General features: G+C 41.0%; 2 protein-coding genes across 2 annotated transcripts; one reads left to right on the forward strand and one right to left on the reverse strand.

Moving 5' to 3' along the window:
- Positions 1-1,660: 1,660 nt before the first annotated feature.
- On the forward strand, positions 1,661-15,735 carry wasf3a (WASP family member 3a). Its single transcript, XM_059549728.1, has 9 exons — positions 1,661-1,739; positions 5,112-5,282; positions 5,939-6,073; positions 9,264-9,417; positions 9,554-9,671; positions 10,589-10,770; positions 11,792-12,100; positions 12,934-13,217; positions 13,859-15,735. Exons 2-9 carry the CDS (start codon positions 5,150-5,152, stop codon positions 14,014-14,016), a joined length of 1,473 nt encoding a protein of 490 aa, XP_059405711.1. The 5' UTR covers positions 1,661-1,739; positions 5,112-5,149; the 3' UTR covers positions 14,017-15,735.
- A 52,056-nt stretch (positions 15,736-67,791) lies between these two features.
- On the reverse strand, positions 67,792-70,348 carry mtif3 (mitochondrial translational initiation factor 3). Its single transcript, XM_059549729.1, has 4 exons — positions 70,160-70,348; positions 69,131-69,579; positions 68,696-68,844; positions 67,792-68,064 (listed from the first exon to the last, which is right to left on the reverse strand). The coding sequence occupies exons 2-4, from the start codon at positions 69,576-69,578 to the stop codon at positions 67,843-67,845; spliced, it is 819 nt and encodes a 272-aa protein (XP_059405712.1). The 5' UTR covers position 69,579; positions 70,160-70,348; the 3' UTR covers positions 67,792-67,842.
- Between the last annotated feature and the right edge of the window lie 1,741 nt (positions 70,349-72,089).

A 72,089-nucleotide genomic window follows, 5' to 3' on the forward strand; every position in this document is an offset into this window, starting at 1 on the left:
CTATCTAATATATATTAGATATTTATATAATATAATACTATATAAAAGTATTAAATAACTGTAATTATTCACAAATTTGTATGGTTTGTGTTGTTAAAAAAAAAAGAATGAAAAAAAAGGTTTACACAATTGTAAATAAACTAATAATTAATAAATACACAACATAGAAAGGTCTCTACATGTCAGTATGGCCTCTTCTGTGTTTTTAACTGTCAATATTTTTATACATGTTTTTTTTCTTCCTGAAGCCAAGCCAGCTTGTTGCTTGTCCTTCTCCAGCTATCACTGCTTTCCCATATTGAGCCTTTTATAAAGCTTAAATGAAAGAGCTTTATTTAATTTTTTCTGCATTCTGCAGTGACTTATAATCAGCTAATCCTCTGCTTTTAGATGAACTCAAGAAGTCGTGCAGTTGTCCTTGAAATACCACAGGTGTAGTTCATTACATTGTTTTTTTTTGTTTTGTTTTTTTTTCACAAAATGTAGGAACCAAAAAGTGTTTCAATGTTTTACTGTTTTATATAATTTGCATTTTGCTTTAAAAAAAGGTGTCCTGCTAAAATAAATGTATCTGATGCCAGTGCCACCTATAGATGAAGGCTCCATGTGTTAAGTATATCCCTACATTTTTCACTGTATCAGCTGCCGAAATTAATTTGTCCACATTAGAGAAAATCATTAAAAGTAAAGATCACACATTTTATAAACATGAATACACTGCTGGTTGGTCATAAATATTGAATTGCATGGCACCATATGATCCTGAGACCCTTAGAAGTAGTCCGGTAAGTCTGAAGATGCTGGAAAGAAATTTAAAATCCACAATTTCTCCAAGAACCGTTCTCATTAGGCGATGGCACCACACAGTGCCATCAAAGGATCTACAGGCAGCTCTGAAAGAAACTGCACAAATGTGATCATGAGAGTTCAAGGACAAAGTGTTCGCTCTCTGAAATAAAGGGTTTTGGAATGGCCAAGTCCAGTATTCGTTTGTCAAATCTCACCGCTGTAGGGGAGACTTGAAGTGAATCATACAAGAAACCAATGGATAATTCCCTCACCTTTATAATATTCCCTGTTTTATAACTATGCAAGTGAAAATCTTTTTATAGGAGTATTTACATATTTATGAAAGGTTGTTTATGGCAACGAGCTGTGGTTGTTAACATGTTAACATTTATTTCTGCCCTACATTTGAATGACATTGAAGTATTGATCCTGACTTCTGTGTGATTATGAAGAAGAGGAGTCCGAGATCCAGTGTGTGCAAACATCACAGCTATTACTGCAGGGCAAAATAAAAATAAAATATAAATCAACAGTGAGTGAATTAAGGACACACTAAGAATTTTTATAACTACAATAATCATGGTAACGTTTATAACAAAGCAGGTTAAGATATTTAAAGAAAACATTTTAGAGTGCGTTGGTAGATACTTTGTAACGAAAGAATATGTATATTGGACCTTCGACTGGTTATATCCCACCTGAAACTGTCCCGTTACAATCCGTTACTGCTCCTTATCCACCCACCTTGTCTTCTTGCTAGATTGCAATTATGGACAAATCTTATTGGCTCTCACTGTTTTAATCCCAAAAGAACTTCCAGATACTGAAATGGGATTGGTGCACAGAACTGCCCATCAAGATAATAATCCCGCCCTATTACTGTGCTCTGATGTCAGCAAAACAGACGGACCGTTTCATCTATCATTATATCTGCATTCAAGCCACGTTTGGTAAGCGAAATTGTTTTAAAATACATGCTAAAAATTATGTAAAATGCTTCATTAGTATAATATATTTTATCTTACGTTTGTTTACGTTTGTCTATATATTTTATTTAGAGCGTAGGCTGGTAGATTAACAGTCCCCCAGAATAAACTCAAGTGCAGTCTAGTGTCAGTTACTCCTCTTTATTCAGTGTAGCATCGCGTCATTAATGGTAGACTTTATATTAATTACCGCACATTCACAGTTAAAAAACTCAACTTTGTTATTAATCAGCGTTTCTTTCAACTCCAATTCCCCAAAAATATTGTGGTGGTATTATGGTAGGCTACCTTGATGGTGATGTTTTGATAATGATATAAACTATGTACTTAATTGTTTTCATATGTTTGATGTTGATGTAGGCATGGTATACTCCAATTACTTATATAAAAAAAACCCTGCTATTACCATGGCCCTTAAAAAAAAAGAAAGAAATGTATGTCAAATATAGTATGGTCTTCAATAATTTAGACCTTAGAAATATTATTTTCTCATTTGTTTAGTCATTAACAGATAATTAGTGTCATGTAGTGCAATGTGATAATGTTCTGTGCTTTTACTAGCGAAATGGAGCACTGTTGAGTAGTGAGCCATTGATTTCCATTTGAGTTAATGGACATTTCCACAACCCTGTCTGCCTGATTGGTAGCTGACAGAGAGATGCTGACCAATTATGTTTGCTCTTAGCTTCTCCTGAAACCCGAAACCTAAATTTAGCTATAGTGAGATAGAATGTGATTTCAAACCTGCATTATATATAAAACATATCCAATAATGGAAACCTTGAACCATGATTGAAATAAACATGCCTCAGTACAGTTATGTTCTACAGGATGGTGACCCTTGGCTACAAGAGATGTGGTGGATTTAATAGTTTTTAACTGAAAATTATTTCTACACACATTCTTGGTTCCATGCATTAAAGAATAACTTACGAATGCTCTTAAATGTGTCCTGGAAGTTAATGTGAGTGAAAGCGATGTAATCCAGAGAGCAGTGTGTGTGTGTGTGTTTGTGTCTAATAACTTAATCCTGAGAGGCTGGGAACACCAACCTCCCCCTGTATAATCTTCTGGTGACATACAGTTACCTTACTCACTTCTGGATTGTAGGCCACAGAATGAAACGAACGTGGAATGTTTGAAGTTACGCTATTATGTTCAAAGGTGTTTATAGAATATATATATATTAACAGGATAGGGGATCCTTTGTGAAAAAGAAGTGCACTTAATTGTACTCAACATGCACTTATAGTGTGCTTCAAACCCTTTTTTGTACTGGCAAATAATTTAATATTAATTAAATAAAATAACAAGTGGAATAAAAAACCATTAAAGGGACAATTCACTCAAATATGTCATAATTTACTCACTCTCAACGGGGTTAGTTGGTTGAACTGTCCATTTCAAGTGCACAAATAACTGTTCATAACTTTTTAAACACACATAAGTAGACTTTTAAAGTGCACTTCGTAATAATGTCAAATTAAAAGTTTACCTTAAAGTACATTTTAAATCATTCTTCCCAATCTTTTGTTGTGTTTTAAAGAAGTACACTTATTTTGATGCGTTGATTAACAAGAATACTTTTGTAGCTGTAGTGAGCTTTACATTTAAAATGAATATATTTGACCATTTCAGATGTCTACTTACTAATATATTTAAACACATGACAGAAGTAATATAAATTACATTAAAGCATTTTTTAATTTAGGCTTCAGCCCTGTGATCCTCCATCTTGCACTTCACTTCAACTTCACTTCAAATTCCTCCTTAATAGGGTCAAAAAAGATTTAATCAGACTAACTAAATTGCATATAATATAAATCTATCATGCTAATTTACAAATGAATACATTTAATTGCAATTAGCATAAAAGTAATTGTCCAAAAAATTGCATTTCAGTAAATTTTATGTGTATTTTAAAGTATATAATTTCTGAAATAAATAAGGGGTAACAGGTTATGTAAATAAATAAATAAATAAATGTTGATATCAATATATACCATTGACCATTTAGCCATTTAAATTGATAACATTATCAAGTTAGATACTAGTTAATTAAAATAAACTAAACACAAATGTTATTCATCATGACCACATATAAACCTAGCAAACGAGTATTTTGATAATAAAACTACATAAAATGACCACCAAAATATTGGATACTTCAGTATCCACCATTTGCCTCACACAGTGCAACACATCTTCTTCGCATAGAGTTGATCAGGTTGTTGATTGTGGCCTGTGAAATGTCGGTCCACTCCTCTTCAATGGCTGTGCGAAGTTGCTGGATATTGGCAGGAACTGGACCACGCTGTTGTATACACGATCCAGAGCATCACAAACATGCTCAATGGGTGACATGTCCGGTGAGTTGCTGGCCATGCAAGAACTGGGATGTTTTCAGCTCCCAGGAATTGTGTACAGATCCTTGAAAAATGGGGCCGTGCATTTTCATGCTGCAACATGAGGTGATTGTCATGGATGAATGGCACAACAATGGGCCTCAGGATCTTGTCGTGAAGATGATGGATGCGGAGGTCCTGGGCTTGAGTGGTTACACGTGGTCTACGATTGTGATGCCGGTTGGATGTACTGCCAAATTCTCTGAAACGCCTTTGGAGACGGCTTATAGTAGAGAAATAAACATTCAATTCATGGTCAACAGCTCTGGTTGACGTTCAAGCAGTCAGCATGCCAATTGCACGCTCCCTCAAAACTTGCGACATCAGTGGCACTGTGTTGCTTGATAAAACTGCACATTTTAGAGTGGCCTTTTAATTGTGGCCAGCCTAAGGCACACCTGTGCAATAATCATGTTGTCTAATCAGCATCTTGATATGCCACACCTGTGAGGTGGATGGATTATCTCGGCTAAGGAGAAGTGCTCACTAACATAGATTTAGACAGATTTGTGAACAATATTTGAGAGAAATAGGCCTTTTGTGTACATAGAAAAAGTCTTAGATCTTTGAGTTCAGCTCATGAAAAATGGGGGCAAAAACAAAAGTTTTGGGTTTATAATTTTGTTCAGTGTAGATGTCATTCTATTATTATACGTTTTTCCTCTTCTTCTTCATTGGCCTACTTCGTAGTCCTCATGGTTGTCTACTTATCAGCTGAACCCATGCTTTTATATAATGACCATTGGCTTATATTAATAGTTTCTTAATATAAGACAAGTTAATATAATTTAAATAATAGATTTTTAATAGGACTTCCAATTTGTAGTGTACATATTTAGTCTTTTAGTCTAATGTGACATGGAGAAAGATGAGCAATGGATGGTGTCAGTACATTTGGTTTAATTGTCATCCTGTTTGTGTGTCCTAACAGTTGCTGGTTTGTTTGTATACATGTGTTGAGGTGAAGTCATGCCACTGGTGAAGAGAAACATCGAGCCCAGGCACCTGTGTAGAGGAGCTTTACCTGAGACCATCAGCAATGAGCTGGAGTGTGTCACCAACAACACTCTCTCTGCCATCATACGCCAACTTAGCAGCCTCAGTAAGACCTACTTTATTATATTTGTATTAGTATGAATATATGTATATATACATATACATTTTTTATAATAATAATTTAAATAATAAAAAAAGAAGAACAGTGTAACAATTCAGTTTAGTTCATCATTTATTTGAACCTATTTGCATGCACTTCTGTTTTACACAAATACACTATAAATCAATTAAATAAATGAGATGGGATAACAATGCTTTTTTTTTGTTCACTGACTTGTTCATCCAAGCAAACACTCTAAGCTTAATCCCATGAAGCACAGAGCAATCAACAGATGTGGATAAGGAGTATATGTATGTTCTGCAGGGTTCTATGGGTCAAAGATGCTGTGTTTATGTGAATGTATGGAATAAGATTTGCATTTATTGATTTGCGGTTTATAGCACCCATGTGTGTATGTGTGTTTTGCTGTTCTCCAGTAGATTAGAGCATGCAAATGAATTAACTGTTTGTAAACATAACAGTTAAAGATTGTAAATAAAAGCTGAGAAATAACCAATATTGTACCCTTCAGTGCAGAGCAGTTTGCTTTGATAGGAATTTCATAATGAGTGTGCTGTAAGATGTTTTGGATAAAGCATCCAGTAAATTACTGTATAAAAGGTCAGTTCTGACCGTCAGTCTTTCTTTCTCATCTTCTACAGGTAAACATGCAGAGGATGTGTTTGGTGAGCTCTTTAATGAAGCCAATACATTCTACCTGCGTGCCAATTCTCTACAGGACCGTATAGATCGTCTTGCAGTCAAGGTCACTCAGTTGGACTCTAGTGTGGAGGAAGGTAAGTCAAAGTTCAAAAGTCAAATATCACATGCACTTTACCAGATATGGGAGGCATATTTAATAGGATATTCCAGGCTAAACCTAACATGCCATAGGAATGTGGGTCAAAATGACCCATGCATGCCCTTTCTTAGGTATATATATTTTTTTTCATGATGAGGTCTTTTCATCTGACATTCCCAGAATTCCTAAAATAAGCTGTCTTTGATCATATGAACGTTTTTTCCATGTATGTTATTTCTTTAAGTTTTAATGAGATTTGTACGATTACCCTTGGACTCCGCATATAAATCATTGATGTTTAAAAATTGTGTGGTAAGCAACAACATGCCTCATTCAGTACGTTGTTAGAGTTCAGATGCAAGAGCCTCTAGATGCCTCTGAACTGTTCTTCTAAAATTAGTATTGTTCTCAAGCTCCAATGTTTGTGTTCAGTTATTTCACTTAAATGGCAGTTAAAAGGAAATTACTAAAGGTAAATTACTAAACCTACACACAGGAGTATGGAATTACATTTGGTTCAATAATAATGAACAAAACTTTATAAAACTGAACGTAACTTTTTCAGAAACTATCAAAAATATGCCATTACAAAAGAAGAAAAACTCAATGAAAATGAAAAAAATGAACTCAATCGCAGAAATATAACAGGCTCTTCAAATATGCTTCATACTTTGTTAGTGTTTTTCAACGATTCGTTTTCGCTAATCGTGGATTCTGAATTCATTGCCACAGATTTTGCTTACGCTTCGCAGTTTTTCTTTTGGTGTTTTGACACAAACCTCTTGTGGGTGCGGGCTTAACAGTGATCTACTCTGATTGGATAGTGAGCTTTTGATGGACAGGTGCTCTCTGACCGGGAAGTGCAGACGTCACTCAGTGGCGCGCATATTTGAAAGCTTGTTGATTAAATCTGGTCTATACCACAAAAATTGTTTTTCAAAGACAAAGTGAAAGACATTTATTTTAAGCTCATACACAGGTTCTACCCTGTAAAGAATTTTATGCAAAGATTTAAATATGACATTGATCTTACACGCTCTTTTTGTTTGAGTTCTGAAGAAACTGTACACTTATTTTGGTCATGTTACTACTCAGGAACTTTGGGATGATATTGGTGTGTTTGTCAAGTGTAAGATTTTGCCAGGCTTCTCAGTACATATGAAAAACATTATATTTGGGTATTATTACTCTGACCCCACAAACGAAAATAACAGTTTTGTTATTAATTAAACATTTTTCCCAAACAAATTTCACATTCACAAATGCAAATTCTCCAACTGTAAACTTGTCTTCTCTGTTTTCCTAAAAAAAATGGAAAACTATTTGAATGTAATTTCAGTATTTACTAATAAGAAAGCTATAAGGACTGTTAGAATTTGCTCTGCCTTTGATCTCCTTCTGTAATTGTGTTTAGATTTTGGCCCTTTTTTCTTTAGTTCTATTTTAATCTTTATTGTTTTTTTTGTTGTTGTTTTTTTGTGGTTGATATTATGTGATGTAAGGTCAAATATTATTTACAAATTTAGTAATACAAATCACCGCGTCCGCGAGAGCTTTCCAATATGCGCGCCACTGAGTGGCGTCTGTACTTCCCGGTCAGAGATCACCTGTTCATCAAAAGCTCACTATCCAATCAGAGTAGATCACTGTTAAGCCCGCCCCCATGAGAAGTTAGTTGTCAAAACACCAAACGAAAAACTGCGAGGCATAAGCAAAATCTGTGGCAATGAATTCAGAATCCAAGATTAGTGAAAATGAATCTTTGAAAAACATTAACAAAGAATGAAGCATATTTGAAGAGCCTGTTAAATTTGTGCGACTGAGTTCATTTTTTTATTCATTTTCATTGTGTTTTTCTTCTTTTGTAATGGCATATTTTTGATATTTTATGAAAAAGTTACGTTCAGTTTTATAAAGTTTTGTTCATTATTATTGAACCAAATGTAATTCCATACAGGAGCCTGATAAAAATATTCATTTTAGAAGAAACCTTCAAATGGCACTTAGAGACTTTTGCATTTGAACTCTTCATGTGTCACAATAACAGAAGATGGCAGAGGTCTTTATTAGCAGGAATGTCAGACATTCAAGAAATCCATGCAGGTGTGTAAATAAGTTCATAAAATGGCTTGAGGAACTTAGCTGGGTGAATAACAGTTATTTTTAAGTTATATTTATGGGTTTTTATTCCTTTATTACTCAGATAGGTCAGTTGAGAGATGACAGGAAAGTATTGGGTAGAAAGAGGGGAGCAGGATCGGCATCGGACTTCAAGATGGTTTCTTGGAGGATTCTTGGGTCATAGTGAGCACAGTTTGGCTGTATCACTGCAGTAACCATGAGGCTATCGACGCCGACAACAGTCCCTTTCAATGCAGGTGCTGGCTGGTAAAACTGAAGAGACAGAAGACAGGATGATGTCAGATAAGTATTACAAGGTGAGTAGACTTAGAATTATCTATTTTGGGAACAATGGAACCAGACCAAAGTGAAGTGGAGAATGAGAGAGACGGGCATCTAGAGTGCCGGCTGAATAAGGGGTGTTTGGATGGGGAGAAGGATGAACCACTTAGCCACAGTGCATAATCAATATAGCGCTCACGAAGGACGGATGGTAATTGGATGCCGGCATCTGTTTATAAAGATTATCATCTAATCCGCCCCAGAAGATTGTTTTCAAGGTTCACTCTTTCCATGGAAAAATCAAGAAATTCTTCAACGTAATCTCCAATTGGACAGCCATCTTGTGGAATGGAGAGAAGTAAATTAGCTGGGTCAAATGATATGATGTCTATGGTAGATCTGGTGTTCTGTCACAATAAGAGAAGTAGACAACATAGAGGTAATGTACAACCATGTATTTATTAGCAGGAATATCAGAAATTCAAGTGATTCAAGGTGAGTAAATATGATCATAGAATGATTTGAGAAACTTTGCAAGGTGAATAACAATCCCTTTCTTAGCAGGTGCTGACTGGTGTAACTAGTGGTGTGACATTCAAACTGAGGCATCAGTTTGTATTGAGGATAAATGGGTGTGCCTGATGAAGCCTCGATCCAAGGCTTGTGTTGTTAACGAGAAATCGTGTTGTTGGTTTCGGAATTTGGAAAAAAAAATCTGTGGAGTGTGGAGAGATAGTTGTTGTCCTCTTTGTAATAATGTCTCTGTTTTATTTTTGTCACAGTTTCACTCCAGGATATTAATATGCGTAAAGCCTTTAAAAGCTCTACTGTTCAAGACCAGCAGGTGGTGACAAAGAGCAGCATTCCTTACCCGATCACAGAGATGTACAACACCAGCGACAAACCACCACCTCTGAACATACTCTCTGCTTACAGGTGTGTGTTTGTGTGTATGTGTATGATTTCTTCTTCTTCTTCTTCTTCTTCTTCTTCTTCTTCTTCTTCTTCTTCTTCTTCTTCTTCTTCTCCAATATGCATTATAGGTTTATAAATATGTTTTTGATTTATCTAGGGATGACCATATTGATGGAATTAAGTTCTACACAGACCCCTCATATTTCTTTGATTTGTGGAAGGAAAAAATGCTTCAAGACACAGAGGACAAGAGAAAAGAGAAGAGAAAACATAGGGTAAAATAATTACTCTTTTAAATGTTTTTCATCTATAAATCTGGTAAAATTCTTGCTAAAGTCTTACATTAGTCTTACCTTAAAGGACTTAAAGGAATAGTTCATCTGAAAATGAAAATGTACTCCTCCCCAAGCCATCCAATATATAGATGAGATTGTTTCTTCATCAGAACAGATTTGGGGGAAAAAATGGCATTACATCACTTGCTCACCAGTGGATCCTCTGCAGTGAATGGGTGCCGACAAAATGAGACTCCAAACAGCTGATAAAAACATCACTATAATCCTCAAGTAATCCACACAACTCTACTCCATCAGTTAGCTTCTTGTGAAGTTAAAAGCTGTGTGTTTGTAAGAGACAAATCCATCAAGGCATTTTAAATTTAAACCATCACTTCTTAAACCATCAATACAAGTATATAATCCATAATAACACTTCCTCCAGTGAAGTTTATTCCTTGTTGCCCTCTCATATCAAAATCAACAAACATGTTTGTTTATAACTGTCTTGGACTGATTCCTCTTGGAAACAGTGCTCGATCAGTAGATATCATGATTTACATTACACACATTTTTCTCTAGAGAAAGCAATCTTACGTAATATGACTGATATTTTAGCCAGATTCAGTGATCTTAATGGTGGATTTGTTTCTTACAAACATGCAGTTTTTATTTTTCTCCAAATCTGTTCCGATAAACTCTATCTTTCATCTTGGATGACCTGAGAATTTTTATCTTTGGGTAAACTATTGCTTTATTAACTTTTGCCTGTTCACAGTTTCTTTTCGGCCAGATGAAAAATGTATTGCTCAGAAGTAACTTACAGAGAGATTTTTATTTATTTATTTTTTCAAGCTAACATACAAATCACTTAGATCATCTTCAGTATGTCCTCATTTTCTCTCCTTTTCACACAGGAGCAGAAGCAGTGTGCTGATGGTACATTGCCCCGTGAGGTGAAAAAGGTTCGTAAGGCTCATAACCGCAGACAAGAATGGAACATGATGGCTTTTGATAAGGAGCTGCGACCGGACCATCGTCATTATCATTCACTTCACAGAGGTGTATCGTCTGAGGGCTCTCTGTCTCCAGACGGCAGGTTTGTCGCCTCTCAAATCAACTCATCAGTCAGGGTTTGTAAAAATAATAATGGCTACAGTAATGCACAAAATGAAAGTGAAAGGGCTTATGCAATGCAAATATAACATGCACTGGCATACAATGCAAAATCTAAAATTGGCATGACATACACAAGGACACAAGGCAAGTTGTCGATAACGCTTTCTATGAAGCCCATATTTATAATACATTATAATGGTATTCTTAAGGCATTATAATGAATGCATAATGCATTATAAAAACCTTATGATATGATATCTTATGAATATTCATAAAATATTGGTAAAATATTGGTGGTTATAGCTTTTAAGAGATTTATAGCACACAGTGACCACGTTGCATAGTTGTTTAAAGTTGCAATGAAATAAAAATTGACAATTCTTATTTTTATGGAATATTGCATTGTCTATTAAAATGATTTATTAACCTCCAGTAACCCGTCACTTACATCCTACAATGAATGAAAAATCTATTTCCGCCCTAAAGTTTTTCTCATTCCAAAAGCTGTTTGGCTTCAAAAAGATGATTGCAGTTTCCGATTCATGCCAACTGTGCTGAAATAAAATAAAACAAAGAGCACAAGTGCATGATTGATTGATTTACCTCATCAAGCAGAACAAGTAGAAATTTTCTAAAGCAAGAGTCACAAATTCTGTTTATAGAGTCTACCTTTTATATATTTAACTGTGTAGTAGATATTTGCTTTCACAGGATTCCTCAAAATAATGGTTAAAAATTATATATATATATATATATATATATATATATATATATATATATATATATATAATTACAATATTGTTAAAATAAATGTAGCCATCATGAGCAAAAATAAATAATAACATAGTTTTCATAGTTATTCCAAACTTTTGATCAGTAGTGCATATTTGTATTGAGTTTTTTATAATTATTTTAAATAAATGAAAAATCATGGTTCAGTTTGTTGAAAATCATTATTTCAGTGTTTGCATTATCACAATGTATTGAATTTATCTTTTCAGATCACATGCAAACAACTACCCATTCCAAGCATGTCACACTCAAGCACGGGCCAGCCACGCTCATGCACAGCCGCATCCCTTCATGACTGTGGAGACAGCATCATCTAGTGCAAATGGAGGGGTAGAGCATGAGTATCACAGCATCGGAGGGCCTGTGGGTGTGCACAGCATCGGAGGGCCTGTGGGTGTGGGTGCTGATGTAGGTTACAGAGTGGGTGTACTCGCTCGAACACATCCAACTCCTCCACAGTACCCACCCCCTGACACTGGAGTCAATGGAGCCATCACGCTTCCTCCAGCAGACTATGGGTAATATTGCTCAACATTTAATCATAACATGTTTAATCACACACACACACACAAACACACACACACACGCACACACACACACACACACACACACACACACACACACACACACACACATATGTGTGTGTGTGTGTGTGATTAAACATTGATTAAATGTTGACATACACTACAGTACATTTACTTTATAATCAAAGCACATTAAACTAATTAAATTGTTTTAATTAGTTTAATTTAATAAGTTTACTAAATTGCAGTAATTAATTGCATTTAAATAAGTAATAAGAAATAAAGTTTCAATAGAGATGTAAAGTATAGTTTAGCATAAATGATAATCAATACATTAGACAGTATACTTTAACCATATAACAGATGTACTTAAGTGGCTCAAAATAGCACTCCATAGTTCAGCAATCTGCATTTAATATAAATTTCATTAAATTGCAATTAACATATGCTTTTGTATATCTGAAAATAAGTATATTCTTCTTTTAAAGTATATTTTTCTCCCTAATAAGTACCCCTTGTACCCCTAACCTGTTATCATGGGGATAGAAAAAAGATACACTTCTTGCGTGTCTAATGTTTTATATTTCTGCAAATTGTCTTGGTTAATACTGGTTTATAAACGACTTCAGGGTGACCCACCCCTTAATTAGGCAGTTCTTGGCCAGAAAAGGCTACAAAGTGGACGAGACTTCATGCCAATAGTAAAAAGCCTTTATCCAAAACAAAATATACAGTATGTTGGTGACTATCTATGCTGGTCCAGGTAAAGGTTACTTGGAGAGGTTTCAAAAAGTAGGTTTTTCAAGCTCTCGCTTTCTCTCTTATAGTATGATGGAGTATTATGCCACCTCAGGCCCGCCGCCCCCTCCAGTGGGTCCCATCATTTCATCTGCACAGATGGCATTTGCCTCACCTCCAGCTACTCCTCATCCTGGACCGATCACGTCAGCCTTACAGTATCCTCTTCCACCTGTGCCACCTCTTGAAGGTCCACCTCCTCCTCCAGCACCTCCTGTACCTCCTCATCCTGTAGCACTTATAGAGGGACAGAGACTAACTCTGCAGCCTGTCACAGACGCTCGCAGTGACCTGCTCTCAGCAATACGCATGGGTAAGTGGAGTATGTTTGTGCTTATTTTGTATACATCAACTGGAGAGTTTTGTCTATGGTGGCATACTTTATCATGACCACAGTACAGTGCACTCTTGTAAAAAAACACTTCAGTAGTTATTATGGAAATAATGTATTTTAAAAGAATATACTTAAGTGGGTTTGATTTGAGTTTGATTGACTTTACAAAGTGCATTTTTACACGTATACGTATGCGTTTTAACAAACAGTCATGAAAATGGACTTAATTTAGGTAGATTTAAGTTGACATTTAATTCAAGCACATATTTTTTAAAAATATACTTTTAATATTTGAAGTAGACTACAAGCTCACATTCAATACAATTAAGCAAACTTATTTTTCACATATGATACTGTACATAATTTGAATTGGATTATTTCAATTAATATTTTCATATTTATATAGCTTACATGTAAATGTACAGTAGGTGTCTATGTTGATACTCATATAATTGATATATAGTCATATAATTAATTCAAATAATTGTAACATTTTTGTGGTCAAGTCAAAACTCAACAGCTGCTATATATGTTAAGACTGTAAAGTGTCAAAACAACTGCTCAAAAAATGCATTTAGTGTTATTTGTGCTCCCGTGTGTGTTTTTGTGTATGTGTTCAGGTATTCAACTAAAGAAAGTACAGGAGCAACAAGAGCAGCAGGCTAAAAGAGAGCCGGTGGGGAACGATGTGGCTACTATACTCTCTCGCCGCATTGCAGTGGAGTATAGCGACTCGGAAGATGACTCAGAACTCGATGAGAATGAATGGTCTGACTGATTATAGTTAACCACTCACACAAGAGTAGAAAGAGACCTTCCTCTTTAGTATGAAAGTACATTCATCTTCAGATACCTACATATAGTTGATCATTGAGAATGATGTCAATTTCTCAAAATATGTTTAGGTAATATAGATCTTAAGAAACTAAAGCAGTCTCTTATGCACTCAAACCAGACAAATGTTCAAGTTACAGTAAAGAGATTTTCAAATAAAATATAGATATTATATAAAATATTATATAAAAAAATATTTTACTGTCTATCTTTATAAGTGACACTGTAACAAACATTTGTGTATGATTCTCAGATTCATTAGCTGCTGTGGTTAAATAACTGTAAGAGTAAGAAAGTTCAGTCATTTGAACAAATACCAGTTGGCAACATAACATTTTTGTAAAGCCAGAACAACTAGAAGCTGTTGAAATTAGAAGCCTCGCACTTTCAAGTTAAAAATGCATACACTAATACCACATACTTTAAGACTGTATATAATCTAACATACTAATATGCACTTTTTAGAGATACATAAGGTACAGAGTTTCCCATTTTAGGGCACTACCCCAGTAATAAGCTGTTGTACCATTGACTAGACTATTGCGTTCAGCTGTTAATATGTTAACTTTGACAGCTCCAATTGTCTTTTAAATCTTGGTTTATTCATGTGAATTAAAGTCAAGTTCTTGAGTTATTCTTATGATTCTTAAGAGACTGATATGATTTTAGTTCTCTACATGAAATGGTATTGGACTCTAGGTAGAGCTTAGTATATCTTTAAAATAATAATAATAAATAAATAATATAAATATTTTTTGAAGAGGCAGTTTTTCAATAAATTGTTCTCGGAGTCATCTCTTCAAAATGTAGACTGGCTTCATTTTTAACTATGCCTCAGTTCACTTCATTTAGTTAAGGAGTGAATGTATGGTTGTTAAAATGACACAAGAAGAGGTCAGGAAATGCATTCTGGATATTGCCTATTGAAGATCTTGCTGATTTAAGACCTAAAAACGTAGCGTTGTCTGAACACAATGGTGGAGGATTACAACCTTTTAATGATTCAAACCCACTGTCGGGTGCATTGTAGGGCTCATGAATGGGACAAGTTAACAGACCACAATAGTGGCACTTTTACACAATTCTAGACATGTGACATACTTCAAATATTTTTGGTGTTGTACATCTAGTTATGATGGAAGCTTTATTCAATTTTATGCATGTATTTGAAAGTAGTCTCACATCTTGCAAGCATAGTTTTTATGTCGGTTGTGTTCAATTTAGATTTTTTACATGTATTTTTTAATGGTCCTTCCTCACATTAACAAAAGAAGAAAATAATTTGTTCATTAAATGTCTTAAAAGAATGTCTGTTAATCCTTGAGAGGAGAATTAAATTATACAGACTAAAACAAGCAACTCTAAATCTAGCTGTTTAGGTTGAATGATGCGGTCATCTGCAGTATAATTGATTAAAAGCTGAGCATTATTGTGATTACATGGCTAAATTAAAAACAGTCTGGTGAGCGGATACATTCCTTTCTTACATTGTTTTGTTTACTGTCTGCATCACACACACACAGAGCACCTGGTGGTCTGTCTGTTTTTTTGTTTTGTTTAGTTTTTTCTTTCTGAGAACATTCTTTCTCACACTCTGACTCTGTTGTTTTCAAGTATTTGAAATTGTTTTTTTTTGTGGAATTAAAAACCCACAGCCTCAAAAGCCTTTGCCCCGTTTCCATATGGCTCAGAAATGTTCCCATAGCGATATCCCACTGGCCCTGCTTATTTGCGATACTTGTTGAAGTGCGGCATGCTGCCATGCAAAGTTCATTAAATCACTGTTTTACTACTCAGTTTAATCCCTATACCAATACAGCAGTACAATCCCGAAAGACAAGAGAAAGACAGACAGAAGAAGAGGGCTTAAAGACTTGACAGATCAGATCTGACATTTTGTTTTCCCACCGTTGCCAGGGAGTGCAAGGAATCTTTGCTTCTGAGCACTAGCGCTGCTCTTGAGGCAAAACACGTGGGGATGCGGGACATGTCCTCCCATCCACCCCATGAAATGCCTCCTCAGTCTAGGAGTGTACTTAATTGTGGCCATCTGCCAGTGGATTCAGCAGGGCATTGGTTTTATAGAGCGCATCCTATTGTCCTGTTCTTGTATCAAGTTTGCATTTAAGTTGAACTCGGGTGCAAGAACAATTTCGAGATAAAGCAAGTCTTATGTTTTTGGCAGTGCTGCCCCCTCCCTATCCTATCCACACACAGCAGCTCCTACTGCTTTACATTGACAATGTGTAATAGCTCTTTACGGTGGGGAGTTAGGGAGGGTGGGATGTTGGAAAATGGTGTTAAGAAAAAAAAAAAACAGTGGTACGTGCCAAGTGCCAATTGTCTCCTTGTAATAGGCATCAAAAGACCAACTTATGTGTGTTACCATACAGGTGAACTCACTCCTGGGAAAGTAGGATTTTTCTCAGCCTCCGCAGAGAGCCAGCGTCGCTCTTTTCTCTCCCAGCAGTAACGGGATTAGTCGTGCCATTGCTCTCCCGGCTTTCACGCCACTGTCTACTTCCCATCTTCCACTAATGTGATTATCCCAGCCCCTGTGGTCCAAGCAGAAGGAAGAGGGACTCCTCTTCAGTTGCACATTCACGGTGCCTCACAGAATCCCGTCTCCAGCAACACCACCCAAATTCTCTAGTACCTCTGTAAGACCTGCTGGGCACAATTCAGATGCCATCTTAGTCAAAACAAGACAAAAAATACACAAAAATTGCATCATGCCTCCATGCCTTAAGAATCACTGTGTCTCACCAGCTATTACTCCTACTGTACAGTCCCAAGTTAGTTCATTACCAATGACCCACTACCTATTATGTTATTTCACATCAGTGTAATTCATGTCAAATTAGATTAGATTCAACTTTTTATTTATTTATTTATTTATTTATTTTTTATCATTGTGCAGAGTATAAGTTGCGGCCCTAAGCCTACATACACCTTTCAGAATCTGCAAATGCTTAAAAAATTTAACAAATTAAATAAGGGACTATATATTCTTTCTTACTGGCTTAATAAGCTACTTCACATAACAGATGTTTACATAGAGTCCACAAAACAAAATAAAAACGGAATTTCAATTATGACAAGTTTTAGCATTTTAATAATCACTGATGACATATGGACAATTTTATCGATGTCCTTACTACATTTCTGTGCTTTGATCGTGGTAGAACCCTTGGCATCTATGGAGGATCAGAGAGCTCTCGTATTTCATAAAAAAAAATCATAAATTGTGTTCTGAAGATGAACAAATGTCTTACAGGTTTGGAATGACATGAAGATGAGTAATTACAGTAATTATACTATTTTCATTTTTGGGGGAACTATCCCTTTTAACTCTAGCTCAACCTGGTATTCTTCGCAAATGACAACATGTTGAATAAAGTTAAATTTTATCCACTGAACTGTGGATGTGCAGACTTACTAAAACAAATTATAAAAAATGACTTGGCCTTACAAAACTTAAAGGGATAGTTCACTTTCAAATTACATTTTGGTATGCTTTAGCTTACCTCAAGGACATCCAAGATGTAGGTTTCTTTGTTTCCGCAGTATTTCCCATTTTTATATTTTTAGGTCAAACCATTCTTGTCTGTGACTCATATAATGGAGGTCTATGGTCACCACATCAAAGAGCATGCACAGAGGAGTCCAAATTAAACAATTCCCCATCTTAAGTACACATTGATGACCTAAGACACGAAAAGAGCGGTTTTTGTAAGAAAACAAACAGTATTTATATCGTTTTTACCTCTTGTACACAACCACGTCCAACTTATCTGAGGGCGCGAGTGTTTCCTGATGTGACGTGCGCGCACGCTCTGGCTTAGTCTGCGCAAGAGCGGAAAGCGGCGGAAGTGATCTCTCGCGCATGAACGTCACTCATATACGATATATATAAACCAGCTGAAATGTTTTGAAATCCCTTGTACCCTACCTGTTCGAAAAAAATCCAGTTTCTGCCTGTGTCAGTATGAATCTTGGTAAAGTCTTAAGTCCCTGCCACCAAGATGCTCCTCTGTCGGTCACGGATTATGGAAAGTGAAACATATATCTATAGGGGTGGTTGGATTTATTCACGCACTTTAAAATATTAATTTGAAGCTTCTTTCTTTTCAGATTCTTACAGCTTTATCATAATAGGCTGTATATTAACTTATTGGGAGAAAACATACTCGGTTACTAACGTAACCTCGGTTCTCTCTAGAAGAGGGAACGAGTACTGCGTCTTAGCTAAGACGCTACGGGAAAAGTCTCTTTTCACGAAATACTGAAGCAAAATATTATCCTTAATTTTGAATTATTGTAAAGCGCATTTGCAGCAGCACACAGCCATAGGCGAGACAGCTCGCTCGCTTCGCGCCCTCCATGCCACTTCCCGCCGAAACAGGTGTGGCCCAGCCCTATAAAGGGAGCTCGAAAAGGCTGACTCACTTGATTTATTTCATCGCCGAAGCGAACCAGAGTGAATCGTACGCACGGCAGAGAACGCAGTACTCGTTCCCTCTTCTAGAGAGAACCGAGGTTACGTTAGTAACCGAGTACGTTCTCTTACGAGAGTTCTCTCGTACTGCGTCTTAGCTAAGACGCTACGGGAACCCCATGTAAAGCGCCGTGCGCGCAGGGATCACACACCAATAAGCCTGGAAGCGACGCCCAGGATTTACAGTGCACAGTCACCAGAGGGACTCACAGAGAGTCCAGAACAGGAGGGGGGGGGGACCCTCCATCCCATATCTAGCAGCGTCCGTAGATGCGGCAATATGACATCACATAGTCAAGGCAAGGCCTGACCAATGTGGTAATGCGGGTCTTACGCAATACTGCCCACATAACAGTCGGCAGCGCATAGCGCTTGCGATCTCAGAGTTCCAATCAGGACCCTGATTCAACTATACCGACAGCAGCTTTGCTTGCAGGGCGGGAACCTCCAGGTTATAGAACCTGATAAATGTAGACGGCGAGGCCCATCCTGCCACCATACATATATCCTGTAAGGAGATCCCACTAGACCACGCCCACGACGAGGCGACGCCTCTTTGTGGAGTGTGCTCTGACGCCCAGTGGGCACTGAAGGCCCCTGGAAGCGTAAGCTAACGCTATGGCGTCAACTATCCATCTGGATAGGCTCTGTCTCGAAACAGCCATTCCCATGGAACGTCCACTGAACGAGACAAACAGCTGCTCAGTCTGTCTAAAGACAGCGGAGTGAGACACATAAGCTCTTAAAGCCCTTAACGGAGCAAAGAAGACTCGAGTCTCCATCCTCTCCTGACACCGACAGGGCAGACAGGGAAATAACCTGAGCCCGAAACGGCGTGTTGAGGGATTTCGGCACATAACCGTGCCTAGGCTTGAGTCATTAGGCCCAAACTCCAAGCACGTCGGGCTCACCGAGAGCGCGTGCAGGTCACCCACACGCTTCACTGAAGCGAGAACCAACAAGAACACTGTCTTGAACGACAGATACTTGAGGCTAATCGTTCGGATAGGCTCGAAAGGGGAACCTTTCATGGCCTCCAAAACCGTCGAGAGGTCCCATACAGGGACTGACGGAGGTCTGGGAGGATTCAGCCTCCTAGCTCCTCTAAGGAAGCGGATGACCAAATTGTTCCTTCCTATTGACTGACCGAGCGTTGTCTCAGAAAACGCTGCGATAGCCGCCACGTAAACTTTGAGCTTGGAGGGGGCTCTGCCCTTATCCAACAGCTACTGTAGGAAGGAGAGAACCTCCGAGACGGGGGGAAAGCATAGAGCGGGCAGCACGGCCACCTCCGTGACAGCGCGCTTTCGTTCTTGGAAAAGAACGCAGGGCAGTGAGCGTTTTCATGGGACGCGAAGAGGTCCACTTCCGCCCTGTCAAATCTCTCCCACAACAGCTGGACTGTCTGCGGGTGTAGAGACCATTCGCCCGTGGGAATGTTGCTTCTGGACAGCCTGTCTGGACCCAGATTCTGTAGCCCAGGCACATGAACTGTTTTCAGCGAGCGCAAGTTGCGCTGAGCCCAAACCAGGAGGCGTTCTGCCAACCTGTACAGGTTTCGGGACCTGAGACCGCCCTGCCGATTTATGTAGGACACCACAGACATGTTGTCCGAACGGACTAAGACGTGGTGGCCTTTGATTCGGGGACAAAAGCGCGTCAGTGCGTTCTTCACTGCCAGCATTTCCAGACAGTTGATATGTTGGAGCTTTTCCCGCTCTGACCACAGGCCAAAGGACGGTCTGCCCTCGAGCAGCGCTCCCCATCCCGAAGTGGAGGCGTCTGTCGACACCATCTTCACTTTCGAGGAAGTCCCCAGGCTTACACCTGATTGGTACCAGTCGTTCGCTGTCCAGGGTTTCAGGGCTGTAACGCAGCTCTGATTGACCCTGAGACGCAGCCGACCGGATATCCACTCTCCGCGCGGTACTCGCGCTTTCAGCCAGAACTGCAGGGGGCGCATGCGGAGCAGGCCCAACTGAAGAACTGGAGATGCTGAGGCCATGAGACCTAGCATCTTCTGAAATTCTCTGAGCGAGAAGGTCGCGCCGCAGCGGAGAGAGCTCGCTGCGCGCTGAATGCCCAACGCGCGCTGTGGCGACAGCCGCGCCGTCATGGAGCGTGAGTCCAGAGCTATATCCAAAACCAGTATCGTCTGACTGGGGTTCAGCGAACCCTTCATCCAGTTGACACTGAGACCAAGTTTCTCGAAGTGATCGAGTAAAATGGCCCTGCGTTCCACGAGCTCTGATCGTGACTGAGCCAGAATCAGCCAGTCGTCCAAATAGTTCAGCACTCGCATGCCTCTGAGTCTGAGAGGAGGGAGCGCTGCGTCCATGCACTTCGTGACGTACGAGGAGCCAAGGACGAGCCGAACAGCAGGACTGTATACTGGTATGTCTGGCCCTCGAAGGCGAATCTCAAGTATCGCCTGTGACGTGACGCTATCTGTATTTGAAAATATGCGTCCTTCAGATCTATCGACATGAACCACGAATATGCGCGAGGAGTCTCCTGGTTGTAAGCATTTTGAAACTGCGTTTCGCCAATGCTTTGTTCAGCTGTCTTAGATCCAGTATGGGTCTGAGACCCCCGTCTTTCTTGGGCACTAGAAAGTATTTGCTGTACAGCCCCCCTTCGCTTTGAGCTTGAGATACAGGCTCCACAGCCCCTCTGCTCAACAGTTGATATTTCGGCTCGAAGTAGGTGTGCTACTTCTGTTTTGACCGTAGTTTCAACGCGCGCTAAAAAGCGTGGAGGGCGTCGAAAAAACTGTAGCGAGTAGCCTCCCTTTATAATGTCTAGCACCCAATCCGAAACCCCTGGAAGCGCTGACCATGCGTCTGCATGAATGGCTAGGGGTTGGATGCGAAGCGCGCTCTGTTGGCTGGGCAACGGCAGTGCTTCGATGTGCTCTAACATGGGCGTTAAGCCTGTGACATTTGAGGCGGGGAGCGCGCTGATCACAGCGGGCAGATCCCTCGTCCTCGACCCCTCCACGGTGCTTAACCGAGTGAGGGAGGGCTGAGCGGGTCCCGAGGGACTCGTGCTGTCTGTGAGTAATTGTGGGCTGTAAGCGTGCACATTTACTGCTTTAGACTCGCTGTCTGCCTGGGCAGAACGAACGTGCACGGTTTCGTTTTTACAGAAACCACATGACGTGTTTGACATAGTGTTTATGGGCACTGAGGAATGGGCACGTTTACTATGCAGTGCGCGCGATCGACTTGAGTCGCTTTTATGGGCGCGAGCCCTGTGTGAAGGGCTGTGCTTATATGTGGAGATGGGCACTGAGCAGTGGGCATCGTCACTACATTTATAGCACCATCGGCCGTGGCCGGGACACCAGAAATTACACCGTTTTCGGGAAATATCTGGGTAGCCGTGATAACGTTTTTTTGTGTGCAGGCAAGCAGGCAACCTTACAGGCTTGCGCATTGCAAAAGACGCTGAGACAGTCACAATCCCTGGAACTGAAACAGAGGCGCGCTTGGGTGAGAGTTCGGCCACGGCGACTCGTACACCGGCGCTTTCCTAGGAATGCTAGGATGGCTTCGGGGCTTCCGTCCTCACCGTAATCCTCTGCCGTGGTCCCCGCAGTGCGGGGCGACGGCCGGTAGAGCGAGAATGGGGTCTCGAGCTGCGTTGCTGATGCTGTTGTGATAACGGCTTTTGTGTGCAGGCAAGCGGGCAACTGTGCAGGCTTGCGCGGTGCAGAAAACGCTGAGACAGTCACAGTTCCTGGAACTGAAACAGCGGCGCGCTTGGGTGAGAGCTCGGCCACAGCGGAACTCGTACACCGGCGCTTCGATGAAGCAGCAGGAGGCGGGGGGTGAGGCTGAGAGCTTTGCGGGGCCGGTCTAGCACGACTCGCTGCAGAACCGGAGCGCTTGAGGTAGCGGAAGCCATAACTCGTCCCATGGCCTGTGCAGCGGATTTAGTAGCAAAGCACTCCTCAAATCCGCTAGACAGATAGCCTCAGGTCCCATCTCGTCCAGCTTACGGAGGAGATCACCCTGGAATATCTGCAGCCATCGTGTGTAGTGCAGACGCAGCCTGCCCAGCAGCAGAAAAGATTCGTGCGAGCAGAGATGACGTCATGCGGCAGGCTTTAGATGGCAACACCGCTTTTGTCCGCCATCCAGCAGAGGGCGAGAAAAGGTGCGTCGCTATCGCCTGTTCCACCGGCGGAAAGTGACTGGTAGTTCCTGTTTTTAGCATCATCCAGGGTGGAGAACGCTAGTGAGACAGACGAACGAGTTCGCGCTGAATATGGAGCGTTCCAAGCCTTTGCCACCTCTTCGTGAAGCTCAGGAAGAAATGAGGCGGGCTTTGAGTTCGGAGAAGTACGCTCATCCGAAAGGAAACTACCAGCTGGGAACGAGAGGGGGGGCGCTGGTGCAGACCACTCGAGGCCGAGGCTCGTCGCGGCCAGCGTGAGCACTCGCATCGGCTCCTTCTCGATGTCAGCTCGTTTGCTGGGCTTCTGAGCAGAAGGCGCGAGATGCCTGGAGCTCGCCCAGCCCTCACTGCCCGAAGCTAGAAGAGAGCATGTGTCCTCTTCCCCCGACGCGGCCCTGAGATCGACTTCCTCGGAAGACGTGACGGCAGACAGCGGGAGCTGCCCATCGGGAAGCGATGCAGGGGAGGCCGGTGAAGCAGGGCGAACCGGCGAGCTCGGTTGAGCTGAAGACGGTTCCGGAATCCGCTGGAAGCGGCGCTTTTTACGGCGCCTCAGCGCAGCGGAGAATGCAGGCTCAGAGAAAAAAGCCAAGCGAGTCCTCAGAGTCACCATTGGCAACAGCTCGCAGTGAGGGCATCTGCCGTCAGCGAGCGCGAGCGCTGCATGATCTTCACCCAGGCAGGAGACACAGATGACGTAACGGTCTCCCTCGCTGAGTGGGGCTCTGCACGAGCCGCAAGAAGGCATCTTAAAAAAGACGAAAGCTCTTTTACGAGTATGTGTCGCAGGGCGAACACACACACACGCATAAAGAACAGTTGGATATAATATAATTGAAAGGATATGGCCGCCGGAACTCGCAGTAGGAACGGCAGTGGAAGGTGGCGTTGGCCAGCGGCTTCAGGAATAGCTCGTCCCACTGAGATGCTATCTGACGGCGCTTGCTTCTTCTCGTGATCCAACGATGCGTGAGCTTCGCTGAAGAGATGAAAAATCAGGTGAGTCAGCCTTTTCGAGCTCCCTTTATAGGGCTGGGCCACACCCGTTTCGGCGGGAATTGGCATGGAGGGCGCGCGCCCTCATTGGTCTGATGTTGCATCAGCCTGCGCTCGATAGGCTTGTGCAGTTGCCGCAGAGCAGCCAATGAGCGAGCGAGCCGTCTCGCCTATGGCTGTGTGCTGCTGCAAATGTGCTTTACAATAATTCAAAATTAAGGATAATTTTTTGCTTCAGTATTTCGTGAAAAGAGACTTTTCCCGTAGCGTCTTAGCTAAGACGCAGTACGAGAGAACTCTCGTAAGACAACCAGTAGTTCTATGTGAAATCAGACATTTGAGCTCCCCCATATAGTCAAAATGGCATAATCAATAACAACCCGTGAATTTTCGACTGTTAGATTGGTAGTCGAATCAGGCTCCTCGAATCAAAGCATCGATTCGTCGACTATTCTGGGTCACCCCTAGTGAACACAAAGCCTCTTTTGCAATGACCTTTTGTTTCTTGCCCTGCTTGTGCAAGGTGTCAATGGTCGTCTTTTGGACCACAGAAAGTCAGCAGTCTTCCCCATGATTGTATAGCCTACGGAACTAGACTGAGAGACCATTTAAAGGCCTTTGCAGGTGTTTTGAGTTAAGTTTATTTTTATTTTTTTTGGATAGCGCTTTTTACAATACAAATTGTTACAAAGCAACTTTACAGAAAATTATGTTTCTACAATATTTAGTAGTAGCTTATAAGTGGTGACTGTCAATTTGTGCACGTATGACAGGATTTTTAGAAAAATTAATACAAGACGTAGTCAGCAAGACGATGAACATTATTAATATTATTAATAATTAATAATTATTATATGATGAAGTCACACTTGTAACGATATTTGTTAGTTCTGTTGTTGATTCAGAGTTAATTAGCTGATTAGAGTGTGGTACCAGGTGTCTTCAATATTGAATCTTTTCACAATATTATAATTTTTCCAGGATACTGAATTTGGGATTTTACTTAGTTGTCAGTTATAATCATCAAAATTAAAATAAATAAACATTTGAAATATATCAGTCTGTGTGTAATGAATTAATATAATATACAAGTTTCACTTTTTGAATGGAATTAGTGAAATAAGTCATCTTTTTGATATTCTAATTATATGACCAGCACCTGTATATGGCAATATAGAGTATGCACTGTACAGGAAAAACTATATATGACCTATTATATTTAGATTTTAATCAGATGTCATTGACAGATCTGGATTAAAATTTAGGTTTAGCTATGAATTAATAAGAGCGTATCTTCAATATAATTGAACCGACTCAGTGGGGAAGGTGACTAAGAAAGCAGTCAAAATTAATGAGTGTGTAGTAGTTCGTGGGAGGAAAGGAAGAGGACAAAGGGGTCGGCTGGACTGCTGACGTATTTATTAACTCAAAAAGTAGCTTAACTTTATAAACACCAAATTGTGACTTTTACTCTGACATCAACACAGACATGTTCGCACAACACTTCCGGTTTACTCGTTCCGGTTTCGGTTTCCAGTTCCCGTCAGCAGTCCGTCTCTCTCTCGACGGCTTCTGTCTCTCCTGGCGTTTTATACTCTCTCCGCACCAATTACTGAAACAGAATCTTACAGAATCTTATCCATGAGGCGCTGAAAGGTAGCTGGTGCCCCGAACAAGCCAAACGGAAGGGTAACAAACTGGAGTAATCCAAACGGCGTTGTGAAAGCCGTCTTTTCTCTGGATAATGGAGACAAGGGGATCTGCCAATAGCCCTTTGTTAAGTCCAATGTCGAATAAAAACGAGCCGTGCCTAGCCGATCAAGCAACTCGTCAACCCGCGGCATTGGATACGCGTCGAATTTCGACACAGCATTCACCTTGCGGTAATCCACACAGAACCGGACTGAGCCGTCCGTTTTCGGAACTAAAACTATCGGGCTCGCCCAGTAACTATTGGATTCTTCTATTACCCCCCATGTCAAGCATAGTGCCTAATTCAGCCTGAACTACCTTTTTCTTGTGCTCAGGTAAGCGATACGGCCGGCTGCGAACTACCACGCCTGGCTCGGTCTCGACATGGTGCCGAATGAGGTTAGTACGGCCCGGTAGGGGAGAGAAGACGTCGGCAAACTCTGCCTGTAATTTCGTTAAATCAGTGAGTTGGGACGGCGAGAGGTGATCTCCACCTGGAGCCAGGGCGAGGGATTGTGGTTTGATATTCGCCTCTGGTCCGAGATCATCCTCCCCTCCAATCACCGTTGCCAACATCACTGATTCCGCCTCATTCCATTTTTTTAGGAGGTTGAGGTGATAGATCTGACGGGACCCATTCCTATCGGATCGTATTACCTCATAATCGAGATCTCCGACTTGTCGTGCGACCTCAAACGGTCCCTGCCACTTAGCCATTAATTTAGAGCTCGACGTTGGGAGTAATACAAGTACTTTCTTTCCCGGTGCAAATTTGAGTAATCTAGTTCCCCTGTTATACAGCTGGCTCTGGCGGTCCTGGGCTTGTAACAAATTCTCCATTGATAGCCGCCCCAACGTGTGGAGTTTTGTTCTCAAGTCCAGCACATACTGAATTTCGTTTTTGCCCTGAGATGGTCCCTCATCCCAAGTTTCTCTCAGTACATCCAGCACCCCTCGGGGCTGGCGTCCATAGAGAAGCTCAAAGGGGGAAAACCCCGTGGAAGCTTGTGGGACCTCTCGGAAAGCGAATAACAAGGGCTCTAGCCACCTATCACAATTTTTGGCGTCTTCATGAACGAACTTACGGATCATGGATTTAAGAGTGTGATTAAATCGTTCGACTAGGCCGTCGGTTTGTGGGTGATAGACGCTAGTTCGAATCGATTTAATGCCCAACAATCCGTACAGTTCGCGTAGCGTACGTGACATAAACGCGTGCCCTGATCGGTGAGGATTTCTTTTGGAACCCCCACCCGGGAGATAAGACGAAACAGGGCATCCGCAACACTTTTAGCGGAAATGTTGCGGAGGGCCACTGCTTCAGGATATCGTGTTGCATAATCAACTTTGTCATGAATGTCCGGCCAAAAGAAACGGGTCATGAGGCGATTCAGTGTTGCTGCCTGCCCCAAATGGCCCGCCATAGGATTAGAATGAGCCGCATGGAAAAGCATTTCCCTGCGGCTCTTCGGAATTAACAATTGGGTTGTATTCACTTTTGTCTGAGCGTCTTGGGTCACTCGATACAACCGGTCTTTTAAAATGGCAAAATACGGATAGGTGAGCGGGAGGGCAGGTTGGAGAGGCTGGCCATCGATGGAGCGGACCTGTTGAAACGCATGTTTTAATGTCTCATCCTGAGACTGCTCCAGAGGAAAGTCATCACGCTCCAAGAGAATCAGTCTCCCGATTTCGTTCGGTTCCTCTGAAGCAGAACCCAGCGGTCCTGGCTCAGTTTCTCCCACCTGTACCCGCGCGGTCTCCTTCCGTGCCTTATTTCCCCAAGAGGCATCCGCACATAACGACCCCAATAAAACCGTAAACGCGGGGACTAACCGCCACCTCTAACACTATGCTTTTGTCCACGGAACTGAATAATAATTGGGACAACCGGATACTCCACCACATCCCCGTGTACGCACCGCACCTTAACCATGCAGCTTGTATCCAATGCCCCCGGTTGAATCAGGCTTTGATGGATTGAGGTTTGGTTACATCCTGAATCCACCAAGGCCGGATATGTACCCCCCTTGATACTCACAGGTATTTGGTACTCGCCAGCCTGACCGGGGGTGACCTGTGGGACGTCCGGGACCCGGATCATCGTCCCCACCTCCATCACTGGACACCTGTCCACGAAATGCTCCGGGTCCCCGCAACGCCAACAGGCCAGCCCAGACCTACCCGCCGCCCCAGTGGCAGGGAGTGGATTAGAGAATTGGCGCGGAGCGGAGAAACGGAAGCACTGTCCCCTCCGGCCCTTGGATTCACGAAGTGCCCTTGGTCAATCCCGCCCTGCCCCGGCGGGACACGAGGAGGGCCGGGTGGACGGGACCTAGGGAGAGGGACAGGGTGAGAGAGAGAAGGGGGAGAAAGAGAAGGAGAAAGAGAGTTAGAGGGCACCGGAAGCGCTGGCGATGTTGCTCGGGCGACCGGCCGACCCCCTGGATGATGGCCCTCTTCAGGTCGTCGAAGACCAGTCGGTCCTCAAGTCCAACAGGGCCTGGTGTTGTTCGCGGTGCAGGACCGCGAGGGAGGCGATGATGTCCGCAAGCGGCGTGGAGGACGGGCTTTGCATGGCGCATTTTATACTCTCTCCGCGCCAATTACTGAAACGAGAAACAGGTGCTGATAGTTTTTGCCCAAACCACTCACTTACCGCTCGTCTCCTGATTCTCTCTCCCACTGCAGACTTCGCTAAACCACGCCCCCAAAACATCACATGTACTTCTCCTGAGGATATGCAGAGCGACGAAGAGCAATGCTATGTGCAAAGAAAAAACATAGAATGATGAGATGTACCAGTAGCATGAATGAACCCAGCAAAAACCCAATGCATTGTCTAATCCTGATCAAGTAAAGGCATGAACAGTATATTTCCTGTGACAATCAAGACCTAAACATAACATCAAAGCATTGTTGGCTAAATGCCTGGGAGTATCCAATCCATGAATGAATTCCTTGGAGGGGTGCATCTGGATCAAGCAATTGACAATCCAATGATGGATGGGACCCCATTTGACAAACAGCAGGCTGAGATATGGCTTTCTTTGAGAACTGAAAACCCAATGCAGAATAACCCAATGTCACTAAAAGGAATACCAATACGTGATACAGAGAATCCTACAACCTACATCCAGAGACAACTGAGACTTTTTTTTTTTTTTTTACCTTTAACCAGGTTAATTGGTTGAGAACAAGTTCTCATTTGGAACCGCGACCTGTCCAAGTTAAGGGTACAAGGCGACATGAAGTTACACATGACATACCAACATTCAAATACACATTCATAAATATAGAAAGAAAAATTCAGATTCAATTAAAAAGTACTGGACATTGTATAAAAATAGTTAAAAATATAAAATGGCAGTGCAAGAGAAATGGCAGTAGGATAATAGTATAGTCCAACATGGGTAAATTGATAATGTGCAAATAAATGGAATGACAGCCATTCAGTTGAATATGTGCAAAAAATACATAAGCCTTTTTTCGCAGAGAGCATCAACATGTACAGTGTTCAGTCAGTAAATTAGAGTCACAACTTTAAAAGTAGTGATCGAAACAGGGGATTCTAATTTGAGAGACTTTTGTAAAGTGTTCCATTTGCAACAGAAAATTTAAAAGAAGAGCGGCCAAAAGAGGTGCGGGCTTTTGTAGGGTCTAGAGAGATATATTTACTCGAACGCAGATTGAATACAGCGAATAGCACTATGGTAAACAACATCCAGTTTTTTGAGTAAAGAATTAGAAGCAGTTCGGTAGACAACATCACTAAAGTCATGCATTGGGCTGATGGTCATTTTCACAAGGGCCTGTTTTGCAGGAAGAGCAAATGAAGCTTTATTTCGAAATAGAAACCCGATCCTGGACTTGATCTTTGACTGGAGATGGTTTATGTGGCTTTGAAAGGAAAGTGAGAGGTCTAGCCAGACACCAAGATATTTGTATTTCTCCACATATTCCAGCTTAGACCCGTTAATGGTGATGTTTATTGGGCAAGAAAATACACAATGTGTCCGATTTAAAATCATGCATTTTGTTTTACTAAAGTTGAATGACATTTGAAGATCACAGAATGCTAATTGAATTTCTTAAAAACTCTTTTGGAGTTCTTCTAACACGTTTTCCAGTGATGAGCCTGAAGTGTACAGAACGGTGTCATCTGCATAGAGATGAATAAGAGAATTGGCCGCAGCACGAGCGACATCATTAATATACACAGAGAATAACATCGGGTCAAGAATTGAGCCTTGGTGCACCATTGGAAACAAGAACTGGAAAGAGACCCAGAGGGAGATCCTGTGATGACAGCACTGTTTAGAACTACTAAAGTGGATGCTACACCAAGAGTAAAGGTCAAGCTGGAAGATGTGGTCGTCTGAACTCCAAGACATGCAAGGAATTCTGTGATCATGTGGCTTATGCTGTGAAACAATACAGGAAGAATAAACAGAAGCTGAAAAGCCAAGACAGAAAGCTATAACGAAAATGAACACAACTACAACTTGTACAAATAAACAAGCAACAAAAAGAAGATTCAAGTTGCAGTCAAATGCAAAGAGGAAGAACAATCAGCAGTGATGGCCCCTGTAAACATGCCTAACCCTGTTTCTCAAAGTACAGCAGCAGTGTTTGTCTCTGTCATCCAGAACATGCATGCGGAGTCAATTTTCCACGTTTTCCACATTACAAGCTTTGCTGTACCAATTAAATAATTTAATAAACTAATAATACACTTATAAACATAAACACTTTTCCTCTATCTACAGTACCACTTTGTATTAGAGTCCCCCAATAAAAACCTTATTGGAAAACTCCTCACCAAAACCCTGAAACCAAGCTTATAACATTGACTTATAAAAGGAAGTGAGATTATCCCGTCTCAGCCCATCAATTTCCAGTAAAAACAGGTGTTTATCTAGTCCAAAATTTTCAACCTTCTTCAGAAATGCACATGCCATCTGTATCCATGATAATTGTTTATCAATTTGCACTAGCTACCAATAGCTGCTCACATAAAATTCAAGGCATTGATGTTTGCCTACAAAACTACCACTGGCTCTGCACCCATTTACCTAAATTTATTACTTTAGAATTATGTGCCCTCTAGAAGCTTGCGTTTTGCAAGTGAACGTCGCTTGATTGTGCCATCCCAAAGAAGCACAAAGTCACTTTTATGGACTTTTAAATTAAATGTTCCGTCCTGGTGGAATGACCTCCGCAACTCAATCTGAGCAGCTGAGTCCTTAGCCATCTTCAAGAATCGGCTTAAACCCCATCCTTTCCATCTTTATTTGACCCTCTAACTTTAGCACTCACTATTCTAATTCTATTCTTAAAAAAATCTAACTAGCTTCTTTTTGTATTCTATTTTATTTTCATTTATTATACAATGGTGTGTGTGTGTGTGTGTGTGTGTGTGTGTGTGTGTGTGTGTGTGTGTGTGTATAGCTTCACTTACTCTGCACTTTTATGTATTTAAAACACTATATTCTTGCACTTCTGGTTAGATGCTAACTGCATTTCATTAGCTCTGTACTTGTACTCTGCATAATGACAATAAAGTTGAATCCAATCTAATATATATATAGTGTTTTAGTGTTTTAAATACATAAAAGTGCAGAGTAAGTGAAGCTATGATATACAGAATGAACAGTGGAGGTGCTATATACAGTATTGAGCAGAGTATATACAGAATACAAATAGGAATGCAAATGTAGGGATTGTATGTACATTATGAACAGAGCAATGTAGGATTATATACACATTATGAACAGCAGCAACGTGAGAACAGTGGTAATAAATACAGTTGGATGAGTGTGCAAAAGAATTGTTAAACAATGTATTATATGCAAAATAACACTAGTGCAATGATATTTTTATAGAAATAGTTTACTGTGCTTTGTACAGTAACATCTTTAGGCAGTTTATAGTAATAGCTAGAATAGTGTGCAGTCTGTGCAAAATATGAGTAGTGCATATACATGTATGTAAAGTACTGTAACCAGTGCAGTAAAAGAGCAGGTGCAGGTTAGATTGGTGGTGTGGCTTTCAGAAGTGTCACAGCCTCGGGGAAGAAGCTCATCCTGAGCCTACTAGTGCGAGAGCCTAGGCTCCTGTGTAGAGTCCGTGGTTAGGGTGAGAGGCATCCTTGATGATGTTTCTTGCCCTGCCCAGACAGCGCTTATGATAAATGTTCTCAATGGAAGTTAACTGGTTGCCGGTGATCCGTTGAGCAGTTTTCACCACCCGCTGGAGTGCTTAGCGTTCAGATGCGGAGCAATTGCTGTACCATACTGAGATGCAGTTCGTGAGTATGCTCTCAATGGTACAGTGGTAGAATTCCATAAGGATCCTGGGACTTTGATTGACTTCCCCCACCTAGCAGAACCAGACTGAAATTCCTAAGAGGGCCTTTTAACCTCTGGTCTCCACAGAAATCTTTCTGTCAGGGAATGGCACAGAAACTGTCTTTTCTACATATAGATGGACCAAAATGAACTCAAAATGACTTATAAATGAATATCAGTCCATCGCTTAACTCCATATTCATTTATATGTAACCCACACATTTGACTATATATATTCAACATTCAACATTGCTGTTTTTAAATCACTTATTTGCATGGTGGGGAATAAAACAGTCTCAAAACACAATTAAGCCTTTAGAAACTCTATTAAAAACAGAATTAGCTTGAGCTGTTACACATACAGTTTGGCCCATGCATGTATTGAACTTGAGTAGCAAAAATGAGCACAGAGATCTCACAAAAGCAAAAGAGAAGAAATATTGCATTACTTTGGAAAGGCTAAGGCTATATGATGATTTCCAAGACATTGAAAGTTCCTAGAGACACAGCTCTCAGCCTTATTCCTTAGCTTAAAGTGTGTTTTACCAGAAAATCTTTGAGGTTGTGGAAGAAAAAGCACAATATCATAAAATGTTTAATCATAGCAACTGAGAAAAAACCTGCAATGTACAGCCAAAGACTTGCAAGATGACCCGGTGAAAGGAGGAAAACCATTTCAATGCAGTGTGTAAGAAGAACACTAGACAAGTATGGCCTTCATGTTGAGACATCTTGATAAATACCACTCTTGATCAAGAAGAACAAAAAGCCAACTTGAACTTGATAAAATTCATTTGTGTGGACCTGTGGAGCTCTGGAGGAATGTTTTATGGAGTGATGTGACCAAACTGGAACTTTTTGGACCCATGGATCAGCAGTATGTCTGCTGCAAAAAAGGCAAAGCTCATAAGCAGAAGAACACCATCTCCATCCTCAAACTTGGAGGTGGATCAGTCCTGTTATGGGGTTTCTTTACTGTAGAAGGAAGTGGAAATCATGACTGTATGAAGGACATCATGGATTCTTTAAAGTGTCAGGCCATTTTGACAAGAATTGTGATTCCTTTGGTGCAAAAACTGAAGCTGATGATAAATGGACTTTCCTGCAGGCCAGTCATACCAAAGTACACATTCAAATCTACTACTGCTTGGTTTAGGGATTAGTCATAGAATGTACTTGAGTGACCTGTTCAGTCTCCAGGCTTAATTCTCATTTCAAATATCTGGTTGAATTTGAAGAAAGCAGTGGCAATGTGAAAACCAAAGATTATCAGTGATCTGGAAGCTTTTTCAGGTGTGGAATGTGCCAAAACTGTAGTAGAGAGGTGACAGAAGCTTCTAAACACTTACAGACAGCGTTTATTGGTGATTTTAAAGAATAAAAGATTCTGCACAAAGGGGATTGAATAATATTGAACATGAATGTTTAGAGCCAATTTTAATTTTATCATGATTTATCAATGTTCCATTCTCAGAATCACTCAAAAGTGTATTAACAAACTTTCTCTAATACTTTACTGATGCCTTTGTTAAATTGATTTCATAAAATGTTATCCTCCACAGCAAATTGTCTTGCAAGTCAAGGGGGTTGAATAATTTTGAACACAACTGTATGTCATGATAGACAGTGTCAAACACAGTACTGAGATCTAGCAATACCATTACTGATATTTTGCCAGAGTCAGAATTTAAGCGAATATCATTTATTATCTTAATGAATGCTGTCTCTGTGCTGTGATGCGGTCGTAAACCAGATTGGAAATTGTCCAGGTATCCATTTGAGTTTAAGTATTTGTTCAGCTGACTAAAAACTACATTCTCTATAATTTTGCCTATAAAAGGAAGATTAGATATTGGTCTATAATTGCTTAAAATGGTGTTATCAAGATTGCTCTTTTTCAAGGGGCTTAACAACTGCAGTTTTCAGGGAGTTTGGAAATGTCCCAGAAAGAAGTGAGGCGTTTACTATGTACTTGCTACATTATTAGAAGAATGAATGTTGTTCAGTTGCTTTGACGCAATGTATTTTGTTTAAAGCGCTATATAAATAAAGGTGACTTTGACTTTGACTTTTACCACTTCTAAGAGATATGCTTCTAAACTCTGAACTATGCATTGCTTGAGGATTTGCCAATCGCCTTCATGATATTGATGATCTTCTCAGAAAAGAAGGAAGCAAACTCATTGCATTTGCTGTCTGAGAGTATGTCAAGTCAAGTCAAGTCACCTTTATTTATATAGCGCTTTAAACAAAATACATTGTGTCAGAGCAACTGAACAACATTCATTAGGAAAACAGTGTGTCAATAATGCAAAATGATAGTTAAAGGCAGTTCATCATTGAATTCTGTGATGTCATCTCTGTTCAGTTAAATAGTGTCTGTGCATTTATTTGCAATCAAGTCAACGATATCGCTGTAGATGAAGTGACCCCAACTAAGCAAGCCAGAGGCGACAGCGGCAAGGAACCGAAACTCCATCGGTGAATGGAGAAAAAAACCTTGGGAGAAACCAGGCTCAGTTGGGGGGCCAGTTCTCCTCTGACCAGACGAAACCAGTAGTTCAATTCCAGGCTGCAGCAAAGTCAGATTGTGCAGAAGAATCATCTGTTTCCTGTGGTCTTGTCCTGGTGGTCCTCTGAGAAAAGGTCTTTACAGGGGATCTGTATCTTGGGCTCTAGTTGTCCTGGTCTCCGCTGTCTTTCAGGGATGTAGAGGTCCTTTCTAGGTGCTGATCCAGCATCTGGTCTGGATACGTACTGGATCCGGGTGACTGCAGTGACCCTCTGATCTGGACACAGACTGGATCTGGTGGCCACGGTGACCTCGGAACAAGAGAGAAACAGACAAATATTAGCGTAGATGCCATTCTTCTAATGATGTAGCAAGTACATAGGTTGTTATGGTAATTGTTTCCGGTTCCGGTTTACCTAATTAATGCAGCCTAAAAATCCTTTACCGGATTTGGATATTAAAAGCATATTAGTATGTTATGTGTAAGCCAGGTTAAAGAGATGGGTCTTTAAACTGCAAGAGTGTGTCTGCCTCCCGAACAATGTTAGGTAGGTTATTCCAGAGTTTAGGCGCCAAATAGGAAAAGGATCTGCCGCCTGCAGTTGATTTTGATATTCTAGGTATTATCAAATTGCCTGAGTTTTGAGAACGTAGCGGACGTAGAGGATTATAATGTAAAAGGAGCTCATTCAAATACTGAGGTGCTAAACCATTCAGGGCTTTATAAGTAATAAGCAATATTTTAAAATCTATACGATGTTTGATAGGGAGCCAGTGCAGTGTTGACAGGACCGGGCTAATATGGTCATACTTCCTGGTTCTAGTAAGAACTCTTGCTGCTGCATTTTGGACTAGCTGTAGTTTGTTTACTAAGCATGCAGAACAACCACCCAATAAAGCATTACAATAATCTAACCTTGAGGTCATAAATGCATGGATTAACATTTCTGCATTTGACATTGAGAGCATAGGCCGTAATTTAGATATATTTTTGAGATGGAAAAATGCAGTTTTACAAATGCTAGAAACGTGGCTTTCTAAAGAAAAGATTGTGATCAAATAGCACATCTAGGTTCCTAACTGATGACGAAGAATTGACAGAGCAACCATCAAGTCTTAGACAGTGTTCTAGATTATTACAAGCGGTTTTTAGGTCCTATTTTTCATTTAATTTCATTAATTAAGATCTCCATTAGCGCCTGAAATCTCAGTTGCTATTCTTCCTGGGGTCTCCTCTTCATTACATCACAATTTACATAATTCACCATTTTATACATTATTCACACACACACACACACACACACACACACACACACACACACACACACACACACACACACACACACACACACCCACTCACACCCACCCTCAAACTGGACATCATCTACAATAACCCAATGCAATTAAATAAATAAACAAACAATCAAAAAATGCTATACATTTGAACATATAATAAATAGCTCTCCAATACAAACTATAAAACATCTTTCCATATTACCATACTCTTCCAGCATCATGACTCTTGTGTGAACAGAAACAATTTTAATTTCTTTTGAAAACAATTTCTGTTATTTTCCAACAACAAAAATCCTGGTAATCCATTCCATGCAACCATGGCCCGATAAAAAACTGTTCTCTGAAACTGATTAGTTCTGACTTGAGGCAGAACATATCGCATTCCAGTGGTTTGTCTTGTGCAGTAATTATGTTGATCAACAAAAAATGTCAATTTTCTGTAAATTATTTCAGGAGTTTTTGTTTCAATGTTATTATGAATAAATGATAAAAGACAATATTTCAATCTATATTTTACAGTTAACCATGCCAAATTATTGTGCATTGTGATTATATTAGTTGTATATGGACAACCCAGAAGGATACGTGCCACTTTATTCTGTGCGACTTGCAATTTGTATAAATTATTTTCATTGGTATTTGACCAAACAACTGACGCGTAGTCTAAATGAGCTAATACTAAAGATTCAGCTAATCGTTTGCTCAGCCATTTGGGAATACATTTCTTACAGTATCTGATTATTCCCATACTACAACCCATTCTTTGCAATATTTTATTTATTTGGCTATTCCAAGACAATGAGCTATCCACAATTACACCCAATAGATGAATTTCTTCTACTTGCTGAATCACATTTCCTCCTATATCTAAGTGCAATGTTAATGATGGCTTAAGAAAATATTATGACCCCAGTATCATACATTTTGTTTTACCTGCATTAATCAGTAATTTATTGTCAGTGATCCATTGTATGACCAAGTCTAACTCCATATCTAACATAATATTCAGTTGATCTATATCTCTTGCTGATTGACACAATGTTGTGTCATCTGCATACATTGCCATGGTTGCATGTTTAATTACAAGTGGAAAATCATTTGTGAAAACGGAAAATAAAAGGGGTCCTAAACAACTGCACACCCCACAACTCATTTCTTCCACCTCAGAGTAGCTACCATTAAAGTAAACTGTGTACTCACGTTTTCTAAGATACCTTTCAATCCATCTAACAGCAGTTGGTTCAAATCCATAACAAACTAACTTTTTTAATAAAATATTATGGTCTAGAACATCAAAGGCTGCACTTAAATCTAAAAATACTGTGCCCACTAAATTCTTATTATCAATTTCCTGTAGCCAATAGTCAGTAAGTGCTGTTGTTGTGGAATGACCCATTTTATAAGCATGCTGATACCTTTTGTTTAACCCATTTACTTCCAAATACTCTTGTATTTGATCATACACAACTTTTTCCATCACTTTGCTTACTGCAGGTAATAAACTTATTGGTCTGCTATTCTGACCTGGAAACTGTTCTTTGTTATTCTTTATTAAAGGTAAAATGTTTGCTTTTTTCCATTGTGAGGGAAAAACACCTGCTGTTAAACTCAAATTAATTATATGAGAAATGGGCAAAGCAATGACATCTACCACCATCTTCAACAATTTAACATCTAAGTGATCTATTCCACAGGGTTTATCTTTACTTGCTTTTAATATTTTTTTCACATTGTCCTCTGTTACAGTGTTAAATTTAAATGTGCAATCTTTTGTTTTCATAATCCTATTTGATATTAGATCATATGAGATATTTTCATCTTGTCCCAAATCCATGGTTTGTCTATTTTTTTGTATTTTATGCTTAAAAAAATGGCTCAAATAATTAGCAATCTCTTTTGGTCTAGTAAGACAAATCCCATCAGCCTCTAATAATGTTGTATTACGTTTTGTTTTCCTTCCCAGTAATTCATTAAGTGTTTTCCATACTTTTGCACTGTCCCTTCCAGCATCTCTTAATTTATTTTGATAATATATTTGTTTTTTACGTTTGTTCATTTTAGTCACCTGATTTCTAAATTTACGATACTTATTCCACTGAACCACGTCATTCTGTTTAATAGCTTCTGCTTTAGCTTGATTCCTGTGCCTCATATATTCTTTGAGCTCTTGATCCAGCCATGGAGTTGAGACATTTCTTACAGTTTGTTTCCTTAAAAGGAGCATGTTTGTCTATTACTCTGGTTATCAAGTTATCAAAAATGGCCACAGCTCTAGCAGGATTCTGCTGCTGTGTAACCTCCAACCAATCTTTTTATATGTCCTTTTATGAATAAAATTTTGACCAGATTTAGATACTTTTGTAATTCTTTTCACAGCTATTAAATTATGGTCACTGCAACCGACTGGAATAGAGACTGCCTCCGAACATAAATCTTTTACATTTGTAAAAATTAAATCAATGAGAGTTGCTGAATATGTGCCATCAGCTTTCAAATGTACTCGTGTATAATCCTTAACTATTTGATACAGATTACAAGTATTAGCTAAAGAAAGTAATTTACCCTTTGATGTACAATTCGTAGACTTCCAATCTATATTAAAATCTCCTAAGAAGTAGATTTCATCTCCCATTTCACATGCTTTATCCAACAATTCACATATTTGATCCAAATACATTACAGTAGCATTTGGTGGTCTATAACAGCATCCAATAAGAACAGGCTTTCCATAAGGTAATTGTAACTGTACCCATATTACTTCAACTCCTGGTATATTAAGATCTCCTCTAACTTTGACTGGAATATTATTTTTCACATAACAAGCTACTCCTCCTCCATACAAATTTCTGTCCTGCCTATATAAATTATTGCCATCTATATTCAATACAGGACTATTAATAGTTGAATCTAAGTGTGTTTCTGAAAGGGCCAATATGTGGAAATTATAATTCTGTAATATTTCTGAGATATCATTTATTTTATTCCTTAAACTACAGATATTCAAATGAGCTATTTCAAACATCCTTTTTGTACCAAAAAATATTTTCAGCCATCTAACACAAGTTTGTCCATCAAAAAGCATACCAGTAATAATAATATCAGGCTTATCCAAAATTCATTTTCTATTTACCTTGCCCACATAATAATTTGCTTAACAGAAAAATCACTCTTAAATTCAGTGTTGTAACTTATAGTCCATTTTATCTGTTATCACCATAGGTTATCACATGACCATTGTTTATCCGATCTAATCCCTAACATTCAATCCAGTATCAATTATAGTCTTTACATACACTTCTGCTGCACTGCGTTCTGTGAACTTCTTAGTCTCTCCTTTAAATGTTATTATCAGCGTCGCTGGATGAATCATGCCATGTCTCACCCCTGCGTCCTTCAATTTACTCCTTATTTCATGAAATCCTGCACGTTTTTTTGCCATTTCTGTAGTGAGATCTGGAAAAATCCTTAACTTCATCCCTCGTACTTGTAGCACTCCCTCTTTCTTAGCGATTTTTATGAGCTCTTCTCTCGTTGGGAGTTTGTGAAGACGTACCATCATCACTCGAGCTGTACCTTTCCCAACCGGTCCCACCCTGCGGGCCATCTCCATCTGTGGCTCCCCCCGTAGTTTCTCTTGGAATAAATCCTCAAACAAAGCAGACATGTAGCTGGTCGGATTCCCTTTTTCGATGTCATTCGTCAGGCCAAATACACGCACGTTGTATTTGCAACTGTACATTTCAAGTTGCTCGGCTTTACTTTTCAACTCCTCGTTGGCCTTAAGTCCATCACACACAATCTCCTGCTTTGTCACACGTGAATCCAAGTTCGACATCGTCACATCAACTTCACCAAGCCGTTGTCTGCAGAAAGATATGTCTTTCGCGAGGTTATTTAGTTTATCCACCACCACGTTCAACTCCTCTCTCATTATATAACGTATGAGGGCTGGAAGCTCCAGCACGTAACACTCCTCACCAGCCATGTTACTTGCTCCCACTTGCAGAGACGCTTCTTCACCTTGTTTCGGCTGTCCTTTAGACTTCTTAGGAGGCATAACACCGCATAGAGTTTTTATTGGTGGCAAACTTATATTTTGGTCACTCTTGCCGTAAGTTAAGCACCACACTGCACAATATTTAGACTAATTGTCAGAGCTCAGCGTCCTCACCGTCTACTCAACTCCGCGCATGCTCCTATAATTAACACCTCTGTTTTTTCAGAATTTAGCAGTAAGAAATTACTCGTCATCCAGTTTTTTATATCGACAATGCATTCCATTAGTTTTTCAAATTGGTGTGTTTCACCGGGCCACGAAGAAATATAGAGCTGAGTATCATCAGCATAGCAGTGAAAGCTAACACCATGTTTCCTGATGATATCTCCCAAGGGTAACATATAAAGCATGAAGAGTAGCGGCCCTAGTACTGAGCCTTGAGGTACTCCATACTGCACTTGTGATCGATATGATACATCTTCATTCACTGCTACGAACTGATGGCGGTCATAAAAGTACGATTTAAACCATGCTAATGCACTTCCACTGATGCCAACAAAGTGTTCAAGTCTATGCAAAAGAATGTTGTGGTCAATTGTGTCAAACGCAGCACTAAGATCCAATAAAACTAATAGAGAGATACACCCACGATCAGATGATAAGAGCAGATCATTTGTAACTCTAAGGAGAGCAGTCTCAGTACTATGATCTAAATCCTGAATGGAAATCCTCACATATACCATTTTTCTCTAAGAAGGAATATAATTGTGAGGATACCACCTTTTCTAGTATCTTGGACAGAAAAGGGAGATTCGAGATTGGTCTATAATTAACTAGTTCTTTGGGGTCAAGTTGTGGTTTTTTGATGAGAGGCTTAATAACAGCCAGTTTGAAGGTTTTGGGGACATATCCTAATGACAATGAGGAATTAATAATAGTCAGAAGAGGATCTATGACTTCTGGAAGCACCTCTTTTAGGAGCTTAGATGGTATAGGGTCTAACATACATGTTGTTGGTTTAGATGATTTAACAAGTTTATACAATTCTTCCACTCCTATAGTAGAGAATGAGTGGAACTGTTCCTCAGGGGGTCTATATTGTACTGTCTGATGTGATACTGTAGCTGACGGCTGAATGGTTGCAATTTTATCTCTAATAGTATCAATTTTAGAAGTAAAGTAGTTCATAAAGTCATTACTGCTGTGGTGTTGGGAAAAGTCAACACTTGTTGAGGCTTTATTTTTCGTTAGTTTAGCCACTGTATTGAATAAATACCTGGGGTTATGTTTGTTTTCTTCTAAAAGAGAAGAAAAGTAATCGGATCTAGCAGTTTTTAATACTTTTCTGTAGGATAGGTTACTTTCCCACCAAGCAATACAAAATACCTCTAGTTTGGTTTTCCTCCAGCTGCGCTCCATTTTTTTGGCTGCTCTCTTTAGGGTGCGAGTATGCTCATTATACCATGGTGTCAAACTGTTTTCCTTAACCTTCCTTAAGCGTAAAGGAGCAACTTTATTTAAAGTGCTAAAAAAGAGAGAGTCCATAGTTTCTGCTATGAAACACACACGCTCTGCTCTCAGGTTGCAGTCAAGAAATAGTATCTAACGCTAGACACTTGGGACTCTATTCACCCTCCGTTAATTACATCACTTTTCTCTGTCAGTGTTTTTATGAATGTTTGTTTGTTTTCGTTAGTTTAGTTTACGTGTATTAGAGTAGTTTAGTAAAGCTTGTTTGATTTTACATACCAGTGTCTTGTGCTGTGTGCTTACAAGTTACTGCCTTAAACTGTAGATTCTGTTACCTTGCTCATAATCAGTTATCATAATTTCATGATATTATTACCGTAGGCCACCGGATAATATTTTGTCCAGAATTGATCAAATAGCCTAACCTCAACTTATCGGTGGACGAATAGTTGATAAAGTGTTAAATATTAATTCTGAATAATTTGCATAGTAATTTGGTTCTTATTCATTGTAATTCAATCCCCTTTGAGTTATATTGATCTTAATTCCCCTTATTAATCTTACATATAGCCTCCATAAATAGTACACTTGTGTTCTCCTTTATGCATCTCCTTCTGACAGATCTAGTTTCAGATTCAGTGGTAGCAGAGATCAATATATCAAAGAAAATACAGAAGTGATCAGATAGTGCTACATCCTTAATAACAATGGATGAAATGTTTAGACCCCTACTGATGATTAAATCTAGAGTGTGTCCACCTTTGTGTGTAGGTTGATACACATGCTGAATCAGGTCAAAAGTATTTAGAACCATTATCATTTCTTTCATAGTTTTTTTTCCAGCATTATCCATGTGAATATTAAAATCCCCTGCAATGGCAAAACAGTCAAAATCTGAGGCAATCATTGATAACATTTCTTTGACCTCTTAGGCAAAGGCTGGAGAGCATTTTGTAGGCCTTTAAATAATAATAAACAGAATGCGTGGAGCACCTTTCGGCACAATCCGTAGATATTCAAAAAGACAAGTACTGACCAAATGACACTTGCTTGCATTGATAGACATTTTTAAATAGAGCAGCTACACCTCCACCTCTCCTAACAGTCCTGCAGACACTCATGAAGTAAGGTTAGGAGGGGCTGCTTCATTGAGGATTGTTGCACTGCAGCTGTCTTTTAGCCATATTTCGCTTAGAAACATAAAATCCAGAATGTTTGTGGCTATAAAGTCATTGTTTAGAAATGATTTATTTTTTAGTGAGCGAATGTTTAAAAATGCTAACTTGATGGCAGTGCTTTGTGTCTTTACATCAATCTTAGTTTGATGCATAATAAGCCGCAGATTAGATGTGTTTGCCAGGGATGGAAATGCCAAATGTGGGTGATTTTGTGTTGTGGCGGGTAAACTCGTTTCACCTACCGGCCACCGTGGCGGGTAAATAAAAATAGCATACTGTTTCACCCGGCCGGTGGACAAAAAAGTTAATTTCCATCCCTGGTGTGTGTACAACATGCAATAAAGTGTTCCGGTATTATCATCCGAAGCAGCTCCGTGGAGAAAGGCGGTGTAAAGCGGGCTCGAAACGGCGGCGTTGTTTCCAGTACAGTGTTTGCAGCTGAAGTTAGTGCCGCTGGCGGAGTGATATATCTGTTGGTTATTTACAGTACGTTTTATAGTACGCGCTCATGATTTACAAGATCGCGTGAAGAGTTGAGTTTGTTATCGCGCACAAGTTTCTGCATACTGTCATGTCTTTGTCAAACCCCTGTAAGTTCATTTTCCTCCAACATTCTGCAACATTTTAGATTATATGGACAGTTTGTGTTTTTCTTATTGTTTTTAGCGGCATAATAAGCAAACTAAGAAAAAGTTTTGTCGGTCACGTGTCTAATAACTGCTGTCCGGGGGATGCATTTTATTTCCAGTCTTCAGGTACTTTTTCAGAAGTTAGCTCTATGGCTAGTAAGTCAATCCTCTACATTGCGAGTAAATCACTCGCATATGCGACTAAATCTTCTATTTGGCTACTAAATGATGTCTAATATTAGCCAATGGCTAATAAATTCTCCGATTTTACTCGCCAGTATGTTAGTTGGAGGCTAAGTTTAACACAGATATTTTAACTTGCAAACACTCTCTGACTCTCCGTCAGAAGATCTGTGCTTTTTTTTCCTCAATGGATCCGCAACGCACATGTATAATGTACTGTAAACTCTAGTGTTAAGGAGCACAAATTGTCATCACTTTCTCTCACACTCACATAGAGAAAGAGAGAGAGAGCGAGAGGGGATTGACGTGCTACATTTAAACAATATTATTTGTTGTATTTTCCTGTCAAAATAACGGAGTTCCTATGGAAGACTTCAGCTTTTAAAAGAATTAAGAACAGCTGAGTTTTCCGGTAGTGGGTGGAGTTAATGCGCGAACGGCAATCTCATTGGCTGGCGCTCACCTATTATCGTCCCTGTTTTGATTTCAGCAAATCAGTTCGAGTGAACACACAAAACCTGATTAATATTCATAAATCCAGCAGCTCATTAATGCTTAGTAATCCTTAGTGTGTTTTATAGTTTTTATTAGTAGGAATCGTATTATTATTATTATCTTATCAGTATTTTTGTCCGAGATTTCTTATAGTGATACAGTGTTGAACAGGGGACTTTTCCCCACGTGGTCCCTCAACCACAAAAAAAAAATACACCAAAGAAAATACACTTACACATACAAATACTGGTGAATCCTTTCCTTTGGAATTAAATACAACATTATTAATGCATACAAAACTGTTTATAATGTTGTAAAAATGTTTCTGTGCATTAAAAAAGTTCAGTGCAGTGGTTGGGGCTGAGAGAATGAGCTACTTCAGCAAGAGTCGGCTGTTTCAAAACCTATAAGCTGCCTAGATAGGCAACATTTTTGAGCATCACTGAAAGAGAAAATTTCACTGAGACTTGAAATTAAACTGCTTAAGTATTGTAGATCTTGTAGTATTAATTTTCACATGCAGTTACTGTACACATTGTCGGTTAAAAACAAGAAAGTGGCTGGTAAAAACATTGAGTGGCTGGTAGATTTTGAAATCCACCAGCCACAGTGGCCGGTGGACAAAAAAAATAATTTCCATCCCTGGTGTTTGCCCTTCGGCTTGAAAAGGCCTTAGACTTTCTATCACGTGATAAAACTGAAATAGAGAAAGCTACAGGCACACTGGGTTCCCGCTTGTTCTGTAAACATTTGTGAATGTTGCTGCTATTATAGCAGGGACCAGACACATATCACTGAGAGCTGCTATCAGTTGTTTTTGGTTCACCTTCAGCAGATAGAGGGTTTGGGCCCTGGCGTTGTGGCAGGGGTCGGAGAGCTCTCACAGGAGCAGGGCCCATGGGCTTTGGTGGATGGGGGCCACGCCGTTTTTTTGTTGATATCTGCGGGCTTGCAGCGAATGAGTGTGAGAGTTTAGTCCCAGCATACACCAATTCCTCTGCTGGAGAGAGGGATAATGTGTCCGGTAAGTGGGCCTGTGTCTCTGGTGTTTCCGGTGACTGTGATATGTTGTCCTGGCTTCCCTTGCTGTTTTCTAGAAAGTCGTCCTTGGGTGCTGAGTCTTGTAGCTGTTTTGATACATCACAGTCTGTCTGTGAGGAGCTCTGTGGGCAGGGCTCAGCCGGGATGGTGTCCATCAGCTTTGCTTGTTGTGGCTGCATGGTGTTATCAGAGTCCTTGTGGAATATGTCAACCACATGATGACTCGGACCTGGTGTGTGTGTGCTGAATGGATTGACACACTATGCTGAAAGATGTTGGAGGGAAAAGTTGATATTGTCCTTAAGCACTCTAGCACCAAACTTGTTTGGGTAGAGGCCATCCGGTTTAAACAGTTGTCTATGACCCCAGAAATGATTGAAGTTGTCGATGAAATTCACTCCTTTTATATTACAAGATCTTTGTAGCCATATGTTCAGCCCAAGCAACTGTGAAAACATATTTATTCCCCTTGCTGGGAGTGGTCCATTGATGAACGACTGAACTTTGAGTCTTCGAAGTGTTTCAAAGAGTTCACTGAAGTCCTTCTTAAGGAGCTCTGACTCCTCTTTCCGAATATCATTCTTCCCCACATGGATGATTATTTGATTTGCAGATTTGTGCTTCATCAGAATATTCTGAAGTTCCTTGTTCACATCAGAGACTGGCTGGGCTGCACTCTGAGCTGAATGCCGCTGTCTGCTCGACCTTGAGCGCCTGTTACTAGCGATGTTAACTGATCTGATCCATGTTTAATCACATTTGGGAATTCCTCACCCACATTCATTAATGCTTCAAATCTGTTCTCAAGATGTATAGGGGGTTGTAGAAAACGTCTAAGGTTACTTATGTAACCCTGGTTCCTCGAAGGAACGAGACGCTGCGTCGATGATGCTTTGGGGAACACCTCCAGCATGACGTCTCTGAATAATGTGTGTAATCAGTCAAATGGATGGGTGAGACGTCATAGGTGGTTGACGTAGACCAGGAAGCATAAAAGCACGAGCGCCGAAGCCGGCAGCCAGCCTCAAAGGATGAAGCATGCGCCAGCCAGAGATGCCGGAAGTGTGGCACTGCAACGCAGCGTCTTGTTCCATCGAGGAACAAGGGTTACATACTTAACCTTAGACGTTCCCCTTCAGGAACTCGAGCTGCATCAATGACGCTTTGGGGAATGAGAATACGCCAGACTTTCAAATCTCTGCCTAGTGTGGAAGAGCACAGCTAAAGCAAGAGAAGGAGACAGGAGCCTGACAGTAATCGGGGACAACCCGTCCAATGGCCAGCTTCAGAAGCAGTGAGTCTTGACCCCCAAGAGAGGGGAGATCAGAGGACTCTAGGATTAGGATACCATCCTGATCACCGCTTAGCAGAGATGTATAAAGTACTAGAGACCCAGACTTGAGTAAAAGTATAAGTGCTCTATCAAACAAATGACTTGAGTAGAAGTTGAAGTGCTCTTTAAGCACCACACTTAAGTAGAAGTACTAAAGTATTCAAAAAATTTTGTACTTAAGTATTGCAAGTAGTCTATTTGAAAATTTACTACTCAAGTACTGAAAGAAAAGGTACAAGTATTGTGTTATGTAGTTATTAAAGAAAGTATTCAAAAGTTTGAACATATTGTTTTTACTATTTCAAATGATTAACCTAAAGGACAAATCACAATTCCTTTGACTGTAACTTTTTGTAAACAAAAAACAGATTAAAGGGTTATTTCGACCAATCACCCTTTAATTACCCTTTTAATTACCCTCATGTTGTTTCAAACCCATAAGACCTCCGTTTATTTTTGGAACACAGTTTAAGATACTTTAGATTTAGTCCGAGAGCTCTCAGTCCCTCCATTGAAACTGTGTGTACGGTATACTGTCCATGTCCAGAAAGGTAAGAAAAACATTATCAAAGTAGTCCATGTGACATCAGAGGGTCAGTTAGAATTTTTTGAAGCATCGAAAATACATTTTGGTCCAAAAATAGGAAAAACTACGACTTTATTCAGCATTGTCTTCTCTTCCGTGTCTGTTGTAAGACAGTTCAAAACAAAGCAGTTTGTGATATCCGGTTCGCGAACGAATCATTCGATGTAACCGGATCTTTTTGAAACAGTTCACCAAATCGAACCGAATCGTTTTAAACGGTTCACGTCTCCAATACGCATTAATCCTCAAATGACTTAAGCTGTTAACTTGTTTAATGTGGCTGACACTCCCTCTGAGTTAAAACAAACCAATATCCCAGAGTAATTCATTTACTCAAACAGTACACTGACTGAACTGCTGTGAAGAGTTAAATGTTAAATGAGTTAAATGTTCCCTTCTGGTGGAATTGACTCCCCAACTCAATCCGAGCAGCTGAGTCCTTAGCCATCTTCAAGAATCGGCTTAAAACACATCTCTTCCATCTTTATTTGACCCTCTAACTTTAACACTCACTATTATAATTCTATTCTTAAAAAAATCTAACTACCTTTCTAATCTTTTTATATTCTATTTTCTTTTCATTCATTATGCAATTGTATATGTATGTGTGTGTGTGTATGTACAAATACCTCTAACTAGCTTCTTTTTCTATTCTATCTGTTTTCTTTTTGTTTATTATATTATTTAATATCCCATGCTACGTGTACTGTGTTAACCTAACTGAGACTTGTTATAGCACTTCTATATCATTGCTCTTTTTGTTGTTTTTGATTGCTTCCACTGTCTTCATCTGTAAGTCGCTTTGGATAAAAGCGTCTGCTAAATAAATAAATGTAAAAATGTAAATGTAAGAGAGAACTGAAGATGAACACCAAGCCGAGCCAGATAACGAACTACAGACTGACTCGTTCACGAGTCAAGAACACTGATCTATAAATATAACATATTATAGATCAGTAGTCAAGAACCGTTTCTGTCAGACGTGTCCGATTCGAGAACCGAGGAGCTGATGATACTGCGCATGTGTGATTCAGCGTGAAAGCAAACCGACACACAGAGCGTCTGAACCGAACTGATTATTTTGGTGATTGATTCTGAACTGATTCTGTGCTAATGTTATGAGCCCAGGTAAACCAAAGGCTTGCAGTCAACGCCAATAACGCCAATGACGCCATTACGTCGAGCGCAAAAGAACCGGTGAACTGTTTTCTTCAACTGGTTTATTGAATCGAACTGTCAGAAAGAAATACTGGTGATCCGAAAACCGATGCAACCGGTTCTTGACTCGTGAACGAGTCATTATCTGGCTCGGCTCGGTGTTCATCTCTCTCTTCACAGCAGTTCAGTCAGCACGCGCAGTCTTCTTAATCACTTGAATTGCTCAATGATGTGCCAGCTTCATCAAACCTGCCATCTACAGTTCTGTTTGTAATGGAATGATTCGTAACATTTTTATAATTGTAACGAGTAACGATGCAGCACTTAAAAAAAATATCAGAGTAAAAGTATTAAACTCATTGAAAATATGTACTGAAGTAAAAGTGGAAGTAGGAGAAAAAATTAATATTCTATTAAAGTACAGATACCGCCTTTTAGTACTTAAGTACAGTAGTGAAGTAGTTCTACTTCGTTACTATACATCTCTGCCGCTTAGCATACGCTTCTTCTGGCCGGAGGCCTCAGCCTCAGCGCACCATGGAGGAAACATTTAACCAGAGGGTTTTTGCCCACTGACTGGCCACCGAGAGGTGCATGGTAGGCCACCATGGCCGCCACGTAGACCTTAAGGGTGGAGTGGGTCAACCCTGCTGAGAGCCTGCAGGAACTCCAGCACTATACCAACCGGGCAGTTAACTGGGTCGAGCTGTGGTCTCCTCAATGAGAAGTGAAAATCTTCCACTTCAAGGCATAAAGTTTCCTCATTGAGGGAGCTCTGGATTGGGGAACGGTCTCAACAACCTCGGTTGAGAGAACGGAAGCTAAGAGTTGTGCCTCCTCAGAGACCACACCTGCAGCCTCTAAGCTCCATGCGGGGGCGCACCCTCTGCCAGCGAGAGGAGTTCTCTCCTGACGGGAACCTCCCATGGAGTGCCGTCAAATAGAGAAATCAGGCCCAGGAACCATACAGAGGAAGCCAGAAGGCACAGTGCAATGTCTCTCGAGTTGCAAACAGATCCACCCGAGTCTGGCCAACCTCTCCAACTTTCCTTCATCACCTCGGTGTGAAACCACCATTCCCAGGGCCTCGGCCCCTGCCTCAACAGGATGTATGCTCCCATATTAAGATGCCCAGGAATGTGGACTGTTCTCAGCGAGAGGAGTTCACACTTCGACCACACAAGGATCTGGTACGCTAGTTTGTATAAATGGCGTGAGCGCAGAACTTCTTGGTGGTTGACCTAAGAGACCACTGCTGTGTTGTCGGCAGTGTTGTGCAAGTTCATACTTAAAAAGAACTAGCTCAAAGTTCAGTTCACACAGATGATAATGAACTAGTTCATGTTCATAGTTAATTTTTTGCTTGTTTGGGATCTGACTGTCCAGCGTATTTGAAAAAGTTAAGCAAACTTTCCTGTCTTTTTGACATTTTTCCCCTGCATGAAACGATCGAGGCTAACAGCAATCTCAACTAGTACAACAAGCCACAAGTCATGTGTCACAAACATTGAACACTAAACAAACAGTAATTTTTTTTTTTCATTTAGGCAATTAATTTTAGTGACACAGGAGGTGCTGGATCCAATGTCGGAGGTGACGGAACATGTTCCGACTCAAATTAAGCCCTGGTAAAACCTGACTTTTCAAATGAGCGTGAACGTGAACTGCGCGTGCTGTTCATTCCTGCCAGAGTGAGCGCCGCTCTCGTTCACGTTCATTGTATGAAAAGTGATTCGTTCAGTTCAGCGTTCGTCGAAAATATGAACGCGTTCAGTGAACGTCGTTCATTGAACGCGTTCATGCACAACACTGGTTGTCGGTGTGCAGCAACACATGGTGACCTCTTATGTCTGGGAGAAAGTACAGTAGTGCTCAAAGCACGGCCAGCATCCTCAGGGCAGATGATATGCCATGTCGGATGGTGGCCACTCCACAGACCACAGGCGGGGTGGCCACTCATGACCGAACCCCAGCCGATGAGGGATGCGTCCGTCGCTAGCATTAAGCGGCGACAAGGAGATCCCAGCACCGGGCCCTGAGACAAAAACCAAGGTTTTCACCACATGTCTAAGGCACGTACGCATCGCCACGTTACCTTTAGCATGCGAAGTAAGTTTCCCCTCGGGGAGAACCCCTTGGTCTTGAACCACCACTGTAGGGGACTCATGTACAGCAGGCCAATAGCATTCACATTGGACTCAGCTGCCATCAGACCCAGCAGTCTCTGAGACTGCTTGACAGTGAGTGACCTCTCTTCTCTTACTCTTGTGACTGCAGTGAGGATCGACTCGATCCGAGCAGGTGACATATGTGCCTGCATTGTGGTCAAATCCCACACCAAGCCCAGATAAGTGGTTCTCTGTGCTGGAGAAAGCACACTTTTCTTGGCGTTAAGTCTTAACCCCAGTTCTTTCATGTGAACGAGAATGACACCTCGATGCTGAACCGTCACCTGCTCTGATTGAGCTAATATCAACCAATCGTCAATGTGGTTGAGTCGTGAAAGTGTGGGGTGAGAGTGCAAGGCCAGAGGAATATCCGTATTGCTAAGCTTTTGCCCCAAAAAGCAAACTTCAAGGACCTTCCGATGAAGAAGGATGGAGATAAGTGCATCTTTCTAAAAGATAGTGAGACACCAGTCCTCAGACTTGGCCTGTGCAAGCGTGCTTAACTTCAGTCCCCTGACTGAGTGGTTCAAAAGCACAGATCTAAAAAAGGACACAACACCTCATCCTTCCTCGGAACAGTTAAGTACCGGCTGTAGGACCCGGACTCTGCAACCCGAGGAGGGACCACCTCGATGGCCTCCATCCTCAGGGAGAGTCTAAAGTGCATCAATTAAAGCAGCCCATTAACGGTGATTAAACTGAACTGTTTTAATGCATTGGCCTTGTCACAAACACACACACATACTGTATGGCACACTGTGTATCTGTTATTCTCATTTTTTTTAAGTTTAAAAAACAATTTATTAAAAAATAAAGTGCTACCGCCAGGCCCTGAGATCGGCTGAATGGATTCAAAAACGGTATAACACAACTTGTTAACCTTAGGGGAGTTGGAAAAAAAGCCTATTTTCAAAAATAGTGGAGTGTTCCTTTAAGAGGACTTCTGAGGGATTGATTGAAGCAGGAACAGTGATTGAATCAGCCAGTTACTGTGATATATTCATATTGCCAGTTGCGAAGACATAAAATTAAAATAGTGTTTAGTGCATGTTATAAAACTAATAACAATAACAGCTTAACAATAAAAAATATATGTATAACTAAGATAAAAAAAATGTTTGATTAATAGAGGCCATATACTAAACGTATTGCATTATTCCACAGTATTGCATAGATAAGTATAACATTTGAGTACTGAATAAGTCAAATTCAAGTCTTCTTGATCTCACACACACAACCTGTTTACTGTACAAGCAAAACATTTTACTGTTTGCATTTCGACTAGTACAACCCTCTTTCCTTAGGTCAAGTATGTAAACCTCTTTGCCACATGCACTGGAATATATTGTTACAGAATACCCGGGAGGCTGAGGAGTAATAGAAAGATAGTTTTATTGAAGGCACAAGCAGAGGAGCGGGTAGTGCTGGGTAGAGTGATGAATGGTAGTGATGAATGGATCTGTGATAGCTGGGTGAAGACGTCAGAGGAGGGAGGTGTACCACACACACGATGGAGACTTGGATCTTCGGGGGATCGCTGGAGAGAGGTAAGCAGAGGTAGAGTTAGTCCTTAGAGTTAGCATACAGGTAAGACCTTGTCGCGAATGAGACCGGATGCTGACTGAGTGCGTGTGTGTGGTATTTATAGTGCTGATGTGATTGGGTCGTGATGAGGGTCAGGTGGAAGTCATTAGTATTCCGGTGAGGGCATGCGCTGTGAGTGAGTGGAGGTGGAACCTGGCGTGTTTGTAACAGTACCCCCCTCCCCACGGCCTGCTCCTGAGGGCCGAGGACCCCGACGACGTGGTGGACGTCCTCTTCCCCTGGGAGCTGGTCGGTCAGGATGATTGGAATGGAAGGTGTTAAGTAAGTTAGGATCCAGGATGTCGTTGCGTGGGACCCATGAACGTTCCTCTTGACCATATCCTTCCCAGTCCACTAGATATTCAAGTTGTCCACCACGCCGCTGGGAGTCCAGGATGTCTCTAACTTCATAGGCCGCACCATCTTCTAGGAGGAGTGGAGGGGGGGCTTCGGTTTCGCCAGGTTCTGTGGAAGGAGAGACAGAGGGATGGTGAGGTTTCAGGAGAGACACATGGAAAGTGGGGTGAATCCGGTACTCAGGAGGTAATTGCAGTTTATAAGTGACCGGATTGATCTGCTGAAGGATGGTGAATGGGCCAATGAATCTGGGACTTAGCTTGCATCAGGGCAGGCGCAGGCGGATGTCCCGGATGGACAGCCAGACCTTCTGACCGGGTTGGTAAGCTGGGGCCTCGGATCGGCGAAGGTCGGCTGTCGTTCTGCGTCTGCGTAAGGCCTGCTGGAGTTGGTGGTGTGCCGCGTCCCAGACCCTCTCGCTCTCCTGGAACCAGCAGTTGATGGCGGGGACATGCGATGGTTCACCTGACCAGGGGAATAGTGGAGGTTGGTAGCAGAGTACGCACTGGAATGGAGCGAGTCCGGTGGTAGGTTGTCGAAGGGAGTTTTGTGCGTACTCGGCCCACCCTAGGAACTGGTTCCAGGAGTTCTGGTGGCCGTGACAGAAGGTACGGAGGACGCGTCCAATCTCCTGGACCTTCCTCTCCGTCTGCCCGTTAGACTGGGGATGGTATCCGGAGGACAGGCTGATAGCCACACCTAGGAGTGATTAGAAAGCCTTGTATGCCCAGGAGATGAACTGAGGACCTCTGTCTGAGACAATGTCCTCTGGGATGCCAAAGTACCTGAAGACATGGTTAAATAATAACTCGGTCGTTTCCATGGCCATGGGCAGACCTTTCAGGGGGAGAAGACGACATGATTTAGAAAATCTATCCACTATGACAAGAATGCAGGTATTATTATCTGAAGGAGGAAGATCAGTAATGAAATTCACCCCTAGGTGTTACCACAGGCGATTGGGGATGGGCAGAGGATGGAGCTTGCCTGATGGAAGATGGCGTGGGCTCTTGGATATGGCGCAGTCTGTACATCCGGTCACATACCTTCTGACATCTGAGGCCATGTTGGGCCACCAGAAACGTTCTTTAAGCAACAAAACATAACCCCAGGTATTTCAAAGTCAAAGTCAAAGTCACCTTTATTTATATAGCGCTTTAAACAAAATACATTGCGTCAAAGCAACTGAACAACATTCATTAGGAAAACAGTGTCAATAATGAAAAAATGATAGTTAAAGGCAGTTCATTATTGAATTCAGTTATGTCATCTCTGTTCAATTAAATAGTGTCTGTGCATTTATTTGCAATCAAGTCAACGATATCGCTGTAGATGAAGTGTCCCCAACTAAGCAAGCCAGAGGCGACAGCGGCAAGGAACCGAAACTCCATCGGTGACAGAATGGAGAAAAAAACCTTGGGAGAAACCAGGCTCAGTTGGGGGGCCAGTTCTCCTCTGACCAGACGAAACCAGTAGTTCAATTCCAGGCTGCAGCAAAGTCAGATTGTGCAGAAGAATCATCTGTTTCCTGTGGTCTTGTCCTGGTGCTCCTTTGAGACAAGGTCTTTACAGGGGATCTGTATCTGGGGCTCTAGTTGTCCTGGTCTCCGCTGTCTTTCAGGGATGTAGAGGTCCTTTCTAAGTGCTGATCCAGCATCTGGTCTGGATACATACTGGATCCGGGTGACTGCAGTGACCCTCTGATCTGGAGGCTACGGTGACCTCGGAATAAGAGAGAAACAGACAAATATTAGCGTAGATGCCATTCTTCTAATGATGTAGCAAGTACATAGGGTGTTATGGGAAGTGTTTCCGGTTCCGGTTTACCTAATTAATGCAGCCTAAAAATCCTTTAACGGATTTGGATAATAAAAGCATATTAGTATGTTATGTGTATGCCAGGTTAAAGAGATGGGTCTTTTAATCTAGATTTAAACTGCAAGAGTGTGTCTGCCTCCCGAACAATGTTAGGTAGGTTATTCCAGAGTTTAGGCGCCAAATAGGAAAAGGATCTGCCGCCCGCAGTTGATTTTGATATTCTAGGTATTATCAAATTGCCTGAGTTTTGAGAACGTAGCGGACGTAGAGGATTATAATGTAAAAGAAGCTCATTCAAATACTGAGGTGCTAAACCATTCAGGGCTTTATAGGTAATAAGCAATATTTTAAAATCTATACGATGCTTGATAGGGAGCCAGTGCAGTGTTGACAGGACCGGGCTAATATGGTCATACTTCCTGGTTCTAGTAAGAACTCTTGCTGCTGCATTTTGGACTAGCTGTAGTTTGTTTACTAAGCGTGCAGAACAACCACCCAATAAAGCATTACAATAATCTAACCTTGAGGTCATAAAAGCATGGATTAACATTTCTGCATTTGACATTGAGAGCATAGGCCGTAATTAGTTTTTCAAATTGGTGTGTTTCACCGGGCTGCGAAGAAATATAGAGTTGAGTATCATCAGCATAACAGTGAAAGCTAACACCATGTTTCCTGATGATATCTCCCATACTCCCATCCTCACATATACCATTTTTCTCTAAGAAGGAATATAATTGTGAGGATACCACCTTTTCTAGTATCTTGGACAGAAAAGGGAGATTCGAGATTGGTCTATAATTAACTAGTTCTTTGGGGTCAAGCTGTGGTTTTTTGATGAGAGGCTTAATAACAGCCAGTTTGAAGGTTTTGGGGACATATCCTAATGACAATGAGGAATTAATAATAGTCAGAAGAGGATCTATTATACCATGGTGTCAAACTGTTTTCCTTAACCTTCCTTAAGCGTAAAGGAGCAACTGTATTTAAAGTGCTAGAAAAGAGAGTCCATAGTTTCTGTTACATCATCAAGTTCTGAGGTTTTGGATATGCTAAGGAATTTGGATACATCAGGAAGATAACTTAAAAAGCAGTCTTTTGTGTTAGAAGTGATGGTTCTTCCATACTTGTAACAAGAAGTAGGATTTACAATTTTGGCTATATGAAGTTTGCACAGAACTAAATAATGATCTGAGATATCATCACTTGGCTGAATAATTTCAACACCATCAACATCAATTCCATGTGACAGTATTAAATCTAGTATTAAATCAGTGATCATATTATTTACAAAAAGTGTTTTCGTAGAAAGGGATCTGATATTCAATAAGCCAAGCTTCATCATTTGTTTATCCATATTGCTTCTGTTTTTTATTTGTTGAACCTTAATTAAATTGTTGATCTTAACTTGGTTTGGACGTTTTTTGTTTTTTCTAGTTCGGGGAACCGACACAGTCTCTATAGTGTGATATCTAGATGAAAAAGTCTCTATGTGCTGAGAATTAACTGACCTCTGTGACGGGAGGCGGCTAGCAGACGGTCGGTTTAGCCAGTCTGTCTGCTTCCTGACCTGGGCCCCAGTTAGTCAAGTATAAACACAAAGACTATTTGCCAAATTTCTAGAGAGAAGAGTGGCGCCACCCCAGGAGGGATGAAGACCATCTCTTTTAAGCAGGTCAGGTCTGCCCCAAAAGCTTGTCCAATTGTCTATGAAACCTATGTTATTCTGTGGGCACCACTTAGACATCCAGCCATTGAGTGATGACAATCTGCTATGCATCTCATCACCACGGTAAGCAGGGAGGGGACCAGAGCATATTACAGTGTCTGACATCGTGCTTGCAAGTTCACACACCTCTTTAATGCTATTTTTAGTGATCTCCGACTGGCGAAGTCGAACATCATTAGCGCCGGCATGAATAACAATCTTACTGTATTTACGATTAGCATTAGCCAGCACTTTTAAATTTGCCAAGATGTCAGGCGCTCTGGCTCCCGGTAAATATTTGACTATGGTGGCTGGTGTCTCCATATTCACGTTCCGTACAATAGAATCACCAATAACTAGAGCACTTTCATCAGGTTTCTCAGTGGGTGCATCACTGAGTGGGGAGAACCTGTTTAATGTTTTGATCGGAACAGAAGAGCGGTGTTTTGACCCACGACTACGCTGCCTCACCGTCACCCAGTTGCCCTGCTGCAAGGGCTCTGTTTCCAGAACCGAACAATGTACAGGAATCCCTGAGCTAGACGCATCCAAAGCCATATCTAGAGCCCTAACATTCTTACTGTCCTCAATTAAAGTTTGGAAGCGTGTCTCTAATTCTGAAATCTTCTCTGTCAGCCTAACTATTTCCCTGCATTCATCACATGTGAATCCCTCATCAGCGACAGAGATAGATAAACTGTACATGTGGCAAGAGGTGCAAGAAACAATGATAGGAGAAGCCATTACTCACCGTGCTTGATGAAATTTCTTACTGCGGTTGTTTGATGAACTTGTGAAAAACTGTTTCAATACAGTATTAATACAGTAAATTCAATACACTGTATTTATTCAATACAGTGGCTAAATTAACGAAAAATAAAGCCTCAACAAGTGTTGACATTTCCCAACACCACAGCAGTAATGACTTTATGAACTACTTTACTTCTAAAATCGATACTATTAGAGATAAAATTGCAACCATTCAGCCGTCAGCAACAGTATCACATCAGACAGTGCACTATAGACCCCCTGAGGAACAGTTCCACTCATTCTCTACTATAGGAGAGGAATAATTATATAAACTTGTTAAATCATCTAAACCAACAACATGTATGTTAGACCCTATACCATCTAAGCTCCTAAAAGAGGTGCTTCCAGAAGTCATAGATCCTCTTCTGACTATTATTAATTCCTCATTGTCATTAGGATATGTCTTCACCTTCAAACTGGCTGCTATTAAGCCTCTCATCAAAAAACCACAACTTGACCCCAAAGAACTAGCTAATTATAGACCAATCGCGAATCTCCCTTTTCTGTCCAAGATACTAGAAAAGGTGGTATCCTCACAATTATATTCCTTCTTAGAGAAAAATGGTATATGTGAGGATTTCCAGTCAGGATTTAGACCGTATCATAGTACTGAGACTGCTCTCCTTAGAGTTACAAATGATCTGCTCTTATCATCTGATCGTGGGTGTATCTCTCTATTAGTTTTATTGGATCTTAGTGCTGCATTTGACACAATTGACCACAACATTCTTTTGCATAGAATTGAACACTTTGTTGGCATCAATGGAAGTGCATTAGCATGGTTTAAATCGTACTTATATGACCACCATCGATTCGTAGCAGTGAATGAAGATGTATCATATCGATCACAAGTGCAGTATGGAGTACCTCAAGGCTCAGTACTAGGGCCGCTACTCTTCAAACTTTATATATTACCCTTGGGAGATATCATCAGGAAACATGGTGTTAGCTTTCACTGTTATGCTGATGATACTCAGCTCTATATTTCTTTGCGGCCCGGTGAAACACACCAATTTGAAAAACTAATGGAATGCATAGTCGATATAAAAAACTGGATGACGAGTAATTTCTTACTGCTAAATTCTGAAAAAACAGAGGTGTTAATTATAGGACCTAAAAACTCTGCTTGTAATAACATAGAACACTGTCTAAGACTTGATGGTTGCTCTGTCAATTCTTCGTCATCAGTTAGCAACCTAGGTATTTGATTGCAATCTTTCTTTAGAAAGCCACGTTTCTAGCATTTGTAAAACTGCATTTTTCCATCTCAAAAATATATCTAAATTACGGCCTATGCTCTCAATGTCAAATGCAGAAATGTTAATCCATGCATTTATGACCTCAAAGTTAGATTATTGTAATGCTTTATTGGGTGGTTGTTCTGCACGCTTAGTAAACAAACTACAGCTAGTCCAAAATGCAGCAGCAAGAGTTCTTACTAGAACCAGGAAGTATGACCATATTAGCCCGGTCCTGTCAACACTGCACTGGCTCCCTATCAAACATCGTATAGATTTTAAAATATTGCTTATTACTTATAAAGTCCTGAATGGTCTTGCACCTCAGTATTTGAATGAGCTCCTTTTACATTATAATCCTCTACGTCCGGTTCGTTCTCAAAACTCAATTTGATAATACCTAGAATATCAAAATCAACTGGGGGCGGCAGATCCTTTTCCTATTTGGTGCCTAAACTCTACCTAACATTGTTCGGGAGGTAGTAAACCAATGTTAGGTAGTAAACCTACCTAACATTGTCCGGGAGGCAGACACACTCTTGCAGTTTAAATCTAGATTAAAGACCAATCTCTTTAACCTGGCTTACACATAACATACTAATATCCTTTTAATATCCAAACCAAATCCGTTAAAGGGTTTTTAGGCTGCATTAATTAGGTAAACCGGAACCGGAAACACTTCCCATAACACCCTATGTACTTGCTACATCATTAGAAGAATGGCATCTGCGCTAATATTTGTCTGTTTCTCTCTTATTCCGAGGTCACTGTAGCCTCCAGATCAGAGGGTCACTGCAGTCACCCGGATCCAGTATCCAGACCAGATGGTGGATCAGCACCTAGAAAGGACCTCTACTGCCCTGAAAGACAGCCGAGACCAGGACAACTAGAGCCCCAGATACAGATCCCCTGTAAAGACCTTGTCTCAGAGGACCACCAGGACAAGACCACAGGAAACCGATTATTCTTCTGCACAATCTGACTTTGCTGCAGCCTGGAATTGAACTACTGGTTTCGTCTGGTCAGAGGAGAACTGGCCCCCCAACTGAGCCTGGTTTCTCCCAAGGATTTTTTCTCCATTCTGTCACCGATGGAGTTTCGGTTCCTTGCTGCTGTCGCCTCTGGCTTGCTTAGTTGGGGTCACTTCATCTACAGCGATATCGTTGACTTGATTGCAAATAAATGTACAGACACTGTTTAACTGATCAGAGATGACATCACTGAATTCAATGATGAACTGCCTTTAACTATCATTTTGCATTATTGACACACTGTTTTCCTAATGAATGTTGTTCAGTTGCTTTGACGCAATGTATTTTGTTTAAAGCGCTATATAAATAAAGGTGACTTGACTTGACTTGACAACGAGAGGGTTTCATTGACCCCCGGGTGACCAGTGCCAAGAAATGTGTGAGCGGAATGAATGAGTGGAGTGTGTCGTGTCCTGGGAATGTACTGATGTCCCGGTGGGCAACCTGGCGGGGTGTTTGTAAGCGTCTCGGCGGACCAGATAACAGGGAGAATGGTTTCGGGTTCTTCGAGATTATCTTTGGAGGCGTGACACTGGGACAGGGCGTCAGCCTTCCCGTTCTTTACCTCTGGGCGATAAGAGATGGTAAAGTGGAAGCAGGTGAAGAATAGCGCTGTAATGATAAAAACCTTCGTACTCATCCGGAAGAAGGAGGCGGGAACCGGCGGACAATCAACTGAAACTTTAATAATCACAAAATAAACACAAAACAGAAACATCAAATAAAAACCAAAACACAACTAAAAGCCCAGACCTGGTCCTCTCTCGTCCTTCACTGTCGTCGCTCCAGTTTTATATACTTCCATCTCCTACGTGGGACTCGAGACCGGCGGTGGGTCGCAGGTGTCCCTGATTTGCCCAATCATTGCCGGCCTTACTCCTTGTTCCCACGTCCCTCGGCCCCGCCCCACTCGCCACAAGTGCTCAGCGGGCTTGTCTCGGGTTTAACCTCTTGGCAACTCGAAGATACTCCAGATTTTTGTGATCCGTGAGAACCAGAAAGGGGTGTTTGGCTCCCTCCAGCCAATGCCTCCATTATTCCAGGGCCAACTTGATGGCCAACAGCTCCCGGTTGCCGATGTCATAGTTTACCTCCGCCGGGTTGAGCTTCCGGGAGATGAAGGTGCATGGGTGGAGGCGACTGGGATTCCCCTGCTGCTGAGATAGGACCGCTCCTACTCCGGTAGTTGAGGCATCAACTTCCACGACGAAGGGTCGTCGGGGTCAAGATGGACCAGGAGTGGAGCGGTCGTAAAGGCCTCTTTGAGGGTGTTGAATGCCTCTGTGGCGGCAGGAGTCCAAGAGAGTGATTTTGGTTTGTTTCGGAGGAGACTAGTGAGAGGGCTGGTGATGGTACTGTAATTTTGGATGAACCGTCTATAGAAATTGGCAAAGCCAAGGAATCGTTGTAGTTCTTTGATGGTGGTAGGAGTGGGCCAATTTCTAACGGCATTAACCTTCCCCTCGTTCCATCCGAATGCCACTGCTGCTGATGTTGTACCCAAGGAACTGCACTGAGGGCTGATGGAAAGAGCATTTCTCGGCCTTGAGGTAGAGCTGAAAGGCCCTCAGGCGTTATCCGGATGAGGTTATAGGGGCTGCGGAGGTCCAACATGGTGAAGACAGTGGCACCACGGAGATGTTCCAAGGCAGCTGGGACGAGGGGAAGTGGGTATCTGAATTTGACGGTTATGTTGTTGAGAGCCCGATAATCGATACAGGGTCTCAAGCCTCCGTCCTTCTTTTCCACAAAGAAGAAGCTCGAAGCAGCAGGGGAGGTAGATGGACGAATGTAACCCTGGGCCAGCACCTCCTTGATGTATTCCTCCATGGCCTTCTCCTCCGGAATGGATAGGGGGTAGATCCTTCCTTTAGGCACTGGTTCACCCGGCAGCAGATCGATTGCACAATCCCACAGCCGGTGTGGAGGCAGCTTGGAAGTTGTTCGCGAACCGGATATCACAAACTGCTTTGTTTTGAACTGTCTCACAACAAACACGGAAGAGAAAACAATGCTGAATAGCAGCAGTAGATTCGTAGTTTTTCGTAGCTACCATTAAGCTGCCAGAGCTGTAGGGCCCACAGATCAATCCGTGGGTGCCATACTGTCCTGTTCGCTTAAGAGAGGAGGTCTTGTCTCAAAGGAATGGTCCAAAGGGCCACTACCAACAGCTGAGTCAGCTCTGATAGCCACAGATGGTTCTTCCAGAGAGGGGCCACCAGGGGGACCTTGTTTTTTTGTTCCCTGATTTACCTGATTAAGGCAATCAGGAGAAATGCATAAAGAAGGAGGTTGGGCCAGTCATGTGCCAACTCATCCTTGGTCTTTCGAATAACAGTTTGGGCAGTGAAAGTTGTCTTCTGAGGCGAAGAGTTCTACCTTGGCCTCGCCAAAGATCTCTCAGATCCTATGAACCGTTTGCGGATGTTATTTCCACTCATCTTAGGGGACATTGCTCCTTGATAACATGTCCGCTCCTTGATTCAATTTGCCTGGTATATGCACTGCTCTCAGTGAGCTCAGGTTGAATTGAGTCCATCCCAATAGGTGCTCTACCAGAATGAAGAGGCGCGCTGAGGAGATGCTTCCTTGGCAATTTATTTAGGACACCACCGACTTGTTGTCCAATCGGTTTAATACATAGTGCCCCTTTAGGAATGGCAGGAAGAACTGACAGGCTCGACATATTGCTAGCATTTCCAGGCAGGATGATATGGAAGCCTTTCTCCATCTTTGACCAGTGGCTGAAAGTCGGTATGCACTCGCACAGTGCCCTCCAACCTGCATTGGAGGCATCTGTCATGAAAACTGTCCTTCTGCAAACCATTCTCATGGTCATGCCCTGTTCCATTCAGCGAGAGCTCTTCCGGGGGCCAGGGCTGTTATACATGCTTGATTCACCTAGCGCTGGTGATGCTGCAGCCATGAGGCCCAGCATCCTCTAAAATGTTTTGAGTAACTATTTCAAAGGAGGCCGCCAGTCTCTGTATGGCCAGAGCCTGTTCCAGCATGACTACAGCTCTCATTTGAGTCAAAAATTGTTCTGAGGAATGATATTTGCTGGCTGGGGAACAACATGCTCTTGGCAAAATTGACCATGAGTCTTAGGCACTCTAGGTGGCTGAGGAGGAGAGTCCTGTGTGATACTAGTTCTGCCTCCGACTGGGCCACAAAGAGCCTGTCGTCAAGGTAGTTGAGAATGTGGATTCCCATCTGTCTTAGAGGGGATAAAGCCACATCCATGGACTTGGTAAAAGTGCAGGGGGCAAGGGACAGCACGGAGGGAAGGACCGTGTATTGATAGGCAACTTTCTGGAAAGCTTATCTCAAGAACTGCCTGTGACAGGGGGGTCTTCGAGAACTCATCTCGAAAATGTTTGCGTTTTATTTTTCCTGTTATAACAGCAGCTGATTGCTTGGGTGCTTGAACGGACCCGTTTTTTGCAACAAACAAATTTTCCTCTGTACAAAGAGTTGAAGGTCTAAGAGAGGCTGCTTGGGTGGCGGCCCAGCCGTAGCGAGACCTGCCCTCATCCTCTTCCTGTCCCGGCTAATGGGCATTTGTCTCTCTTGGATGTAAGACGGGAGGCCACTAGATGGGTAGAAGAGGGTCAGACAAGTCGTGACCGGATTCACCGTGTACTGGGGCGTAGTAGTGAAACATCTTATATGTCTCAGTGTGACTCCACTGTTGCTCAACCCTTTGAAATGGCAGAGTTAAAGGAGATGGTTTTAAAGCAGCAAGCCCAACTAGATATGCTGGTCCAACATTTGGGACAGTCTACTGGTAAACCTTACGCCCCTCAGTTAAATAGGGAAGGCCGTTTTAAACGTGCTCCTAATGGTCAGCCTATCTGTATAAGATGTGATCGACCTGGACATATAGCCCGGTATTGTCAATCTGCCCCTAGCAACAGTAGACCTATCTCTCACACGTTATCGGATTCCATCAGTCAGCCAGCGCCCCTTGCAAGTAGTTCTAAGAGCCGCACACTGGGAGGGGAGGTTTCTGGCTCTGTATGTCCTTCCGTTCTTGGACAGAGTAGCGGTGGGCCGCCCAACTTGCATCTTTTAACTTCAATATCCAATACCGCCCAGGGAAGAACAACCAAAATGCTGATGCATTATCCCGGCAATACCTGGACCGTTTTGCTGTTGGGACAGACGTCCCCTTGCTGGGAGCCCTGGCTGGGATGGGCCAGCCACCTGCCGTCGAGGGTCACTGTAGAGAAGTGGGGGTGCTGCCTGGCCGTACGCCTCAGGACCTAAGCCTGCTGCAAGAGGCTGATCCAGTCATCGGGCCGGTACGTAAATGCCATCAAGTAGGGCGACATCCAAGAGCGGAGGAGCGGGAGTTGCTGTCTCGCTCCAGCAGGGCGCTGCTGCGTCAAACTAACCGCCTAGTTGAGAAGGAAGGGGTATTGTACCGCCTCATTCATTCCCCAGGTGGAGGCCCGGAGACACTCCAGCTGCTGCTCCCCCAGTGCTTGCAGGAAGAAGTCCTCCGTAGTGTCCATGATAATCAGGGGCACCAGGGCACCGAGAGGACCCTCCAGCTTCTACGGAGCCGGTGCTTTTGGCCGAATATGACCAGGGATGCTGAAAGGTGGTGCCAACGATGTCAAAGGTGTGTACTGGGGAAGGCTGTCCAGCCCAAGGTTCGTGCCTACTGGGGCACACTGCAGGCTACCCATCCAAATGAGATCTTGGCTATCGACTTCACAGTTTTGTTACCTGCAAGTGATGGTCGGGAGAATGTTTTGATCTTGACCGATATCTTTACGAAGTACTCTCAAGCCTTTCCCACCAAGGACCAAAGGGCCTCCACTGTGGCCAACGTGCTGGTCCAGCAGTGGTTCCATCGTTTTGGTCCCCCTGCCCGTATCCATTCTGACCAGGGGCGGAACTTTGAAAGCATGCTGATTCAACAACTTTGTCAGATGTATGGCATCCAGAAGAGTAGAACCACCCCTTACCACCCCCAAGGCAATGGACAGTGTGAAAGATTTAACCGTACTTTGCATGACCTGTTGCGCACCCTGCCCTCAGCCGATAAACGACACTGGCCCCGCCATTTGCCGCAGCTGACCTTTTCCTACAATACGACACCCCACCAGACTACCGGGCATACCCCATATTATCTCATGTTTGGTAACCACCCGAGATTACCCGTGGATTTCTTGCTTGGGACTGGAGCAGTAGTGCAGGACGCTGGCAACCTGGAGGATTGGATCCAGAAACATCAACAGAGTATGCGGATGACCCAGGAGCATGTCCGGCAGAGATCAGATGAGTTGATACATCGATGAAACCAGAGCCACAATGACGAGGTGAATGACCCTGGACTTGAAGAGGGGAGGCTGGTGTACTTGCGTAATCATGTGCCTGGACGGAACAAGATCCAAGACCATTGGAACTCTGCTGTGTTTCTGGGACTGGAACGGTATACACTGTGGCCCCTAGAGATGGAGAGGGACCAGTCCGGCAGGTGCACCGGTCCGAGTTGAGGGCTGTTCCGGAGGAGTTACCGTCAATGGCAGAGGCGGCCACTCCTTCCATGAGACGGGCTGACTTGTCTGCCAACTCCACGATCAGGGAAGAGGAAGGGCAGGAAGATGTGGTCATTTTTCATTCTGAGGAGATCCAGGAGGCCCTAGATTCACCCAGTTCCCTCGCTCCTGCTGAAGTGGAGGCTATACCTGAAGACGTAACCATGACTCTGCGACGCTCAGTTAGATCTACAGCAGGCCAGCATCCTAACCCCTACCGGCTCCCTCGAGCCGTTTCCGCCGGGAATAAGGAGGCGATACTTCCAAGGGGTGATGACCAGAGTATTGGAGTGTGAATTGCCGTCGTCGGGCCGCCGATTCACTTGGAGGGGGTGGAATGTAGCCTGTGGGCTGGGTTAGGATTGGGATCCTTTAGTTCACTCTCTTTCCCTGACGCTTTACTTTCATGTTTAATTACATCACTAATTTGGGGGTGGAGTAGGTATTTAGTAAACCACTTAATGTGATTGAAGCCGGCTTATATATAGACACCTGGGGTCCTTAGACTGGAACCGTGTCAATTTACTGCTGGTTCTGGTGTGGTGAACCAGTGATTCAAGGGCTGTGTTTGAGTGTTCAGGTACGTTCATAAGCGTTTTCCTTGTTTGGCGGTTTCACTGGGGTTAAGTTACCAAGCGACTGTTTGTTTTAATAGTGAGCGGATGAGCCGACTCTGACTGAGCTGCGGTGCAACATTGTTTCCCTGTGAGACCGTGAATGGGCGAGCGAACTATGGCAAAGTAATGCCAAACGACTTCCGTGGTTAACAAGTGTCGACTGGATACCACGATTACAGTGGGATGTTTACATCCAATTTAGTGCTTTCTATTTCACTGTTAATGCTACGACAGGTATGTTTAATTTCCCTTCGTTGTTTTAACATATATGTATATAGGAGGGTATTTGTTTTATATGCTTGGTATATGAAGACAGTTCAATGCAATATGGACCACCTTTGTTTGAGGCTATTTTATCATGTAATGTGTGAAGATTACATCTAAAACGTGAGTTGTATTAAATGTGAATCATGATCAAACAAATATTCTTAATGGTGTGGTTGTGCTTACAGACCTGTACAGCTACACCTGAGTTGCTGGCTGCTGTTCTCCATATTGTGTGATTTGATTGTGTGGTGCTGCTTATAGTATATATTATTCTATTTTCATTTCTTTTGCTGTTGTTTGTTTTTCCTCTAGCCTTTTGGCGATATGTTATTGTATGTGAGTGTATGAATTGTATGTCACAGGCTAGAGTGGTTTTATGTACTTTCTTTTTTTTTTCATTTGTATTTCATTTATTCCCAATTCTTTTGTTGTTTATTTTTTTTTATTATTTTTTTTTTTGTAAACGGCTTCTGTGTGGGTGGAGCCAGGGTAGTGCAAGAGACTTCACTGTAAAGTGGGTTTTTGTTCTTCTTTTCTTTTTTTTTCTTTTTTTTCTCTTAAGACATTTGCAGTGCTGTGTAGTGTGAACCTTAATGTCTCTTAACCATACTTATTAGTGCTGTGAGTTTGCGGTGTGTAGACGTTGAGTTCTAGTGTGTACTACTTATAAGGCTCTGTGCCTCTGTCCACTGGTGGTAGTGAGAACTTGGCCTTCTCTTAGTGCTTTCTCAAACCGCTCTACTGGCTCCCATGCTGATGATTTGTTGACTTCTAGTTATATTTATTTTGTTTGACTTATTTATTTTTGTTTACATTTAGGCCAACCAACACCTTCAACTATTTATTAATAAAGATTGTATTTTTATACTTTTCTACGAACCTATGTTTGTACCTTTTATTGGGGCAGAGTTCTCCTTGCTCTGACACTAGATACCAGCTAAACTCAAGGGGTGGCGTAGTCAGTTGTAGAATTAGGGGGTGCCACATCTACTTGAAGAAACCAATATAGTTGGGGGTTTGATTCCCCAGGAACACATGATACAGTAGGTAAAAATTGATAGCCTGAATGCACTGTAAGTCGCTTTGGATAAAAGCGTGGGTAAAATGCATAAATTTAATTTAAATTTAATTTAACTCAATCCGAGCAGCTGAGTCCTTTACCTTTCTAATCTTTTTGTATTCTATCTATTTTCTTTTTATTTATTATATAATTATTAAAAAAGTCCTCTAACACTAGCTTGCACTACTCTTTTTCTATTATATAGATTTTCTTTTTATTTATTATATTATTTAAAAGCCCTTGCTACGTGTACTACATTTAAGCTGAGACTTGTTATAGCACTTATATATTATAGAAAATAGTGGAATACAACACAAAACCATACTGACTGAAACAACAATATATTCACAAGGCCTAAAAACACATGATCACCAAAAATAATAGCGGAAACATGCAAGTGATAGTTCTGTGTTATATCCTAATTATTGAGCCCTGGCATGTAAATATCATTCAGTACCATGATGTAATGTATTAAGGGCTGTAGGTACGTTATATATGTGATTTTTGTTGTTGTTGTTGTTGTCGTCATCTTAATATTTCTAATAATATCTTTTCGATTGCACATTTGAATAAAAAAAAAAACCCCGGCTGAAAAGCCATGAGTGTACACACACACACACCTAGCTGCTACCATTATTGTAAGACTTTTTACACTCTTTCATCCTGTCTCTTTATTTTGTTCTGTTGTTCATAAAGGAATGGTTCAGTTTTTTATTCCAAACCTGTATGCCTTTTTTTCTGTAAAAATCAAGATTATTTTTGGAAGAAAACTGGTTACTCAAATGATGTATTTTATTTTATTAATCCTCTGCTTTTGTGCTAGGTTGTGGCCCAAATAGTTGTACCATTTATAGCACATTGTTATTTTTCTAGTCATTTACCTATAGCAGCTAATAAATTGATAAATAGTTTTGAAAAATATAGTTTCCTGCTCCCATACAATAGCTTTGTGAGACTGATGCTGAAACACACGGTTATGTTTTTTTTTCTGTCTCATTAAGTCATTAGATGCGTATCACCCTACTTTATGTGAAAAGCCTACTGTCATAACTTTGCAGACTATTCTTGCACTGAGAAGGGCTACACATTTGTAGGAAAGAACTGGATGGAGATGACAAACCACAAAAAAAGAAAAGAAAAATAGCCTAACTTTACAAAAAGATAGAAAATATTACTTTTGTAATTGTTTTGTGTTCCATCCAAGGATTTTATTTGGTGCATAAATTCTATAATTCAACTCTTGTGAAAAACTAATTTGGACTAGGTTTTGTTGAGAAAAAAGGGCTTTAATGCAAATGGATGTGGTGTCAGAACAGAATTACAGTCTATAATGTTCAAGGGAGCATTACATTTTTTTTTCCAAACTCCATACACAGTGAAATGGCTTAGCGAAATCTAGTACAATAGTATACAATAGTACTAATTATTGATCAGCTGAATCAGAAGTTGATGAAATATCAAACAATTGGTGTTTAAAGAATTATATATTTCATATTTTTAATATGAAAATAACATACCTTATTGTCTCTTTTAGCTGAAACCCTGGCCAAAACGCTCCCTGGCATCCTGTCTGAGTGGCACAAAGCAAAAAACAAACATCAAACAAAAACTTCAAATTCACGTGTATCTTCGGTGCCACAAAAGTAGCCAATCAGAAACTACTATGAATCCTCAATTAATTGGTCAGTTGCATTCTTCAGCTCTGACTTCCCAGAAACCTCCCACAGTTCTGAGCCCATTAAATCAGAGAGCATTGTCAGCCAAACAAAATCAAATGTATTCTGAACTTAATGACCCTGCAAATCCAGTGGTTCACCTTTTAGAACCGCTGTTAGTGTAGAGTCCAGTGGTCTAGACTCATGAGTCATATTACGGTGAACCCAAGTAACTTTCTAAAGCACAATTTCCAAAGCAATAGTTTTTGGAGACTGAAAAAATACACTTTTGTATTGAAATTGCATAGATTTTTATTGTTGTTTAAAGTCATTTGAGTTATGAAGAGATGCTGGGGTCTCTGAGTCATGTTTTAAATTCTTGTTCGAAGTCTCTGCTCCTTTTTTCTGCAGTTCTTTAGCAGAAGCAAGCCGAAGGACACACATGGCAGCACGACCACCACGAACCACTGAAGGTTTTGAAACAAAGCCAACAGGCACTGATATCCTCTCCACCATCTGTGTTAAGACTTTGTCCTGTTTAGAAGGAAAACAAAAAACAAAACAAAAATTATGCAATCGTAAAAAATATTACTATGGCATAAATCATTGTATTGGAACAAACATTAATACACACAATGATTCTCAAAATTATTTATTTTCATCAGTTAACTCATAATCCAGAATGGTAGTCTCACTGGTAAACGATGATTTACACAGCCTTACAGCTCAGATAGCTCACATTTTTTGTATGGAAGATGTATATAAATGCTATGAAATTAAGAGCTGCATATATTGGCTGGTAATACACAGCACAGAAGGTAGAAAGTCACTTTCCAGAATCTTAACATTCTCTGTTCTTCTGTAGTGGAATAAACTGCCAAAACTGGCAATTGCTCACACTGCTCTTTATTTGTTAGTTTCTCTGGTAAACTTGTCCCATAGACTTCCACCATATGCATATTTATGTAAAGAAAAGTTATTACTATATGCAGTGTCAGAGACAAGATATTTGTAATTAGTCTTGTTTGGATTCTGGGACATTCCTTCAACTAAAGACTTTCTTTGTGCACAGTGAAACACTATTCACTTTAAACAACAAACATAGCTGATGGACAACTGAAAAATAGACGGAATTACTAAACAAATGCATATTCTGTTTCCATACCAGTGGTGTGCCACCGTCAGTTCCTGCTCTGATGGTGAGTCTGACGTGGTTGTTTTTTTCCAGCCAGCTGACAACTTGACGCAGTTTAGTGTCCAAGTCACGAAGGGATATATCGGAGGAAAAAATTAGCTCCTTTGATTGGACAAGCCCTGCAGACGCAATAAAAAGTTTCTTCAATGAAGCACAATAAGGAGCTAGAGATACAGAAATCATACATTTGCATGACAAAATAACTAACCCCAAAATGACTTAAGAGCTATAAATAATATAAGAATGTAAATTTTTGGCTCAACTATCACTTAAAGTGATAAAGTATATTTTTTTTAAATATTGGAGAATTGTTGGATATTTGAGTCTGATTCTCACTGTAGTATGACAGCAATATTGCAGCTTTGATCATATATTCAGCTTTTTTTTTTTTGGACTGAAAGGCACCTTTCTTGGCTTTCTGTGTGTCTCGAAGTTTCATCTGCTCTTCGTGGATCTGTTTCCCTTTCATCAGTCTGTATAATGGAGGATCACAATCATCATTTATGGCAACAAGCCTCAGCCCTGTTTCGTCCATCAGTCGTATCACATCAGCACGGTGCATTGTACCCAATTCCTCTCCATCCTCACCCAATAACTGTATATGACGCTGGCCAATCTTCCTACCCACGCTGGCAAAAGTGACTCGTGCTCTCGGGTCCGACTTTTTAGTTTCCTTCTGGAAATCGGACACACTGGTGCTCCCGCCCTCAGTGTCTGTGGAGAAGTGGCAAGAACATGCTGGCCTGAGGGTTGATGGGTTCCTAGCCAGACGTGAGGCAACCAGGCTGACGGGTCGAAGAGGACTGGGGCTTAGTGCCTGACTCAAAACAAACCTCAGGAATCCCAGAGACATCCTAGAAGAAAGTGTCATGAACATTACAAAGAAGGGTCTGTCATATTTTTAGTCCGCCCCAGATTATAATGTCAGTGTACACTACTGGTCAAAAGTTTAAAATAATTCAGTTTTATTTTATTTTATTTTTTTATGTTCTTGAAAGTCATCTCTTCTGGTCAGCAAGGTTGTAAGATTAGGCTACTGTTTTCTATTTGAATATATTTTTAAATGTAAATAAATTATTATTTTGATGCAAAGCTGAATTTACTCCAGTCTTCAGTATCACATGATGCTTTACATTACAGGAATATTAAGAATATATATTACAATTGAGAATGCAGACTTCATGAACATAAGAAACGTATTTCAAAAACATATTAAATTTTTTTTTGTAAAAAAGCTTTTGACCAGTAATGTAAACAAATGAAAAGCGCACAGAATTGGTGAAACCAAACAAGACACTTATTCAAAATTCACCATATAAAAAGCATAAAATACTTTCTCAAAACCATTTACTCCATTATTAAAGTTTTTGATAAGAGTATGGTCCTTTGATTTTAACTAACAAACACAAAACTGACCGAAGCTAAGTTACTTACACTAGACTCGTACGGAACCGACGTCAAGGACGAAGAAAATGATATGAGTCAGATAATTTCAAGACAAATAATCTGGGTCACAAACACAAAATTTGACCTCAGGATGAATAAATAAAAAAGACTTCGCTGACTGACAAACGTATCTTGGCGCACACGTGTGACGTCACGCCAACGCGCCGTTGCATCTTCTTCTTTGGGGTTTGCAGCAGCTGGCATCCAATTTGTTGCATTACTGCCATCTACTGTACTAAATTCCCTTTACTGTCCAGACAGTTTCTTTTAAAAAACCTAATAAACATTTCCTGCATTTCGGTTTCTCTACACATTCTAAAATACTTGAACGCGCCGCTGCAGTGTAATTTAAAATGTTATGTAATTTTCTGAGATTTGTAGGTGACTTTTGGAAAGAAGTGTTGCTTAATAGAAAAAGGTATTTATCGGTATCTTTTGAATAGCCTATTTAACATGCAGCGTGAGAAAAAATAAAGTATAATACTATAGGCTATTACATTTTTACCAGCAGAAAAAATTTGTATAAAATATGCTAGTATATAAAAGACTAGAATTGTTTGTAGAAGGGATATTTTGCGCATGTTATTAGACGTTTGTGTAACAACAACAACAATAATAAATAGCCTAGTTCATTTTAATTTGGGAATGCATTTAATAACCCAAGAGCTCTTAATAGCATATCATTGCATAAAAAGATTGAGCTCTCGTGGGTCAGCTTCTGTGCGCTCGTCTGTGCTTAACTCGAGTTGACACAATTTGACCCGGACCACAACGCTCATTGGTCCTCTTTATACCTTTATACTGCTCTCTTGACACTTTTTTCAAAGGCTCCATTGAATGAAATAAATAAATAACTACGACACGATCAACTTTATAATAAACGTAACTCTTTTATATTTTGTGCCAGTTTTATTCTATTCTTCCAAAACATAACTTTAAAAAAATATGCTAAATGGAGCAATATTTTGTTTCTGATCCATGTTTGTAAATTACAAAATTGTTATTATTAATTATGTTATTGTATTTATTGTAATTATTATTTTGTCTGTTTGCAATTTATTTATATTAGTTTTATTTTATTTATTTTTTAAATGAATCTCCCCTAATAGAGATACGCATACAGCTCTTTGTATGTACTTAGTCTTAAAAAGCTGACAAAAACTTTGTAAAGGCTTTCTAATATGTGTTTTAGACATTGTGGGAAAGGCAGCATGGGTTGACCCTGTGGCTTAGGCCTTAGCTGCATTGAAACAGTAAATCTAGAGATTTTACAGTCAGCTGAGCAGCAATAGATTAATTTGTTTAACGCTGATGGGTACAAAGAGCCTCTAATCTTTGCTGTTCTCAATGGCTTTAACCTTCGTGTCAGAGAGAAGCTGCTGTGTTTCTAAGGCTCCATTTCACCCAGAATTCCTCTGTCACCTGCCCAACTGCAGGTGCACCGACAGATCCCTCCCATCAGAGAGCTGTGCACAGGAAGTGCAAAGAGGCTGAGGTCATAGGCCATAGCGGAGGCGCTTGTTATGTTTCCATCAACAAGGTTTGAGTTTCAAAGAGCAGGCAGGAATAGAAAGAAAGGCGAAGAAAGAGTCTGAATGCAAAAAGAGCCTAAATTTAAAGGAGAACAGTAGAATAGGACTATTCTTTTTTATTTTGTGGGGGTTGGGTGATTGGATGGTTAATTGTGTGTTAAAAAAAAGAAAGTACTTGCAAGTATTAAAAAAAAGAAGTTTTTTTTCTATAATTGCATTGTTCCATTTATTCGGTAATGTTTGAGTCTATTTAAGTACATAGTAATGGTGTAATTTTCTTCTTTAACCTGTTAAATATTGGAGAAATTTTAAAAGTTAGATGCAGACCGAATTTAACAATGCTGCCCTTTATTACAGAACTAAAGTGCATAATGATGAACCTCCAG

This window comes from Carassius carassius, chromosome 5, assembly GCF_963082965.1.
Source record: "Carassius carassius chromosome 5, fCarCar2.1, whole genome shotgun sequence".
Taxonomy (NCBI): Eukaryota; Metazoa; Chordata; class Actinopteri; order Cypriniformes; family Cyprinidae; genus Carassius; species Carassius carassius.

Bases quoted from the DNA above. Each gene is read 5' to 3' on its own strand.
- wasf3a (XM_059549728.1), top strand. From the start codon at position 5,150: ATGCCACTGGTGAAGAGAAACATCGAGCCCAGGCACCTGTGTAGAGGA. The intron at 9,418-9,553 runs GTGTGTGTTTGT...TGATTTATCTAG, and splicing joins AACATACTCTCTGCTTACAG to GGATGACCATATTGATGGAA. The intron at 12,101-12,933 runs GTAATATTGCTC...TCTCTCTTATAG, and splicing joins CTTCCTCCAGCAGACTATGG to TATGATGGAGTATTATGCCA.
- mtif3 (XM_059549729.1), bottom strand. From the start codon at position 69,578: ATGTCTCTGGGATTCCTGAGGTTTGTTTTGAGTCAGGCACTAAGCCCC. The intron at 68,845-69,130 runs GTGCCTTTCAGT...TTGCGTCTGCAG, and splicing joins CACACAGAAAGCCAAGAAAG to GGCTTGTCCAATCAAAGGAG. The intron at 68,065-68,695 runs GTATGGAAACAG...CCTTCTAAACAG, and splicing joins CTGACGGTGGCACACCACTG to GACAAAGTCTTAACACAGAT.